Genomic DNA, 72089 nt, shown 5'->3' on the forward strand with positions numbered 1-72089 from the left:
TGCACGGTGCCCCTCATTGCCCCAGTGTAAGGCTTTGAGGTACCAATCGTTGCCTTTCGTCATGACCTTGTAGGAGGGAACCTATTGGGTGAGAACTTCTAATCTGCCCCTAGGTTCGCTTGAGGTTTTTGCATGGTGCCTTTCGTTGCCCCAGTGTAGGGCTTAGAGGTACCAAGTGTTGTCTTGTTTTCACGACCTCGTAGTGAGGAAGAATGAAAGAAGCAGTTGATTCTTGCAAAAAGAATTTTCCAAGGACGAGAAATAGTTGAAGGATCTTTCAGTTGATGGATTAAGTCAAATGACTCCTATGTAGAAGCAAGATGTTTTGATGTTTTGATGATGCCAAAGGATCAAGTGCTTCCAAGTTTTATTCAAGACAAGAATCCAAGAAAGTCAAGATATATGATCAAGTTTGATCTCTTAGAATCTTTAGGAAGAAGTTTCCAAATTGAAGAAGCAAAAGGTTTGACCAAGGAATTCTATCCTTTCAAATTGAGATTTGCTCTCTGGTAATCGATTACTAGCAGTTTGAAAATGTTTTAATTCAAATTTTTTAAAACCTGTAATCGATTACATAAGTCTTGTAATTGATTACCAGAGGGGATTTTCAGAAAATAATTTCCAAGAGACATATCTATTCAAATGTTTTATGAATGGCCATTCAAATGTTTTAAAGAGAGTTTTCATTGCCCAAACAGTTTTATCCTCTCGAAAAATCAAGAGTTTTTCTGAACTGAAATGTCTTATCCTCTCAAAAAGATTCCTTGGTCAACCACTTGCTTATTCAATAAGGAATTTTTGATTGATCTTCATTTTACAATCTACCTTTTTTACGAGAGACCTCTTCTTCTCTTCTTCTTATTTCTGAAAAGGGATTAAGAGACCGTGGGTCTCTTGTTGTAGAGGATTCCTGAACACAAGGGAAGGGTTATCCCTGTGTGCATTATTAATCCGAAAAGAGAGATTGATAGTTCAATTGGGGAATAGTCTTTGCATCTTAATTCAACCCCCCTTTTTCTTAAGGTAACTGAGGCCATTTGTCCAACATCCTATTCTTGATAACTCACTTCTCTCTAAAAAGACAAAATGAGGTCACATGAACGTCTATATTTTTACTTGAAAACACAGTCAACCAAATGCCTTTTTATTTTTTATTTTGAAACTTATTTTTTATTTTGAAACTTATTTGTTTTGAACTTTACTCGTTGTTTTACGGCAACCCCACCAACGTGCAAGACGAGTAATCTCTGATTGAACGGTCTTGGAAGTCCAAACTCAGGAGCACAGGTCGCTTGAGCAAACTGACCAATGGCTTGCACTTGAAAATCCTGATGAGTCATTAGAGACATCTAACAACAGTTTTCAAAATTGCCCCATGTGTGGCATCTCTTGTCAATGTCAGGATTTACACGCGATTCTCCTCAAATTTCAGCCAGCCCGCATCAATTAGACCTTGCACCTTACGCCTGAGGGTCATACAGTGCTCAATGGAATGCCCCAGGGCTCCCCCACGATATGCACATGTTGCGTTCGAGTCATATCCTCAGAAAAATGGGGGTTTGAGGGAACCTAGCAGGGGTTATGGCTACCATTGCGTTATCAAGTGGATATGGGATCAAGTTTAGCATATGACAACGGAATTTGGGGTGAACCCTACAGGCTTTTTGCTGCAAAATTCCTTTTTGTTGGTGTTTTTTTTGGTTTGTGCTAAAGGTGGTCTTCGTCATTGGAAGTGCGGTAGACAGGCTTTGTGGTTGATTTAGGGATGGCCTTTGTGGATAACTGGGTGGTGGGTAAGGAGGAGGTTTGTTATTGACTGAGTAATGACATTGTTGGGTTTGGTGGGAAACTTGGCCGTATAGGAATGGCAGTCACAGCATGGGTTTCTCCCTCTTTCTCACCCTCTTCATTTGCCCCAGTTTTCTCAGTCGTCCTAGTAGGATGATCAAATTTGCCTCTTTTCGGACCCACATCGATCCTTTCACTGGCGAAGACCAAATCCGCAAAGCTTTGAGGGTGCGTAGCCCACCATCTTTTCCTAGTAGAGTATCAATAATGTGTCTACCATCACGATCATCGTCTCCCTTTCCATCATTGGGGGTACCACCTGGGCCGCCAGATCCCTCCACCTTTTGGGCGTGTTCTTTGAAAGATCCGTCCCCCTTTTTGCAAATGTTCTGTAGTTGCATCCTATCCGGAACCATATCAAAATTGTACTGATACTGCCTAACAAAGGCAACCATTAGGTCCTTCCAAGAATGGACTCGGGAAGATTCCAAGTTAGTGTACCAGGTAACAGCTACCCCAGTAAGACTTTCTTGGAAGGAATGTATTAGCAATTCCTCATCTTTTGCGTATTCCCCCATCTTCTGACAATACATCTTTAGATGGTTCTTGGGACAAGTAGTCCCCTTGTACTTGTCAAGGTCCAGCACCTTGAACTTGGGAGGGGTGATGATATTGGGTTCTAGGAACAACTCTTTTAGGTTAGCAAAGGCATAATCTTCACCTCCTTCAATGGCCCTGAGCCTTTCCTCTAGATGATCCAACTTTCCCATTTCTGCCATAGCATGAGGGTTTTTACTTGTCGTGGAATGCAAGAGGTGTAGTTGTGGGTGATACTGAGGGCCTTCCAAAGGGTTTTGTAGGGGTATACCACCAACTGCTTGCCCTTCCGTGGCATATCTGAGGCAAGGCTCGAAGTCGGCTAGATTGTGGTGGGGAATTTCATGTGTCCCCCCCACGGTTTAAGAGACCTGTGCATGATCAGTTTGGGGTTGTTGGCTCTCAATGGGTATAGGAGTGGAGTTATTGACATTCTTATTGGGAGTGTACGCCACTTTGGGTGGCGTATAGTTGAGAGGCAAGCCATATGGCGGGAAGGCGTGCTCGTTTTGAATTTGTACATTATGGGGGCTGCCCGTACTTTCCAAATCTTTGCCTACCATATCTGAGGTTGGATGATTCATTTGGTTGATGCCGGATGGGGACATCAGGTTCACCTTAGCAACAACGCTGGTAGCGGCAATTGCAACCGCATTGGCTTCCATTATCTTCTTCACGCTCATCATGGCCTCCATCATTGTGGCCATTTTCTCTTTAATGGCCTCCATGTCGGCCTCCATCTTCTCTTGTATCTCCTCTACTTCACCCATTACTCTAGCTCTAGCACAAGTTCGGTGAGGACGCCGTAAAGCATGTTTTTTTTTATAACAATGATTAAGTTCATTTTATTTTATTTTTCAAGGAAAGAATGCAACGAGCAATGCAACCAATGAAAAGCATGGATGCATGCGAACGATGTACAGTTGAAGTATTGCAAATTTTTACGCAAGATATGGGGTTGAATCAATTTAGATTTTCAACATGGTCCATGACATCTTTGTCAAGGTGAAACTGGAAGTAACAAGGACATCAATAATCCTAAATATGTTTGGCAGTAGACGAAGCAGTGATGTGACTCGATTCATCTTTTGCCCCAATTTTGCAAGACGGTTACTTCCATATTTCAACTTGACTTGATGAACCTTTTTGTAAAAGCATGAGCTTGGTTCAACCCTATAATCCAAGGAATGGCAATTCTGATCGCCAATACTTCAACAACATCTCATAGGGATGAATGACTCGGGCATACTTTAAGCTTATGCACGGAAAATGTAATTATGAAATTGAGATGCCCGAAGAAACACCATTTCCTAGTTAACCATGCATTAGGTACCATGTTCAATTATTTTGTTTTTAAGTGAAACAGGTTTATGATCCCAACATGGTTGGCTCGTGGTGCCTAACACATGAAACTAAGAATGTAGTGTGAAGTTTCACGCTTCCCCCTTTTTTTGTTTTTGTTTTGTAGAGGAAAACGCAAGGATGAGCAAACATGAAAACAAATGGTATGCAATTTTGCAGATCAAAAAGTTTGTTGAACGCATATGCATGATGATGCCATGACTCATGCAAAATGTGAGGCTGGAATATGATAACGGACAAATGCAGGATATGTCCATTATGATGTTATGAAGAGATGCTTATGTGATGCATGATATGAATGCATTTTACGGACACGAGAGCCCAGAAAATTATCTCTTCTTACTTGCGCATTTGGGGGCACAGTGCCCCATGTGTACAATTAAGAAGGTGATATGGACCTTCCGGCTTCCCGTGACAAAGGACGAGACCAACATACAATGCATGCTAGAGATAAAATGCGGGAGTGACTTGATTCGCACTGATTTTTGGAGTAAAAACATGGGATAAACTCATTTTATTTAAAAAGTTATAACTAGTCAAGATCTGAGCGACAATACAAACTTCCTAGCGGTTTCTAATCATATGGTCCATTAAGTCGATCATATGCTGACAATAGCTGAAAAGTCCGTGGATCTCCTCGGGGGCGGAATAGGTGTTCGCCATTGCTTTGGCCTTGGCTAGCAATCGGGGAAGTTCTTGACTCCTGTTCAAAGTAAGAGCAAATCGGTCCGTCCATATTGTTGCCTCTTGGTGCAATGAATCAATTACCCTTTCCCTTGCTTCCCTTTCTGCTGATATCTTGGCGTACTCATCCTCTAGCCTTTGCTCGTGAGTCGCCGCTAGATTTAGCTTCTCTTTGCACTTATCGATGATGGCCCACATATTCCCTTCAGTCTCGCTTAACTGTTGGGACAAATTTCTTTTCGACCTAAGGCAAGCCTTTAGCTCGTCCTTCCAGATCATGCCTTTGACCCGTGATGATTCCTTTCACCTCTTCGGAGTTTGAGCTTACTATTGCTGCCCTATAAAGCCCCTCAAAACTTGTTTTGGTCGTGTTCTTCCTTTCGGGCCTTCTTGGTTTCTCATTCCAAGGCTTCATCGGTGGCCATATTGACGTCCCTTAGTTCATCATACTCTCTTCAGACTTTGATGGCTATGGATTTGAACTTCTCTTTGACTACCCGGGCTCTTTCAAGCTTTGCCTTTAGCGCTTGTACCTCATCACTTTCTTCCGAAGCTTTAACCTCATCATCTCTCATAGTCTTTAGATTTGGGAGCCAATCCAATCCTTGTGTCCGGACTCTCAGCCACTTATGATAGCTGCCGATGCTCCCATTACTGCTTCCCCTAAGCTCTCTGTCCTTTCTTCACGCTGCATCCCATGCCTTGCGAACTCCTTGGAGTACCCTCGTGTTGTGGTCACTGAAACCCCGTGCGATGAAAGGCGTGATGCTTTCGTCTGATGGCACTCCTCTCATGGGGTAGCCAAGCTGTCTTATGGCGAGGCCGGGATTATAATTAATACAACCCCTTGTTCCATCAAGGGAACATTTGGACATCCTTCGCATGAAGATAGAATCCTGATTCTTCCTTCCTTCTAGCGAGGGAACAAATTAACAGACGCCCCTCCATGCTAGCCAAGAGTTGGTCCCAATTCGCCTTTCCTTGTTCGACGCGCGAGCGGTGACGTTGTAGTGGATAGACGGGCCTACCTTGTTGGAGAAAAAGGTGTGAAACCAGCCACACATAGAGAGCCAGTGCACAACAAACAATTCTTGCACTGCTCTTTTCACATCCCCGGTCGAACGTGTCATACATGGAAAAAATGGCGACGACCGGGCTTTCCTTGCCATGATGAAAGGCGAGGAAAGCGTCAACCGCTGCTAGGTCCACTAACCCTTCCATATTTGGAAAGAGGACACCTCCAAAGATCAAAAGCGCCAAGATGTCAATAAAAGAAGCCCATTCGCCTTGATTTTGCCAAGGCCTTTGCCCTTTCCTCCCAACACTTCCTTGGTACTCCGACTACTCCATTTTTGTTTTGCTTTACACGGTCCAACTCTTGTGTTGAGATTTTCACTACCTTGGCAACTCTTGTCGTGGAGGGATAGAACCCAGAGAAAAGATATGGCTTCCTTCCTCCCAGTGGGCATCCCAGGATTTCTTCAAACTCTTTCACAGTCGGCACTAGCTGGAAGTCCTCGAATGTGAAGCACCTTAGGGGCTGGTCATAATACTGGGAAAGGGATGCAATTGGTTCCATGGAGACTTCTACCCTAGCTAGGTCCCAAATGCTTACCATAGGCTTTGCGGAAGGCTTGCTGTTGAAGTTGACCCATTAATTGCCCCAACTCTCGTAAACTAGTGACCTCTAAGCTCTTGATTTTGACTTGATAGAACCTCTTTTTAAGCGAAGGCTTTTGACTCGATCCCATGTTTTACTAAAGTGAAATAAAATCCAGTGCGAATCAAAACTCCGACATCTATCATGGGTGGAATGGATGAATGCATGAAGAAATGCATATGACACAGATGCAATTTACGAATACGGGAGCCCGAGAAATTGTTTCCTTCTTGGATACAATGTTTGGGCAGCATGGCACCCAACATATGTTTTTTAAGAAGGCGACACGGACCCTCCGTCGGTTTGCTAAAGTGAGGGGATCAAAGACGAAACCCACGCATGATGCATATGCGAAAGGCACAACACGGGGATGTACACAGTACGACAATATTCACAAACAAATATAAGCAAGAGGGTATATGATACTTATGCATGGCAGTGTGAAAAATGGCACGCAGCGTGTTTGCTCCGTGCCCCTATTTAAGTGACCTATAAGGGAAAGAGCTAACTAGGCTTTTAGTGATAACCCCCAAGGTAGTCATATCTCTCTTGATGGTTTCTAGAGGTATCATCCCCTTCGAAGAACATACTGCAGCAGTAGGGACTACTAGCAACAATATGTTTTCAAAGAGAAAAACTCTAGATGAGGGTTCACTGTAATCAAGCAAGTCGGAGACCTAGCATGATCATGGATTCACCTCCACTCCTTATGTTCCCATGAACCCGGGTATAGGGCCCTTTTTCAACTCACCGTGTGTGCAAATAGTGTTGGTGTTTGCGTGCATCAAATGAATAAGTATTTACATCATGCATACATTTTAAAACGCACTAAAAGCAACAAAGAGTTTATATACACAAGACCATAAAAAATAAAGGGAAACCAACAAAGGAGAAAGTCATGATAAAACATTTGCACAAGATTAAATGGCCTAACTCTCAAAAAACAGTCCCCAGTGGAGTCGCCAACTGTCGCAACCTACCCTTCGGCGGGAGGGCGACGCGAGACTCGCGGGATGCGTGTTCCAGGAAAGGAATACGCGCGGAGTCGCCACCAACGTTTATTTGAGGAAAACGTCGGAAAAACCGGAAAAGACGTGATCTACGAACTTTTAAGTGAAAGGTTCGGGAGTTGTATTTACGCGCGGGGAAGGTATTAGCACCCCACACGTCCGTCACAAGGGACGACAGCCTTTAATCGAATGTGCAAACATGACTTTGATTTTTACGTTCCCTTTTATGTCCTTATATCCTTTATACCCTTTTTATATTTTTTCTCTTTTTGTGGTCGACAAGGGTGTTTCCCTTTGATCCTACGTATTCCTCAATTTGGGATGAGAAAATCAGACCTACGTAGTTCTTTCTTATCAAGTGATTCTTTTTTACTTAAGAGGTGATCATTTTAAGGCGTTGGACCTTGAAAATGATCCATTTTACTTAATGAGAATTTGAAATGACAAACTTCAAAAACCTATTTTTGTGGACGAGCTTGACTAGGCGAGTTGATTTTAGCCTTAGTTTCACTTTAGTTATTAGTCAATTCGATTAGGAATGAGAAATCCCAAAGAGAAAACGTCCGATTGATTTTCCGCTTTATTTTACTAAAAGATGTTTTTTTGATTATTATATTATTTTTTACCTCTTTTTGATTTCCAACGTGGTTACGGCACGACCGAACGGTCGGAATTCATTTTAACCGAAGTTAACGGATAATACAATTCAAACGTTCAGTGGAAATTGATTTTATTTTTAAGTTAAGCGAGAAATGACTTAAGTAAAATGGCTTAAGCACGTCAACAGGGGGTATAAAAAGTAAACAAAACGAGAATAAAAATGCACGAAACACAATGTGGACCACCATGGGTGCATAGAATGAATCGAAAAGCTTGGTTCGAGGTACTTACCCGTTGAAGATTGAAGAACGATGAAGAACGAATGAAGAACGTTGAAGAACGGTCGAAACCTTTGCGAAATTCCTCACGAAAAACGTTTCGGAAGCGCCTCGGCTTAGATTTTCTTCACGGAAACAATTTTTCCAAGCAAATTCGAAAGAGAGAGAAGTGCCAAAGGGGCTGAACCCTTTTCTTCTTCACTTCCTCCCCTATTTATAGCAAAATAGGGGAGGTGGTTGCCGCCCAGCTCGCCCAGGCGAGCCAGGTTGCTTCCTCCAGAAGCAATAGCCTTCTGGAGGAATATTCTGGAGGGCCCAAGTGGGCCTGGGTGCTATTTGCACCCCCATTTTTACTAAGTACACCCCCTCTGCTTTTTTTGGTGATTCTTTTTTCGTAAAGTTACGGAAACTTACGAATTTCGTAACGATACTTGTTTTCTTTCCGTAATGTTACGGAACCCTTCGGATTACGTAATCATCCCCTTTTTGACTTATGGAATGTTATGGAACCTCACTTAATTATGCAACGATGCTTCCATTTGATTTCCGGTGTGTCACGGAAACTTACGGATTGTGCATCAATATTTTTTTGGTTTTTCGGCATGTCCTGGAATTTCACAAATTGCCTAATGATGGGTACCAAGCACCTCACAAGGACCAAAGAAAGGTCGCATGTCATCAAGCAAAGGTCCCCGGATGAAATTAGGGTATGACAATAGGAAATGAGGGGACTTGGTTGATCAGCAGCTCACCCAAGCCAGCTGTTGCTTCAACCTGAAGTAACCTTGCTCGCCCAGGCGAGCTGATTACTTCACCCCTAAGTTATTTTGGAGGCCCAAGCGAGCTAGAGGCTAGCCTGGGCGAGCCAGGGGTTTGAAAAAGCCTCAAAATGACCCTTTTGCCCTCCCTTTTTGATGCAATCCTTCCTAGGAAGGGACCAGTCACTAGAGCCATGAGCAAGAGGCTCCAAGAGGATTGGGCTAGAGTTGCTGAAGAAGTCCCTAGGGTTCTCATGAACCTCAGGGTAGATTTTTGAGCTCATGGGCCAAGGTTGGGTCCAATTATCTTTGTACATATTAGACTAGGATGTCATTATATTTGGTCCTTGTATTTAGGGCTCCATAATGTAGGTAGGGCACCCTATAAATATAGGGCACCTAAACTAGTTTTTGTATTAGGGGTAGTTTTGTAATTTCACATGCACTAAGTGAATATTTGATGTGTGTGGTTGGAAATAAATTTAATTGAATTGGTAGAAGCCTAATCCAGTTAAATTTTAGAAGGGTAGGTGACCATTTGCTTACTACACCCCATTGCCACATCATATAGTCACACTTTGTGCATGTCCTTCATGCTTTACATGCCTCATGACACCTAAGCACACTTAGTGGAGAATCTTGGAATTGTTGATCTTGGATTAGTGGGTTGAATCATAACTAAAATTCACTAATCATAATTAGTAAAATTTTGGCTCCAAAGTTTGGCTCCACAAATTCAGTTTCAAATTCAAGTGAAATTTGAATTGAAATTCAAATTTCCCTCCAATTTTGTGTGACACTTAGGCTATAAATAAAGGTCATGAGTGTGAATTTTTTCAACTTTGATCATTTGAACATTAAACTTAAGATTTCATAGCTCTTTTAGAGCACAAAATTTCGCGCTTTTCTCTTCCTCTCCCTTCATTCATCTCTTTCTTCCTCCAAGCTCTTATCCATGGCCTCCTATGGTGGTGAGCTTCTTCTAGACTCATCTTCTCCTTGAAGTGGCGTCTCCTCTCTCTCTCTCTCTTCCTTCTCCATTCTGCTGCCATTCATCTTCCAAGAAGAAAAGGAATCCATTGATGAAGAAGATCCAAGGCCTACAAGCTCCAATGGAGCTTACATCACTTTTGGGTATTTTCTGTATTCTTTTCCGAAACGTCAAAAAACCTTTCGGATTGCATGACAATTGGTGTCAAGCAGCTCAATTCAGTTGGCAAGAATCAAAATGTTAGCAAATGACCATCCCTGAACGAAATTAGGGTATGACAGTTGCCCCTTTTTACTTATCTTGCCATCCGACCAGCTACTAGCGGAAAGCCCAAACAGTGAAACCTGTCAAGAGAAAGAATGTAAGAGGCATCAGTTACATCAAACAAAAGACCTTGAAGTTTTGAAAAGTAAAGAAGACATTGAAGTCTCAACAAAAGACTCTGATAGTCTTTGAAATAAAAGACTCTGATAGTCTTTGAAAATGTAAAGAGTAGAAGACATTGATAGTCTCCACAAGATAAAAGACTTTGATAGTCTTGGAAAAGTAAAGAAGACTGTGATAGTCTTGACAAAAGACATTGAAGTCTTTGAAAAGTAAAGAAGCAGATGACCTTGATTGTCTCTGCAAGACAAAAGACTCTGATAGTCTTTGAAAAGTAAAGGCGGATGACATTGATAGTCTCCGCAAGACAAAAGACTCTGATAGTCTTTGAAAAGTAAAGAAGCAGATGACCTTGACTATCTTTGCAAGACACCAGACTATGATAGTCTTTGTAAAGTAAAGGAGCTGATGACCTTGATTGTCTCTGCAAGACAAAAGACTCTAATAGTATTTGAAAAGTAAAGAAGCATATGACCTTGATTGTCTCTGCAAGACAAAAGACTCTGATAGTCTTTGAAAAATAAAGGCGGATGACATTGATAGTCTCCGCAAGACAAAAGACTCTAATAGTCTTTGAAAAGTAAAGAAGCAGATGACCTTGATTGTCTCTGCAAGACACCAGACTATGATAGTCTTTGTAAAGTAAAGGAGCATATGACCTTGATTGTCTCTGCCAGACAAAAGACTCTGATAGTCTTTGAAAAGTAAAGAAGTAGATGACCTTGATTGTCTCTACAAGACACTAGACTATGATAGTCTTTGTAAAGTAAAGGAGCAGATGACCTTGATTGTCTCTGCAAGACAAAAGACTCTGATAGTCTTTGAAAAATTTCACAAAAATGTGAACATGCTTAGCAAAGAAACGAACCCCCAAACTGATCAGAACAACATATATTTTTGTAGAAAAACAATGTGACTATTGAGGAAGGAAAACATGCAGATAGAATTTCTCACAACCATAAATGAGATTTAAGACATTAGGATTTCATTTCTAAAAGAGAATTATAAGAAACACTGGGCCTAACCAAATAGAGGAAAACCGCTCAAAGTGTATAAAGTCTCACACAAACAAGTGTTTCGTCTTAACTCCAAACCACAGATATGTCATACATTGACTTTGCAAGTCATTTCCCATCAAATCAAAGATAATATGTGCAATCATCATGGATCAATAGGACTTTATAAGGTTGGATTTTGGTAGGAAATTTGGCTTTGGTTATTTGGGCCTTTCCCTTTTTTTTTTCCTTTTCTCTTTGGTTCGACGCATAACAAGAGCGGACACGAAGTTTTGGTTTGTAACTAAAGCAGGTGATTGCTTTACACATCCCCCCAGGTTTTAACAAAGGTACCATTTCTCTTTTCTTATATTTTTCTTTCGACAATTCTGCACATTGTTCAAACATTGTCTGGTCCAAAGAACCCCTCCCCCCATTTTTTTGTTTTTTCATTTTCTTTTGCTTTTCCTCAATCTTTGATTGATTGATTCTTTTTCTTTATCTTTTTTTTTCCTTTTTTTTCTCTTTTCTTTTGACGCACATCTCTAACCCAAGGTAAGAGAAGCTTCTCTTGGAAGATCTTCCTGTTCTCTCTTCCTAGGGTAAGGTTGGAAATTTCCATCCTAGGTCAGGGTTAGGGTCAAAAAGTTGACAATTGGCTTAAAAGGCCTACAAATGGAGGGACATGATTTATGTTGGATATCTGTTTAGCAAATGGCTCAGGAATAAGGGAATGCCCTAATCATTTCCATGAAACGCATATTATGACAATTAGAAATTCATGCAAAATTAATCATAGCACACATCCATGTGGACACTTGAATATGAAAAATTTGTGGCCACGCAAACACTAAGGCTTAGGGTTTGTTTACCCACTTAGATCGAACCAGTGTTTCAAAGATTGCTCTTTTTATCAAGTCATACAAACATCCGATCCCATTTTGGCATTCGGGAAAATCTTTCGTTGCGTTCACCCACTCGGTGCACATTTCTCTTTTTTTTTTTCAAAAAAAACCTTTTGTGTTTTGACCTGTGAATTTTCCAAAGAAAATTGGCGATCATTTCTTTTTTTCAAAAGCATGTTAGTTTTAGTTTAGTTTTTTTTTTTAAAAAAAAGTCGTAACCAAGGAAAAGTTGTTACTTGAGATTATACTTATCAAAAGGAACAAAAGGCGGGCGAACGAAAAGAAACCATGCATAAGACCCTATTTTTTTTAGCGTAGTTTTCTTACTTCAGACAAATCATCACAATGCAATAGTACGACAACACGTTTGAAGCGATAAAGTTTCATCACAATGAGATAACAAACAAAAACTGAAAGCAATAACATATAGTCAACTTTTATCACAATGAGATAACAAACAAATACTAAAAGCAATAAAAACAAAATAAAGACGAGTTCACAGTTTTAGGCGATCCCGGCCAAGTGAGTTTGCCTCCTCAAAGGAAGTATTCCATCACATCGGCCATGTCATCATCTTCTTGAGCTCCATCTTCATCTTCGGGGGCCCCTACAGGTCCTACCCCTGCCTGAAAATCGGGCTTATCTCCCAACCATGCAACTGTGGCCCCGAACTGCTCTAGGGTAGGCCACGAGAAAGGGCTGGGATCGTAGCTCTGCTGATGTAGGGTGTATTGGTAAAAGCTCTCATTCAGCTATACCTAACCCCTATGATTGGTCGCCTACTGGTTGATCACATGCTGCATATATGGATGAATCTAGAGCTCCATCCTCCGCAGGTGAGCAGAGATAGACTTTAGAGATGGTGGTTAAGTAGAGGTGGCGGCGGTGCATCTGCGGCTGGCTGCTGCTGGTCCTCCCCCTGCTGTTGTGCCTGACCCTGCTGTTGTGCTTGCCTTGGCATGCAATATTTTACTATAAAGTCCCTATTAATAGGAGGCCATATAAGCTTTGTGGGATTCGCTAGCACCCCATAGAACTGGCAGAGGCCTGTGATCAAGACTAGAAATCCTAGTGCCCTATTGGACTTCTCTGGGTCCATTGGGTTTCTGGGAGGCGTGATCCTTTTAAATTGATAGATGGCATCTGAGACCAACTGGGCCACATGAACACTCAAGATGGCATAGACCAGCTGGCACTTCGGCAGGGGAAGGTCGAAATTATGATCGTTGGGAAGGATGTTGCTGAGCAGCAATGTCATCCAAATCTGTGTCAGGCTGGTCATGCTAGTGCGCATGATCCGCACCTGTCTCCCTGCCACGCTTCAGGCGAACTCCTGCCCCAGAGCACACAGCTGCTGACTGATGGCCTCCTTATCGAACCCCGAGGCCTGGCTCCTCCTCAAACTGAATTCGCAGCATTGGCCCTCCTCCAGGACCAATGAATGCCCCAAGAACTGATTAATGGCATCTTCATCAAAGGGGATCCATCGGCCCCGCACCCAGGAGCGCTTATCCCTGACTCCCTCCTCCGTGGGCCATGCATTGGCGTTGAACTCCATGACTGTTTCTGGATCGTACTTGGCCATGGGTGCCGCAAGTTGAGTCCACTGCCTCCTGGCAATTTCATCTTGGAATTCAGCATATTCCCCTTCCCTGAACTGGACCTGCCTCTCCTTGAGGAAAGACCAACCCTTAATTGCCTCAAAATGGCACTGGTGTTCCTCGCTTCGAAACTGATGTCTGTCAAACTCCACATCCACTTGTGGGGACGCACTAGATCATTCTCCAGTGGCATCTTTCCTAGCCCTCTTAGCCGGAAGCTTCGTTGGAGCCATTTCTTGTGAGGACACGTTCACAAAGTTAGTTTGCATGAAACACCAACTATCATTTCATTTACCTTAAGCACAACAAAAGCCAAACAAATTTGATTAGTGCATATTTCTATTCACCAAATGCAAGTGTCACCGTGCAATTAGAAAATAATCTTACATAGGCACATGTATTATTTTATGATATACATTTTCTTGAAAAGAATTTTAACAACCTAGATTCAAGGTGCCTATCATAGTGTAGAAAGCTCAAATATTAGTCTAGTTTAACCAAACACTCTCACATATTCATGTAATTCATACATTTTACATCCAAGACAAAGTGTAGATTTCTATGCCTAACTCGTGCTCTTGGCATTTTAATCTAACAACCTAAGTTGTCCACACCATCCAAATGACATCCATACATGCACAAACTCATTCCCCAATTCAATTTTCACAATAACACATTGTTAGTCGGTTAATATGACTAACTTTTGTGTAAGAAACTATTGTAAATTGCATACAACTCCTTCCATTTATGGTTTTTTTTGTAATATTGTAATTACTTCTTGTTAATATAGGTGATCAGTACTCAGTATCCCAATTTTGTGCATTTAATGATCCTTCCATCTCAATTTCAGGTGAAATAGGCAAGATTGGTGAAGTGCAGAAATTGTCAACTTGCTAAGCCAATTCATACGCTGAGTGAGCAATCCGTTAAGCGACATCCGCTGGCTAAGCGCATACAAGATTCTGGAAGAAGGATGAGTTGTACAGAAGTGTTGAGCGAGTGTCAACTCGCTAAGCGCATTGCTTGCATCCTCCAAGCTGAGCGAGAAGACTAGCGCTAAGCCAAAAGCCACTTATGCATGCTAAGCGAGCCATCTCGCGCTAACCGCGTGACCGCCAATAGGATTGCCTATTTAAAGCTGAAATCTCAAATTTGGGGGGAAGTGAGCTTTTTAGAGAGTTAGCTTTTGGTTTTGGCTATGGAGAGACTGAGAGATAGCTGAGCTTGATGAGGAAGCCATCTTGTGGAGCTTTGGATGAGATCTTGAGTGATTGTGAGATTTCTAGAGGTGGAGGAGACATCCCCACTATTTGTACTTCTTTAGTCTTTCATTTTCTCTTTTCATTGTTGTAAAAGAAGCTTCCCTGCTATGGAGAGCTAAATCCTCAGTTGGTTCTTCCTATGGGGTACTTGATGTAAATACTTTCATATTTATCTAATGATGTTTTATGTGTTCACTATGCTATCAGTACTCAAATCTAGTGTGCCTTTGCCTTGATCACGTAACTGCATGCTTAGTTAGGGTCACTCAACATTGGGAAATGGTTTGATCCTTAGAACCTGATAGGACGAGGCTAGCTTATCATATTTTCACGAGACATCGGGGTATGATAACTTAGTTTTTGGTATGTTATGTCTTAATGCGGTTTTGGTTAAGTTTAGTCCAACAAGAGACATCTGAGGACGATGTTTGATTAGGATTAGGCTAAACATGCGCGAGACATCGGAGTTTAGTAGTCCATGAGACAACATAGAACACAGGAACATTGTTAGGTAGAGAACATCTTTAATAACATCAATCCACCCAGTAGGAAGACCAACAAGTTGTCTATCTGTCTTTACACACCGCTACTCACCTCTACTTGCTTTTGAATAGTTTAGTTTACATACTTGACCATACCACACACCAAACTTTTATCACAAGACACCTATTTACTGAACCACAGTTTTACCAAGTAAAACAAGTTCTCCGAGAGTTCGATACTCAGTATTCACTTACCATTTTATACTACTTGAGTAATCCGGTGCACTTGCCGGTCGTCGAACAAGTTTATGGTGCCGTTGCCGAGGAACTTGTTTCTATTTGGAAAGTTTAGTTCATTTCTTTAAGTGTCTGTCAGTGTTTTTGTTACTTGTGAATATTTGTTTTTGTTTATATTTGTTTATATTTTTTTTCTTCTTGAATTGGATAACTGTTGTTTCTGTTAGTGTTTTGTATGCATAGATCTCCTACAGGTAATCTAGTATTTGGCTAGAATTCTCAAAGAAGGAACCTTTACTTCAAACGGAAGCACAACCTCCATCCCGTACACCAAAGAGAAAGGGGTTACCCCAATCGATGTGCGCATCGAAGTTTGATAACCATGCAATGCAAAGGGAAGCATCTCATGCCAATCCTTGTATGACACGGTCATCTTCTGAACTATTTTCTTGATATTCATATTAGTATCCTCAACTTCCCCATTCATCTTGGGCTTGTAAGGCGTAGAATTATGGTGTTGGATCTTGAAATCCTCACACATTTCTTTCATCATTTTATTGTTCAGATTGGTGGCATTATCGGTGATAATCTTCCTGGGCAACCCATACCGGCAAATTATCTCTTTTTTGATGAACCTAACCACCACACTCCTAGTGACACTAGCGTATGAAGCCGCTTTAACCCATTTAGTGAAGTAGTCAATGGCGACCAAAATGAAGCAATGTCCATTCGAAGCTTTGGGCTCAATAGCTCCAATCACGTCTATACCCCAAATAGAGAATGACCAAGGCCCTGCCAAGACGTTCAAAGGTATGGGTAGAGCATTGACATTATCGGCAAAGGCCTAGCACTTGTGGCACTTCCTCACATGGATGCAACAATCGTTTTCCATAGTGAGCAAGTAATACCCTGCTCTCAGAATCTTCAGGGCCATGGCATGTTGTTGGCATGTGTTCCAAAGGATCCCTCATGCACTTCTACTAGCATTTGCTCCGCCTTTCTGGCATCCACACATCGAAGCAAAACCATATCATGGTTCCTCTTGTACAGGATATTCCTACTTAGGAAAAAGCTGGCTGCCAACCTTCGCAACATTCTCTTGTCGTTGTTAAAGGCCTCCCGTGGGTATTCCTTGTCTATGATGTACCATTTGATATCGAAGAACCAAGGTTTACCATCTTGGTCTTCTTCTATCAAGTAGCAATGTGCAAGCTTGCCGCAACATCTGAATTCGATGTACGGAAAATCCCCGTGCGGGGTGAGTTGGAACATGGACGCTAGAGTGGCAAGGGCATCAACCACCTGATTCTCCTCTCTAGGAATGTGATGAAAGGATATGTCATCGAAGAATTCTATCAACTTTCTGATGTAGGCCTGATAAGGTATCAACTTATGATCCCTAGTCTCCCATTCTCCTCTCAACTAGTGGATTACACGGGCTGAGTCCCCATATACCTTGAGCAACTTGATCTTGAAGTCAATTGCCGCTTGGTTCCCAAGGGCGCACACCTCGTAGTTAGCTATGTTTTTGGTGCAGTCAAAACCCAACCTAGCTATGAAAGATATATATTGCTCGTCGGGGGAAACCAAAATCGCCCCAAGTCCATGGCCTAGTGCATTAGACGCGTCGTCAAACCACATAATCCATTTGTCCCTATCTTCATCCTCTACTTCCTCCTCGAAAAAGGTCATGATGTCCTCGTCCAAGAATTCTGGATGCATAGGCTGGTAGTCATTGATGGGCTGTTAAGCCAGGTAATCTGCCAAGGCACTCCCCTTTATCGCCTTTTGAGTGACATAAATAATGTCAAATTCCGATAGTAGAACCTGCCACCGAGTAATCCATTCGGTAAGAGCGGGTTTTTCAAAGATGTACTTGACTGGGTCCATTTTAGACACCAACCAAGTGGTATAGTTCAGCATGTACTGCCTTAGACGGTGGGCTGCCTACACCAGGGCACAACATGTTCTTTCGAGCAAAGAGTAGTTCATTTCACACGCTGTGAACTTCTTGCTTAGGTAATAGACGGCCTGTTACCTTTTTTCGGATTCGTCATGCTACCCCAACACACAACCATTGACTCATCCAACACTGTCATATACAGGATTAGGGGTCTTCTAAGCACCGGTGGCACAAGCATAGGGGGATTCATGAATCACTGCTTAATTCTTTCGAATGCCACTTGGCATTCGTCGTCCCATTGGATAGACTGGTTCTCACACAATAGCTTAAAGAGAGGCTCACAAGTGGCGATCAGTTGTAATATGAACCTCGCTATGTAGTTCAATCGTCCTAGGAAACCTTGGACCTGCTTCTCGGTGCGCGGCTTGGGCATTTCGAGGATGGCCTTCACTTTATCTGGGTCTACCTCTATCCCTTTCTGGCTCACAATAAAACCAATCAACTTTCCCGACTTGACCCCAAAAGTGCACTTTGCGGGATTCAACCTTAATCGGTACTTACATAGCCTCTTGAACAACTTTCATAAGTTGACAAGGTGTTCCTCCTTGGTCTTTGACTTGGCAATCATATCATCCATGTAGACCTCATTTTCTTTGTGCATCATGTCGTGGAATAATGCCACCATAGCCTGTTGGTAAGTTGCCCTAACGTTCTTGAGCCCAAAGGACATCACCTTGTAGTAGAAAGTTCTCCACAGGGTGACGAAGGTCATCTTCTCCATGTCCTCTGGTGCCATCTTTATTTGATTATAGCTCAAGAACCCATCCATGACAGAAAACAAGGAAAAATTGGTCGAGTTATCTATGAGGATATCAATGTGCGGTAAAGGAAATTTATCCTTTGGACTAGCTCAGTTTAGATCTCGATAGTCCACGCACATTTGCACCTTCCCCTCTTTCTTAGGGATTGGTACGATGTTGCTGACCCATTCCGGGTATTGAGCAACGGCCAAGAAGCTAGCATTAAACTGCTGATGCAATCCTACCCCGCAAGGGCATTGGATAGAAAACTCCAAGTAGATTGGGCCAGAGATGCAAGAGAAGGCCCTAGGGTTCTTATGAGCCTTAGGGTAGATTTCGGGCCCATGGGCTAAGTACGAGCCCACTTATCTTTGTAAATATTAGATTAAGGTTTCATTATTTTTGGGCCTTGTATTTAGGGCTCCATAATGTAGGTAGGGTACCCTAGAAATATAGGATTTTTCAGCCCTTGTATTTTAGGGCACCTAGACTAGTTTTTGTATTAGGGGTAGTTTTGTAATTTCACATACACTAAGTGGATATTTGATGTGTGTGGTTGGAAATAAATTTAATTAAATTGGTAGAAGCCCAATCCAATTAAATTTTAGAGGGGGAGGTGAGCATTTGCTTACTACACCCCATTGCCACATCATATAGTCACACTTTGTGCATGTCCTTCATGCTTTTCATGCCTCATGACACCTAAGCACACTTAGTGGAGAATCTTGGAATTGATCTTGGATTAGTGGGCTGAACCATAACTAAAATTCACTAATCATAATTAGTGAAATTTTGGCTCCAAAGTTTGGCTCCACAAATTCAATTTCAAATTCAAGTGAAATTTGAATTTCCCTCCAATTTTGTGTGACACTTAGGCTATAAATAGAGGTCATGTGTGTGCATTTTTTTGAACTTTGATCATTTGAATATTAACTTCAGATTTCAGAGCTCTTTTGGAGCACAAAATTTCGTGCTCTTCTCTCCCTCTCCCTTCATTCATCTCCTTCTTCCTCCAAGCTCTTATCCATGGCCTCCTATGGTGGTGAGCTTCTTCTAGACTCATCTTCTCCTTGAAGTGGCGTCTCCTCTCTCTCTTCCTTCTCCATTCCGCTGCCATTTATCTTCCAAGAAGCAAAGGAATCCATTGATGAAGAAGATCCTAGGCCTACAAGCTCCAATGGAGCTTGCATCATGTGTTATCAGAGCATCTTCATCTAGGTGATGTTCTTTTGCTTCCTCTATCTTTTTGTTCGGTGAATTCTCTTTAATTCCTTGTTCTTCATCTTATTCTCCATGTATATCCTCCATTGTCTTGTGGTTTGGTGCTGTTTAGAGTAGATTAAAAAAAAATAAACCGATTAAATCTTAGATCTACACTTGTTCTTGCATTTCTATGGTTCAAATTTTGTAGATCTACTCTTGAATCTTGTTTTTGTGTTGATTTTAGGTTCTATCAATTTTAATTCATAATATTCTTGTTCTGAACCTTTAGATCTAAATTTTGTTCCAAAATATTGATTAGAAAAAAAAAACACAAAAATCTAAGTGTAAATCACTTAATCCATGTTGTCTTAGAGTCATGTTTAGTCATAGTAATTGTCACATTATGTTCTAAGTTTGTGTTGAATTTTATTTTGTTGATTGAATTCTAGATACATTTGTTCATGTATTCTTGTCATTCTTAGCCTATCTTTTGAATTTTGAGTCTAATTCATGCATGTTATTTAGTTCATAACATGTTCTAAATCAATTCCTAGAAGTAGTCTTGTTCTTGAACTTTTTTTTTTTGCTTTCTAAGTTTCCTACATGATGCCTATGATGAAGTTGAGTTGTGGTGCTGAGTTGTGGCTGGATTTGTGAATCAAAATAAGTCTTAAGCTCTCTTTAATTGTGTTATTCAAGATAATTGAGCATAAGCAAACACAAATTGTAACTATCCAAGCCTTAAGCAACATAAACACTACTCTTGATTTCTAGGCTGAAATCGCTGGTGCTGGCAGCTTGAACATACGAACTTGTATAAATTACTGGGAATTGGTAACTACGTTTTTTGAGCTGAAACTTTTACTGAATTTTCTAGACATCTGGACCAAAATTATAAAAAAAGAATCAAGCGATTTGGATTAAAGAAAAAAATAATAAAAATCTCACAAGTTGGCAGAAAAATCAGTGTCCAGGAAAAAAAAAGAAAAGTGAAAGGAAAGTGTGCTTGTTGTTTTGGCTCAAAATTTGTTCTATAATTGGTGCATATTTTATACCAATCCTAATTCTGAAATTTCAATTGAACATTATTGTGAAAACAAGTGCCAAAACTAGAGGTTTCTTGAGTCTTTTTTTTTAGAGTTTTTCTACTCTACTCTAGAGCCATTCTAGGTTTCTCTTTGAGTCCTAGCTTGCTTTTTGTGCTTTTCATTGCTTTAATTGTTGAATAATCCTTGGAAATTTGTCTTGTTAAAACTCTATTGGTTTAGCTTTCATTTCATTTTTTTTTTGTCTTTGGTTATTGCTTGTCTCTTTGTTTCCTTGCTTGTGAGTTGCCATATAGGGAATTGGAAAGGAGGATTGGTGCCATATCTTGAAGAATTTGAGTCAAGAAGCAAGGGGCCAACCACCTTAAGAGCTATTGGACTAAGAAGCACTCCAAATTGAGTGAAACACTAAAGAGAGAATAGCCACCACAATTGAGGACTTTTTTCTTTGTAATTTTGTAATTGGCAATTTGCTTTGCTTTCAAATTTTGTAACAAAAAGGCCTTTCATTGGAAGTAAGTTGGGAGCCTCCGCTAGGTCACCCTACTTCCATTTGTGTGTAATAATTTTAGGCAATTTCCCCTTAGGATAGTGAGTGTTTTGTTGGGAACCTTAAATGAGGTCATCCAAACACTCTTAGGATCCGCCTAGTTTGCATTTCTTGCACTTTAATTTCTTGCTTATTTTCATAGCTTATTTCCTTTACCCTCCATTGTCAAACTACCTAGATAGCTTGCCTTTTACTAATTAGTTTTTACCTTATCTTTCACACCTCTTTTAGTGTTTATTTTGGCTAGTTTCAACCATAGTTTATTTTACCTTTTGTTTTCAAACCCCCAACAAGAAAGAACCATAACTTAGGAACCAACATGAGTCTTCATTCTTCATCTAGTGTTAATGGTGAGGGTTCTACTCCTAAGGACCCCTTGTATAAGATATTAGATGAGTTGAGATCCCTTAAGTTGTGGAAAGAAAAACAAGAGAGAAAAGAAAAAGGTAAAAAAAGAGTGGAAGAAATAAGTCAAGATGAAAGAAAGAAAATAAGAGAGGAAGAAAGAAGAAAAATAATGAAAGAAATGAAAAGAGAAAAACATGTCTCCTATAGTAGTCATAACTCTTGCAAGAGCCTAAGTGAAGAACTTCGTGACTATTATGAAGGAAGGCATAGGTCACATCTTAGACCTCACTCCCATAGGATAGAAAATGAAAGAAAGCCTCAAGAGGTTAACATTAAACTCCCATACTTCCATGGGAAGGACAATGTAGAGGCTAATTTAGATTGGGAAATAAGGGTAGAGAAACAACTTAAAAGGAAGTCTACTTCAAAATCTTATGGCTCTCACTCTTATCCAAAGAAAGACCAAGGTCAAGGAATCTTAGGGGTGAGACCTTCTAAGCCCAAAGATAATAAGGGGAAGACAATAGAAAAGCAACCCCTTAAGGCTAGTATGCAAGAAAAGACTAGCTCCATGAAGTGCTTTAAATGTCTTGGAAGAGGACATATTACTTCTCAATGCCCCACCAAGAAAACCATGATTATGAGGGGCCAAGACATTTATAGTAGCCAAGATGAGGCTACTACTTCACCTTCCTCTAGTAAAAGTGAAGAAGCAAAAGGGGAAGAATCTAGTGAAGAGATCTACCCCCAAGAAGAAGGACAACCTTTAATGGTTAAGGAGGAGTGTAAGGAGGTAAGTGTCTCCTCCAAGAGGTTAGCTAAGAAAGAAAGACATTTTGAAATAAAGACAAATATTAAAGAAATTTCCCTTCTTAGACAACCTCCACATTTTCTCCTTTGTAAAAAGACACTTCTTAGCATTGCCACATCTCTTAGGCTTGAGTTTAATCCTCAAGTAAAGGAGTTGTTGGATGAGGGTTTGGTTCGCAAGAGATTAAATCCTTGTGCTTTGTTGGTGCCCAAAATAGGTATTATTAGGCACCAAATCCCTAAAATAGGTGGTGTGATGAATGTTTTGGGTGGTGCAACACTCTTTTGTAAAATCACTCGTGCACCCAAAATCTTCATGATTTGTGTACATAGGGACTCATTAGGTAGGTTTGTTCTTATTTTTAGTTTCAATACAAACTTAGGCACTCATATGGGACACCTTAGGTTTGTCATACTTTTTGGTAGGAATAATCAACATGAAAATACAGAAAAAGGTATGTTCTATTGCTTTACTTTTCTTAATTTTTTAAATTGTGATCAAGGGGTTCCCATGAACCCTAAGAGAATAAAGGTCATTCCTGAGTGGCCCGCTCCACCAAGTGTAAGAAAAAATTGGGGCTTCCAAGACTTAACAAGCTTTTACAAAAGGTTTGCCCCATATTTTTCTATACTTGTAGCACCACTCATTGAGTTGGTGAGGAACCATGTTCCTTCATGGGAAGATGCCCAGGAAATGAGTTTTCAGACCTTACCTTGCTTCAACATACTAAACACCACTAATACATATGTTTTTGTTCTTTTTACAGGTGTTGAGGAAAAAAGCCCAGCGTTTCAAGAACCTCGGGATTTGAGGTCAAATCCTTTTCAAGGGGGAGGGAATGATGCAATCCTACCCCGCAAGGGCATTGGATAGAAAACTCCAAGTAGATTGGGCCAGAGATGCAAGAGAAGGCCCTAGGGTTCTTATGAGCCTTAGGGTAGATTTCGGGCCCATGGGCTAAGTACGAGCCCACTTATCTTTGTAAATATTAGATTAAGGTTTCATTATTTTTGGGCCTTGTATTTAGGGCTCCATAATGTAGGTAGGGTACCCTAGAAATATAGGATTTTTCAGCCCTTGTATTTTAGGGCACCTAGACTAGTTTTTGTATTAGGGGTAGTTTTGTAATTTCACATACACTAAGTGGATATTTGATGTGTGTGGTTGGAAATAAATTTAATTAAATTGGTAGAAGCCCAATCCAATTAAATTTTAGAGGGGGAGGTGAGCATTTGCTTACTACACCCCATTGCCACATCATATAGTCACACTTTGTGCATGTCCTTCATGCTTTTCATGCCTCATGACACCTAAGCACACTTAGTGGAGAATCTTGGAATTGATCTTGGATTAGTGGGCTGAACCATAACTAAAATTCACTAATCATAATTAGTGAAATTTTGGCTCCAAAGTTTGGCTCCACAAATTCAATTTCAAATTCAAGTGAAATTTGAATTTCCCTCCAATTTTGTGTGACACTTAGGCTATAAATAGAGGTCATGTGTGTGCATTTTTTTGAACTTTGATCATTTGAATATTAACTTCAGATTTCAGAGCTCTTTTGGAGCACAAAATTTCGTGCTCTTCTCTCCCTCTCCCTTCATTCATCTCCTTCTTCCTCCAAGCTCTTATCCATGGCCTCCTATGGTGGTGAGCTTCTTCTAGACTCATCTTCTCCTTGAAGTGGCGTCTCCTCTCTCTCTTCCTTCTCCATTCCGCTGCCATTTATCTTCCAAGAAGCAAAGGAATCCATTGATGAAGAAGATCCTAGGCCTACAAGCTCCAATGGAGCTTGCATCAACTGCTTTTTCACCTTTTCTTTTATCTTCAAAGACATCTCGGGCTTCATCCTCTTCAGCTTTTGCTTCACCAGGGAACACTCGGGATTCAGAGGTAATCTATGTTGTACGATATCGGGACTCAACCCAGGCATATCTTGGTAGGACCAAGTGAAGATGTCTTGGTAGTCTGGCAGCAAAGCCACCAATTCATCTCGGACATTCGTGGACATGTCAGTGCCAACCTTGACCTCTTTTCTTTCTTCGCCAACACCTAAGTTTACAATCTCCATTTCTTCTTGGTGTGGCTTCACTTCCCTGTCTTCCTGTTTGACCATTCTTTTTAGCTCTGGGGGAAACCTCCAATCCTCATCTTCCTCTTTCTCAGCTTGATTTATCAATTGCTCAAAATCAACGTATAGGTCCTTGGTATCATTACCTTTACAGGACTCATTGTTGGATCTGTACCATTTAATCGCATCACAAATAAATATGCAGAAGAATGAAAATAGATGAAAGTGCAAGAGCAAATGTAGAAGGATTGTGTATTTATAATTTCGTGGTAACAAAAGACATGCCCAAACAGGGAGAAAACCCTAAAGCCCAGGCCCAGCAATAGGGTTAGAACTAACGAATTACATTGAGTTTGCCACGGAAACCCTGAGTTTTTTGACAATTTTCCAATTCCCCAATTCGAACTCCGGAGGACACGGCCATACCCAATTTGGTTGCTCTTGAGGGGTTTCTTCGTGTATCACAGCAACCCATCCTTCGCACATCCACCCCGCGCTGATAAAGCTTTGATCGATGTGACATATGGGGACTCCTTTCACTTGCAGCCTTTGCGGCTGGCCCGCGCTTCTCTCCCTCCTTTCTTGGGCAATCCTCCTTATGCCGGTGCGCGTACCTTCTCTCCCTCCTTCTCATATCCCAGCTCAAACCTTCCACGGTTTCCTGTGAACTCTACCAGGCTTGTTATGCCATTGTCATTCCGGCTCAAACCCATTCTGGGTTCATAACCATGCCTCAACATCACTCGAGCCACCATCAACATGGCACCAGATGAGCGAGGTTGTACCGGGGGAGACTCCACGTAAGCATTGCTCACAACTTCCAATGCTTGAAAGGATGTTTCCAAGGACTCCTCTATGACCTCCACATAAGGCGCAGAAGAAGGATAACTCATAAGAATGCCTTCTTCTCCCAAGACTATAATCAATTGCCCCTCCACCACAAATTTCAACTTTTGGTGTAGTATTGAAGGGACCACCCCAACCGAATGAATCCAAGGTTGGTCTAATAAGCAGTTGTAGAAGGGATTTATGTCCATCACTTGGAAGGTAATTTGGCACACATGGGGTCTGATTTGGATTGGGAGATTGATCTCCCCCCTTACATCCCAGCAACTGTCGTCGAAAGCCCACTCTACCATGGAGCTTGGCCTTAGGTGTGATGCATTAAAAGGAAGCTTGTCCAAAGTAGCCTTGGGCATGACATTGAGGGAAGAGCCGTTGTCAATAAGCACTTTGGCCACTATGTGGTCCAAACATTTGACAGATATGTGCAAGGTCCTGTTGTGTCCCTTGCCCTCGACGGGTATTTCCTCATCGGCGAAAGTGAAGTAGTTGTTGGCCGTAATGTTGTTGATTATGCCCCTGAAACCCTCCACAGATATGTCGCTACATGGGCTTTATTCAAAATCTTGACTAATAGTGCCCGATTAGGCTCAGAGTTCATAAGTAGTCCCAACAGAGATATCCTAGTTGGGGTTTTATTTAGTTGTTCAATTACCTTGAACTCGCTCCATTGGATGATTCTCAGGAACTCGGTTGCTTCTTCAGCGGATATTCCATTTTTGCTGAAGTCATCCTCTTCCTTGGCAAACCTTCCAGCCGGGACTTCGTCATTCGGAATCGAACCTACCTTATCGCTCTCTTCCATGCCCGCCTTTGCTTTCCCCTTTGGGTCTTTGGATCGCACTAGTGGCTCGGGTGCTGCGATGATCCGCTCGCTATGAGTCATGTCGCTCATGCAAAAGATGTTTGTGACCTTAGCAAAGTATAAATCATCTTTAACGTGCATGATGGACGCGTCTTTCCTTCCGTCGGGCCCTTGTGTGTCGTACCCTATGGCACCACCTTGTCACTTTTGTAGGGGAAAGGTGCAGGCTTCTTAACTGGGTGGGACATGCTGGAAACCTCGGGGCTTTTGTGTGGCAACATCCCTAGTGAAGTGGATCACCAATGGCTTGGGTTTGCTCGGGCTCTTATCAACTGACTGCATGCACACATCTCCTTCCCCCTTTCTTGTGCCACAAACTTCAATTAGGCCTTTGTCCATCATCCCCTATAGCAACTCCTCCGCCATTGGGCATGTCTCCACGTCGTGTGATGTCCCCAGATGTAACAAACAAGAATATCCATTGTCCCCATCAAGGAAAATCATGTCCGCTTTGTGCAGTGCTTCCAATATGAACCTCCTAGAGGTTAACACGTCTTCCATCCGCTTTGGCCCCTAAGGTCTACACTCCTCCACCACATTAACTGTTGAGCCTCCATGACTGGCGAGGGTATTCGCCCTTACATTCGGGCTGTCCTCTTGAAATGTCAACCACCCCGCGTTAATCAAACTTTGTACCTTGTGTTTGAAGGCCACGCATTGCTCTATTGAATGCCCCGAGACACCCCGTGATAGGGGCAGGTTGCATTGGGGTTGTACCAATGAGGGAAAGGAGACTGGTAGATCTTCCCAGGGTTCACCATCGCCATCTGGTTGGTGATCAAGGATGGTAGCAAGTCAGCATATGGCATCGGGATTGGGGTGAATTCTACAGGCTTCTTTGCTGGAAAATTCCTTCCCGAATTGGTGCTTGTCCTGGGATTGGTGTTGCCGGTGGGACAAGATTGTGCGGGAAATGAGTTTTGTGGAGGGGGGCTTTGTGGTCAAGTGGGCAACCTTTGTTGGATGGGCGTCGGATTGGGAGGGTTTCCGATGTTGGCCGAATAGTTTGGTTGGTGTAGGGAATATTGGTAAGTGGGGTTGTGAGGGGTTTGTTAGGATTTAGGCCATGTAGGAGCTGAAGTTATAGCATGGGTGTCTCCCTCCTTCTTCTTGGCTCCACTCGCTCTGAACCTCCTATTGCTTGTGCTTGCGGAAGCGGCATAATCGAACTTTCCCCTTCTCAAGACTACCTCAATCCTCTCGCCCGCAAATACCAAATCTATGAAACTAGAGGGCATGTAACCCACTATCTTCTTAAGGTAGAACACTGGCAGTGTGTCCACTATCATGGTTATCATTTCTCTTTCCATCATGGGGGGTGCCACTTGGGTTGCCAGGTCCCTCCACCTCTGGGCATACTCTTTAAAGGACTCATGCTCCTTCTTGCTCATATTCTGCAATTGGGTTCTATCAGGAGCCATGCCGGTGTTGTATTGATACTACTTGATGAAGGCAACCATCAAGTCCTTCCAAGAACAGATCCGAAAAGCTTCCAAGTTAGTATACCTGGTGACCGCCGCCCCGACCAAGCTTTCTTGGAAAAAGTGCATTAAGAGATTCTCATCTCTAGAGTATGCCCCCATCTTCCGATAGTACATTTTTAAGTGGTTCTTCGGGCAAGTAGTCCCCTTGTACTTATTGAAATCCGACACCTTGAACTTTGGAGAGATGATGATGTCAGGCACTAAGCACAACTTCGCCATGTCGGCAAACGGGTAATCACCGATCCCTTCGATGGCCCTCAGCCTTTCTTCTATGAGATCCAACTTCTCCCTTTCTTCCATGGCCGGAGGCAGTCTCCCCACTGAGAAGTGCAGAGGTTGCAGTGGGCGGTGTTGAGGAGCTCCCGTGGCATTGGGTTGAGGCATACCACTAAACGCTGGTCCCTCAATGGCATACATAGGGTATGGTTCGATGTCACCCAGAGCATGATCCCGAGGCTCTTCACAGGCTTCCCCCACAGGTTGAGCGAAGGGTGCATGTCCCAACTGGGGTTGCTGGCCTTCAAGGGGAATGGGAACGGAGTGGTTGGCGTTTTTGTTGGGCAGGTGCACTGCATTGGGTGGTGTATAGTTGGGGGGTAAGTCATATGGGAAAGAATTCCTATTTTGCCCCATATAGGGACCACCTATGCTGCCTAACACCTCCCCTCCTTGACCTACCATGACCAGGGCTGGTTGGCTTGTTTGGTTTATGGCGGATGGGTGAGTCGGATCCACCTCAGCGACGGTGCTGGTGGTGGCAACTGCGACCACATTGTTCTCCATCATCTGTTTCATACTTAACATGGCCTCCATCATAGAGGTCATTTGATCCTTCATGGCCTCCATGTCGGCCTTCATTTGCTCTTGTATTTCTTCTATCTCACTCATGATTTAGTTTTGGCACGGGTTTGATAGGGATGCCATAAATCGTGTTCGATCCTTTTGGTTACTGTGTTACTTTGACTACGACTACTAAAAGAACAAAATGCAATGAGTAATGCGACAACGAATTAAACATGAATGCATGATAATGATAAGTTGTCAAAGTATTGAACCCACACAAAAATTTCAGCAAAGACATAGGGTTGAATCGAATCTCATTTCATTAAGAGACAGTACTATTTATCTTGTCAAAGTCAAAGCATAAAATACAAACACCTCAGCGGTTCCTAATTATGTGGGACAACAACTCGATCATATGCTGACAATAATTGAAAAGCCTATGAACTTCCTCAGGAGCCAAGTATACGTCTGCCATGGCCTTGGCTCTGGCTAATAGCCTTGGAAGCTCTTGACTCCCATTCAGAGTGAAGGCGAACCTATCCATCCATTTCATGGCTTCTCCATGTAATGAATCTATCACTCTCTCCCTTGCTTCCCTTTCTGCTTGCAGAGCCGATACTTTTGCATGCTCGTCCTCTAGCTTTTGCTCATGGATAGCAGCTAGGTTTAGCTTCTCTTTATACTAGTCAATGACTATCCGCATATTCTCTTTCATCCTACTCAATTGTTCGGTCAAGCTCCTCTTTGACCTTTGACAAGCCTTCAACTTGTCCTCTAATATCATACTTTCCATCCTTGACTTGTCCCTTTCGACCCTTCAAAGCTTGAGTTCGCTGTTGCTGCCCCATAAAGCCCCTCATAACTTGTTTCGGCCCCATTCTTCTTTTTGGGACCTCTTCGTTTCTCGTTCTAATGCTTCGGCTATGGCCATGTTGACATCCCTCAGCTTGTCACACTCTTTCCTGATCCTTATGGTTGTTGTCTTGAACTTTTCCTTGACCACTCGCTTCCTTTCAAGTTCCGCTTTCAAGGCTTGCACTTCTTCGCTCTCCTCAGGGACTTCAGTCTCTTCCCCACTTGAAATCTTTAGCTTCGGAAGCCAAGTTATCCCTTGCATCCGAGCCTTCAACCATTTATGATATCCGCTAATAACACCGTTGCTACTTCCTCTAAGCTCCTTATCCTTTCTTTGCACTGCATTCGTTTTTCGGACTCTTTGAAGCATTTTTGCATTAGGGTCACTGAAACCTTGTGCGATACTCTCTTCCGATGGCGCCCCTCTCATATGGTAGCCTAGTTGTCTTATGGCATGTACGAGATTATAATTAATACAACCCTCGTTCCCATCAAGGGGACGTTTGGGAACCCTTCACATGAGCACAAAACTTCGGCCCCTCCTTCCTTCCATCGGGGAAACCAATTGACAGACGCCCCTACCATAATTGCCAAGAGTTCTTCCCAATTTTCTTTCCCTCTCTCGGCACACATGTGATCACCTTGTAGGGGACAAATGGGTCTACTTGCATGAAGAAAAATGTGAGAGACTAGCCATACATAAAGAGTGGGTGTGCAACAGACAATTCTTGTGCTACTCTTCTTGCATCTTGGGTCGAATGTGTCATAAGCATCGGCCAAAATAGCAACGACCGGACTTTCCTTGCTATAGTGATAAGCAAGAAAAGCATCGATCACTGTTAGATCCACTAGCCCATCCACATTTGGAAAGAGGACGATCCCAAACACCAACAGTGCTAAAACATCAACGAATGAAGTCCACTCTCCTTGATCTACCAAAGCTTTTGCTTTCTCTTCCAAGTGCTTCCTTCGTATCCCAAACTTTCCTTAAAAGAGGGTGTTTGGTTCGATCCCATGTTTAATAGAATGAAAAACTCTGCTGATCAATACTTCAACACCCTATCATAGAGGAAATATGATGAATGCATGAGGGAATGTTTATGCTATGCATGGCAAAAATGCATTTTATTTACAGACACAAGAGCCCGGAAGACCATCTCTTCTTACCCACAATGCATTGGGCATCATGGTTCATTCGTAGTCATTACCATGGTGCCCCATGCATGCATTTAAAAAGGTGATGCGGACCTTCCGACTTCCCATGACAAAATGATGAGACAAATGCAATGCACGAGTGGTGACACAATATGAGTATGCATGCGTGGGAGCATGTGGTTGATAGCACAAATAGAAACATACTGGATGAACGAGCATGGTAACACAATCAATTAATGCCGAAATGACATAACAACATGGCAAGCATAGGAAAGACGCACACAATCATGACATCATAAAGATATGCATGGCTATATAAAGGAAACGAAACATAGTGTGTTTGTTCCGTGCCCCTATTTCAGGAACCTAATAGGAGGGACTAAAGGTTTGCTACTTAGTGATAACTCCCAAGGTGGTTGCATATATCTTTCAAAGGTTTCTAGAGATATCATCCTCTTTGATATCAAACATTGTGGCGGTAGGGACTACCAATGACAATGTATCATCAAAGAGAAAAACTCTAGATGAGGTTTCACTGTCATCAAGCGAGTCGGAGACTCAGCATGACCATAGATCAACCTCCACTTCCTATGTTCCCATGGACCCGGGTATAGGGCCCTAATAACTCACCGTGTGTGCAAAGGTGTAGGTGCCATGTGTGCATCAAATAAACAAATATTTATAAATGCATGTATTAAGTAAACAACCACACCAAATACAAAAGCATCGAAAGAGTTATATGAACACAGGAGCATGAAAGAAAGAAAGGGAAACAAAACAAAGAGGAAGTCATGATAAATATTGCAGGGACGCATTGTAATTGATTACAATATTTGGTAATCGATTACTCCTTACTTAACTGCCTGTAATCGATTACACTATTGTGGTAATCGATTACCAGAGAGCATTTTAGCCAAAACTAAATGGTGAATGACTTTTAAGGGAAAATGGATTTGAATGAATATCAAAATACTTTCTTAAAGAAAATATATATGAAAAATACTTTATGAATGAATCTTAATAAACTAATTCACATATCATATTCAAAATCATGCATAATTATTTAAAGGAAACATATATATATTCAATTATATCAAAATAATCAACACAAGTATTGAAGAATAAAGATCATAGATATTATCAAAATATTTAAATGAGACTTCATGCTTTGAGAAAGAAAATTAACTCAATCAAGAACATATAAACACATACTCACAATTTCAATCAATCAAGACAAACAAATAAAATTTTGTTAGTCATCATAATCAAAATTAATTGAAAGGAAAATTTCAACCAAAATAATTTTTTTAAAAAGAATGGTTTTGATGTTACCTTTTTCATGATTAAAGTATCTAATTCTTCAAAGATGGAAGTCATATTTTTTACTTTTTGCTTAATCTTCTTGAGAGATGTTCTCATCACTTTCATAGTCCTTGGTTAGAAGGTTTATCTCCTTCCCGGAACCGTCGGATGAGTCATTGTCATCCCATGCAATGTAGGCCTTCTTGGTCCTTCTTTCTTCATACCTTTTCTTATCACTTTTCTCAGGCCATTCCTCATTTGAAGGACAATTTGCTTTGATGTGACCAAGTTGGTTGCATTTGTAGCATCTAAGAACTTGAGAGTCTTCTTGAGATCTTCTTCCATTGTTGAAGTTCTGACACCTCTCGATTCTTTTTTTCTTGACATTTTTTAAAATTCTTCACAAAGAGTGAGAAGTCTTCTTCATCATCTGATTCTTCTTCTTCATTTTCTTCTTGCATTGATGAGGAGGCTTTAAGTGTTATACTTCTTTTCTTTTTTTTGGTTTCTTCATTTTGATTAAGACGTTGGAGTTCCATTTCATGTTCCTGCAATTTTCCAAACAAAGTAGCAAGAGACATAGAGGAAAGATCTTTACTTTCAGAAATAGCAGTCACCTTGGGCTGCCATTCTCTACTTAAGCATCTTAAAACTTTATTAATTAGATCTTCATTAGGGAAGATTTTTCCTAAAGAGACAAGATGGTTGACTATATGTGTGAATCTTTTCTGCATACTATGTATGTTTTCATTAGGATTCATCCTAAACAATTCATATTCATGTGTAAGGGTATTGACTCTAGATCTTTTCACATTAGTGGTGCCTTCATGTGTAAGTTGGAGAGTATCCCACATCTCCTTGGCATTTGTGCAATTTGACACTCTAAAATACTCATCTATTCCTAGGGCTGAAGTAATAATGTTTTTGGCTTTAAGATCATACTGGATTTTTCTTCTATCTTCTTTAGTCCACTTATCTCTAGGTTTTTGTGTTGTGGTGCTAGTGCTTACATCTACTACAGTATGTATGTAAGGTCCTATTTCTATTGCTTCCCAAATGTTTAAATCTATGGCTTCAATGAAAATCTACATACGGGTTTTCCAATAGTGGTAACCCTCACCATTGAAGATAGGGGGCCTATGGATGGAATTTCCTTCAGGAAACAAAGAATTTGAAGAGGCCATGAATCTTGAAGTGGTTAAACTTTCTACAAGATACCTGCTCGGATACCACTTGTTGGATCAAGTGGCCTTGGAATAATTAAGAAGGAGGGATTGAATTAATTATTAGTAAACCTTTACTAATTAAAACTTATCCTTCTTAATGTTACTAGATTCAATTAGGCTTTTACTACAAAGTTAAGAAAGTAAAGAACAGAAATAGAAACTTAACCAAAAGTAAAAGCGATAATTAAAGTGCACAGCAGAAATTAAAGAATGTAGGGAAGAAGAAGACAAACACAAGAGTTTTATACTCGTTCGGCAACAACCCATGCCTACATCCAGTTCCCAAGCGACCTGCGGTCCTTGAGATTTCTTTTCAACCTTGTAAAACCCTTTACAAGCAAAGATCCAAAAGGGATGTACCCTCCCTTGTTCTCTTTGAACAACCAAGTGGATGTACCCTCCACTTGAACTGATCCACAATAGATGTACCCTCTCTTGTTGTCAGTTACAACAACCCAAGTAGATGTACTCTCCACTTGTACCACAAAGGATGTACCCTCCAATGTGTTAAGACAAAGTTCTCAGGCGGTTAGTCCTTTGAAACTTTGTGGTGGGGAAACAAAAGATATCTTAGGCGGTTAGGCGGTTAGTCCTTTGAAATCTTTTGTTTATGGGAAAGGGAAGAATCAAAAGAATTCTCAGACTGTGTCATTTTGAATTCTTTGACAAGGGAGAAGGGAGACACAAAAGAATTCAGTCGGTTAGTCCTTTGCTCTTTTGGAAAAGGGAGAAGAGAGACACAAAAAGAATTCAGGCGGTTAGTCCTTGGCAAATTCTTTTTGGCAAAGGGAGAAGGGAATGAAAAAGATGAATAACACACTTTTGTTTTCTGTGAAAGAACAAAATTTGGAAACTAGAAAACATAGAAAGCTTTTGGCAAAGGAAGAAGAAGAAGTAGAAGTTCAAAGAGATGTTCAAAAGTTAATTGGAAAAGTTCTAATAATTGTTCTTGAAATGCAAGTCAAGGTCTTGCTTTTATAGACTCTTCATGTCTGGTCAAGAAAACCATTAGAAGAGTTATAACCTTTAGAAAAACTTGAAAACCATTGGAAGAGTTACATCTTTTGATTTTTATTCAAAACTTGTCACTGGTAATCGATTACCAAAACCATGTAATCGATTACACAAAGCTTTTTATGAAAGGATATGACTCTTCACAATTGATTTTGAATTTCAACGTTCAGATACACTGGTAATCGATTACCAATATCTTGTAATCGATTACACCATTTTGAAATCAATTGGAACGCTGCAAATTCAGTTGAAAACTTTTGAAATCAAACTTTGCCGCTGGTAATCGATTACAGGAAACTGGTAATCGATTACCAGAGAGTAAAAACTCTAGCAACTTAGAAAATTTTGAGAAAAACTCTTTTGAAAAACAAAATTGTGTTGTGTTTGTTTTTTGAAAAATCTTTTCAATACTTCCCTTGTGAAGTCTTCTTGATTTCTTCTCTTGAATCTTGAATTTAACTTCTCTTGATTCTTGAATCTTCTTGATTTCTTCTCATGAAACTTGATCTTGAATTTGTGGACTCGATCTTGAAATCATTCTTTGGGCTTTTTGTCATCATTTTTGTCATTATCAAAAATACTTGAATCAATTTGATTCATCATCGTGAAGCTTGCTTCTACACGCCGAAACAACTCTTTCTCTTCTTTTCAAAAATCAAGAGATTGTTTCAAGGTCCAAAAACGACTTTTCTTTGGTTCAAATCAATCTTTCAAAAAAGATAAAAAAAAAACCAATTTAACCAACGTTTAGTTCTTAAAGAACTACATAGGTCTGATTTCCTCATTGCAATTGAGGAATACGTAGGAGCGAGGGAAACACCCTTGTCGACCCCAAAAAAGTAAAAAAATATAAAAAGGACCAAAAAGTAAAAAAAAATACAAAAAGGGAAAATAAAGGTAAAAGGGAAAATAAAGGTAAAAGGGAAAATAAATAATATTGAAGTCATGATTTGCACACTCGATTGGAGGCTGTCATCCCTTGTGATGGATGCGTGGGGTGCTAATACCTTCCCCGTACGTAAATGACTCCTAAACCCTCATTTTCAAAATACGCAGACCCTTGACCTTTTCCATTTTTGGTATTTCCGATGTTTTCCCCAAATAAACTTTGGTGCACTATTATAAAAAAGCGCTTCTACGTCGGTCAAACAGAGGATATAATGACGTTTTTCACCCGTCGTAGAATGTGACGTCGTTGAAGGTTAAAAATTTCCACGACGGGTCCAAAATCACCGTCTTAGTAAGTGAGCAACTTTCAAAGACGGTACTAAGGTAAGCACCATCTTTGAATGTCAGCTTACTAAGACGGTGCTTACCTCAACAACATCTTTGAAAGTTGCTCACATTCTAAGACGTTACTTACGTCATCTTAGAATGCCTACTTTCCAAGACGTTGCTAAGATAAGCACCGTCTTAGTAAGCTGATATTCAAAGACGGTGTTTACCTCAGCACCGTCTTTGAATTAAATATTATTTTTAAATATTGATATTTTTTGGTTTATATCCCATCAGAGAAAATATAAATAATTAAAAATAATATATATTATCATGATTGTAATTAATAATATATATTAGCATGTCAGTAAAATTCAAACATTCAAACTATCAAGGAGATTTTTAAACAAATTATCCAGAAAATTACCACAAACTCATCAATCATCATAAAGCATTGCAAAGTTTCTTTTTACCCAACACCCTTAATTGTTGCCCGGTAAAATAATAGTGCATAAGTGCGGCATTATTTGCATTCTATTTTATATGAGAGCTAGTCCTGCAATTTAATCCCCACTACTAAATTTCCAAACATTTTGATCAACCTTAAGTTACTTGGATATGAAGTGCATAAATGTAAACAATGATCAGCCATATTCCCATAAAGATATAATGGACAAATAAATTTTTATTTACACAGGCACCACTTTGATATACAAGTTCCACCAAAGGTCCATACTTACGTTCCACCAGGACATGCTTTTCCCAACTCCCCACTAGCAGCAAGTCGTGCATCCTTCTGTAAAAGCTCTACTGCAAGGACATCTCTTGCCTGAAAATCACGTATAAACCCATGATTACCAGTGTGAATACCACTTTCATTTCTTTCAAGTTTTAACACATTACTATTACTAGAGACATATTCCAAATAAACGGAAAGTGTTTCTTTTCCCTACAAACATGGCACATTCCAAATACCGGTATTGATAATTTTCATTATATATTTGGTCTTTCATATTTTAAAAAACTAGTATTTAATTTTGATATTCATTGCATTTATTTATTACATAAAATAATTTATATTTGACTATTTTACATAATTTATATTATTTAAATTATTAAAATAACACTCATTCATTTTTTAATCATATTTTTCTGTATCTAAGAATAAAAGACAAGTCCTAGGAAATTTACTAGAACTCATGCAGTCTGTTCATCCTTAGTAATCATATAAATTTACAACAACATCATAAAATTGCGTGAAAAAAGTCTAATAAATAACTGAGAAATAATCTAATAATAAAATTTTCAATTTTTTATTACATGTTAAATTTATTTTTCACATAACTTTTACTATATTCATGATTTCTAGTTAATTTTTGCTGAATATTTTCGTGGAAAAGAATAAAGAATTTTTAATTGTGCTTAAACTCTAATAAACTTATAGTATAATAATATAAATAATATTAACTAGAAAAAAAATGGACTCCGTGAATTTCAAAAAGAATACTGGGCATTTATAGTATAATATAAATAATCTTTTCGTGTCCATTAATATTTAACCATGTCAAGCGCCAACAAATATAGAAAGCTATAGAAAAATAACAAAAAATGAAATAAAAGGAAAGGAACAGCTAGTATACATACTTGGAGACACCCATTAATATTCCTAGCTTTTGGGTAAGTGTAAGCCGAATAGCCAAGCACTGCTAGAACAAGCCCAAGCACACAACACAAGCTAATAAAATAAAATTGCTTACAATGACTAAATAAGGAAACATAATGAAATTATGAAACAACTCTCAAGATTACTTCCTTAGTATGATGTCTATTTGATTACATAATATTTAGAGATATTCTAAAATATTTTAAGACACATTAAATATATTATGAGATATTTTGTATAAATTCAAACACTTCCCTTGAAGCTAATGCTTACAAAATTTTTAACATTGTCACAATTAAAAAACTAAAACCAAGTTACTTACAGTGTGGAAGAGTAAACAATTGGCAGTGGAGAAATGGAGGATCTATTTATTTTATTGATAAGATCCCCGAAAATGGAAGAGTAACCAAGGAATGGAACACAAAGCCTTATTAGTTACCTCCTCCGAAAAATAAGATCCCCAAGCTTTCTTTATATTCACAGCCCTGCTCCAGAAGAACGTAGTATTCCATGATTTAGACTTACAAAATAGAAGTTTGTAAGTTATCCACATTTCAAGTTTAGCCGGCTTTCACCCAAAGGACGGGTTAAGACTTTAAGAGTTGTGAAAATCATTCTCGGAATCTTACCTAATGTTTAAGACTTTAGGCAAATAGGTTACATGCAGATAGCTAACAAAACATTTTACTTCTTAGACATAATTATATGGCAATGGCATTCTCTCTAATCACAAATAATGAATAACTCACATACTTAATTTATGCTAGAAACAATGGTGTCACTAACAGATATTACCAAACTTACATGTCTCCTCCTTCACAATAGCCAGTTATAATGCATATGTAGTCATCCTACAGAACATGAAAATAACATAAATATTAAGGATTCGTGAACATTTAAATAAGCCTATACATTATATAGAACTTCAAACTTAAATTTTTATCTATATATAAAAGTATAAAGGAAAATTCAATAAGAAAAAGAAAGACTGAATTTTACGGTCTTTACCTTCTCCACCCAAGCATCTTTGTACTCCACAATATATGGGTAATGTAGTTTTGCTATTAGGTCCATCTGAAACGCACAGAGAGAAAGAGAGACAATATCACCATTCTTTGTACTCCACTATTAATATATTACAATTATAGAAAAAATAGCTTCATAATTCAGATGGAATTAAGCTCAAATAAAATGCCACATCACATGGTGCTCATAGCATTTTGTAAGAATACTAAATTCATAAAACCAAATGTCTTCTACTTTGGAGTAGAAGTCTGATCAGTACCTCAAAAGACATTGATGAGAAGCAGAGGACCTATAAGATTTCAATAAGCGAAATTAAATTCATTAAGAGTTCATGTTGCATGATTCCAGCAATTACATTTACACAGAACACACACACACAAAGGAAATAGTGTCCAACCTCTTGTTTTCAATCTTGTGTAGAACAAGAAAAGTTGCACCAAGTGCTCCTCAAGACAAAAAAAAAACAGTGAAGCACTAAAGCAGCAGATCCTGATTTGCCAAGAACCCAATCCAGGAAACGTTTCATTCTTTATTTTAAGGCAAAGTCTTGCTGTTGTGAGCGTGAATTTCAGCTACCAACACTTTTTTGCTTCCTCCAAATGTTGTAAATGAACACGAAACCTATAGCTTCAATAACATTAATTATTATTAAACTCACTTGGGTGATTATTGAATGAACTTCAGCAACCATGAAGGGGTTTCAATTATCGACTTTCCACTACTATGATAATGACACTAAACTTAGCTTCTCAGGAGAGTGAAGAGAAAGTGATAGTGGAATATACCAAAAAATTGAGTTTGATGACTTACCATAAGAAAGTTGAGACAGAGGAAGAATTTTTTTTTACAAAAAAATATGGGAAACGAAACCTTGTCGTGGATCTAAAAAGCTTGGAATCGCATCGGAATTGAATCCTGGATTCACCGAAAAAGAATAAAACGAGAAAGAATGATCAATTAATAAACGAAAACGATAGCGGATAAAAGAGGAAAGCAAGAATTGAGAAGGGGAAAAGGGTGACGACACCCTAACCCTAGTGGAATTGGGATCGAGTTGAGGAGGAAGAGGAGAGAGAAATCGAAGCCAAAAGAAAGAGAAGGATGCGTTGTTTGTATGTGTGGTACCAACAAACTCCGTTTACTGAGAATTGAGGCAACGTCGGAAATGAAGAGAAGAGAAAGAGGTAGAGAGAGGGAAGAGAAAGACTCAGAGAAGAGGCAAAGAGAGGGAAGACAAAGAGGTGGAGAAGAGGCAGAGAGAGAGGGAAGAAGCGTGACCAGTGCGCTGCCCGATGCGAGAGAGAGAAAGTCACAATAACAAGAAAAAACTAATTAACAGCTGTAATGAGAGAGAAAAAGCGAAAAAATGTAAATATATAAGGAATTACGACGGTTTTTTAAATAACTATTTTTGTTATTAATAAATTTATTATAATATTATTCCGGATATTTTTTTAAAATGGTTTTTGTGGACCGTTGTAGTTGACGCGTCATAATAAATGTTTTCTTTAGTAGTGGTGGCGACTCCACGTGTTTTCCTTCAATGGAAGATTCACCATTGGCCCATACGAGAGGTCTTTTCGTGCCCTCATCGGAGGGCAGGTTGCGACACCAAGCCTTTTTAATAGCCCTAAACATCTTTCTTTCGTAAATGTGCACACCATATTCTTGTCTAAGATGTTCATGTTCCTCCACATGAGTTAGGTTTGGATGAACCTTAAGCTTATCAACAACAATTTTTGCCACCCATTTCATTGTAGCTTGCTTATTTTTGAAGACCCTTCCATGTATGTGCTCCACCAAAAAAGTTTGGATTTGAAAGCTTCTTGTAACTTCAGCCCATGCACAAAAAATCTCCTATGGACATCCAATTTGTTTACAACATGCTCTAGCTCGAATGGTGTCATTTTTTGGTCATTTGAGATCCCTGTCATGAAAAATGATACACTCTTTTACAGCTTCAATAAACAATTTGAGTATCAAAACTCCATCCTAACCTGCAAATGCCATTGTCCAAAACAACTTCTAGGATTGTATTGAGGATACACAATTTTTGAATTGGTGTCCCCTTCATCATCACTGTTGGGAAGACTCAAATTCTTCAAAGTGGTAACCATCATTACTTGTGTCACTTGTTTGTCCATCATCTTCTGGAGACACATATACAACTTCAGTTTCAGCATCTTGTACATTAGCTAAAGTTTCAACTCTAACAACTTCAATTTTAGCGACTGGACCACCTTTACCCACACCATTAGCACCATCAACATCCATATCTTCAATACCATTCTGAGTAGAGTCCTCAGGAACAACCTTAACCACTTTTTTTGCATTGCAATTTAGAGACAACACATCTACTTCAATCTTTGGCCCAATTTCTTTAACAGGACCACCCTATGGCTTGACAAGTTTTAAGTCTACATGCATTTTTTTTTCTGGATCAGCAAGCCCAATTTCAGCCTCTATAAACCACTATCAAGCACCAAATAACAAACTAAAGCAAACTTCACATAGTTGCGGCAAGCTTTGCACAATTTGTGGGTTGTCCACACATTAACCAAATCTGTTTCAATATCTTCCCAAATACAAAATTCACCACTAACATACTCTAGTGCCCCATTTGCATTTTGTATCAATTTACCATTATGGTGCAAAATAAGAGTGAATTCACCACAAATCCTACAGGTAAACATAAAAATCATTTTTTTTATTTTCACAAACCCTGTTTATACACAACATCAGTAACGAAAAAAGTAAAAAAAACAATTTTGAGAACCCAAATATAAACTCCAAATGAAACATCATTTGAAAAAAAGGAACACAAAGCCAAATGGGAAAACCAAAAAGGAACAAACTGTTAGAGTAGGGGGAGCAACATGAAGACTTAGCCTTGAAGCTTGAATAAGCTAGAAGAAGTTTCGTCTTTTACATGCCCAACTCTCTTGAGTGACATTTGTAATGGTTGTTGTATTGCGTGTTGCATCTTAATCTCTATTGTTTCAAATGTGCATCATGTAAGAGTAAGAAGAAAGGCTCTAAAGTTAGAAAATTTCTTAGTGTTTAAAACTCTTTGTTTTAATCAATTACCAGCATAATCATAATCGATTACATAAGTGTTTGTAGCTTAAAAAGAAGTTTCTTGTATTAGTTTAATCGATTACAAGATAATCTTAATCGATTACACAATTCAGATGAGACAATGATTGGTTTCTCAAGAGTCTCTGCTTTAATCAATTTACAGTTGATCGTAATCGATTAATTCTCTCTTAAAAGTGTTTCAGAAGTGATCAAGAATATATTTAATTGATTAAATCAAGAATCTAATCGATTACATTGTTCTTGAAAGTTTTTCAGATTTTGGGAAGAACACTTTAATTGATTAAAATGATAATATAATCGATTACTTCTTTGAAATAATAGGTTACATTATATATTTAATTGATTACAGATGGTTATAACTGTTTTTTTCTATAAGTAGTCACCTTGTGTTCTCACTTCTGGGTGCTAGAAAGTGTGGAAAAATAAGTGCGAAATTAGTATGAGCTGAAGTAAGTGATACAAAAAGAGAAGATAAAGTGCTTAGATACAATGTGACTCACAATTTTCTAAACTTTGATTATGAAGATCATATTGTGGAAAGTGAGTTGTGAATTTCTCTTGAGTTCAAAGAAGGCACTCATTCATTCAAGCAAGGTTCTTCCATATGATTGATCAGGTTGTGTCTTTTTATGATTGTGTTTTTCATGTACATTGTTAGTATATGCATGAATTTCTGAAGACATGCTAAAATAGGTTTTTGTAGTTGGGATAAGGGTAGGTTTCTCTTAGGCTCTTATTCACATTGGACCCTAGGGTTGAGTTCCTTAGTCTCTTTTTCTTGGTAGGAACTGAGATTGCTTGTAAGAATTCTATATGCTTAGTAAAAATCTAATTCAGGTTGAATTAGATAATTGGATTAGCTTATCTAGAGATAGAGAGTGAACCCGTATAAAAATTGGTGTACATCTTCTCTTGATCTTATATTTCTTTCTCATTTTGGTCTTAATCAATTTACTGAAGATTAAAGAAAATATCTTTTTGAATAAATAACTTTAACAAAAGATTGTGTAAAGGGTGATTGATTAAATATTGATTTATCAAAAGTTTGTGATACAATTCTTGGAAAAGAAGTTGTTTTCTCTCTGGTTTTTGATTTAAAAGTTTGTTTTAATTTAGAAACCAATTCACCCCCCTCTTGGTTTGTGAGTTCCATCATCTGTTTCAAAAACACTGCACGAAAGGAAAAGACTTCATCTTCTACGGTCAAGCAAAAACGAGATGCAATGTAGAAGACGAGATAAATAAACACATAGAAAAACGAATGAAGAAACGTAGTAATGCAAACCTGGCAGTGCGATAGAGAAGACTAAAATGTGAACCTCTTACACTGCGGCTATGATGATTGTCATCAGAAAAAAGGGTCGTAGTAACAGAGAGAGCGCATTGATAGTTGTCGAAAAGGAAGCACCTTCGTCTTCAACTACCAAAATGCAAACCTCTCACACCGCGACTATGGTGGTCGTCGTTGGAAAATAGGCGTTGTCATTCCTTGGAGATAGCACATTCTAAGAGTCCTTCCTTAGAGAGAGCACGTTCTGAGAGTGCAGGAAGAAGAAAAGGTAAGGAAGAGAAAGCGCATTACGAGAGTGCAGGAAGAAGAAAAGGCAAGGAAAAAATGAGTCCAACTACATGTAAAAAATCAAAACTTTACATGACAAATTTGTCCGCATGACTCACTTTTGGGGAGTCAATCAAAGATGACCATGCTAGCTATGATTTTTGTGACATTTTCATCCCTATGTGCCACGTAGGCTCTTTCATTAACGGTAACAGATAAATGAATTTGTTGCACTTTTTTCACTTTCGGGGACTAAAATTTCAATTTTCATTTTTCAATGATGAATTTATCAGTGCTCTACACATTCAGTGATGAAAATAATTATTTACTCTATTTAAATACTATTCTTTATAGTTTTTATATAACGGATCTAATTTAATTTTTGGTGTGATTGAATCTGAACCATTGATGGGTATCCTGTTTTGATTGGCTGTTGAGGAAGGGATATGAAAGAGCAACTTTTGGTTATTCACTGCAAGTGTAAAATTGGAGAGGTATCGTGTTCATCCAAATTCCCGCTCGATTTCTCCCCCTTGACACATAATATTTTCAAAAGTTTATCTCCATCAACACGTTACCTTTTCAAATTTAAGTTTCTACCACTGAACATAACCTCCTTCCCCCATCTTATCGTCTGTCATATCTCTGGGTTCGAGTTGCACCTTGGTCTCGTGGAGAAGAAGAATGACATGGACAAGGGGAATGAAGAGAGGGTTGGTGTTATACAAGATATTCAGAGCACAACCTGTCACTGTTAATTTACATTCAAGTTCCTCGGCCTGGGGCAGCATCGACAATGGTTGGAGCGCCTCAGTCAAAACGACCATCGCCGTTTTGGTTATCTTCTTACTATGGTACTCACTGTTGGTAAATATTTGTGTTTTAATTTAAAATTTATAAATATATATTAATTCCATTTTATAAAATAAAATATTTATTTTAGATTTTCTTAAGATTTTGTTTTAATGAGTCAACTAGTTTGTTATGTTTGTTGTGACAACTGTAAGTTGGTTTTCCAACGGTCATATTTCCAACGGTCATATTTTGTTGTTGCAAAATGCCTATATATTCTCTTTCCTCCTTTCTAAAAAGATGACAGAGCTATAGTCTCATCCCTTCCTCCCAAAATTTTCTATTTCTTTTCTTATAAAATAATTTATTTCTTGAGAGTAAGAGCATTGTGTTCATAAGGTTCGGGGATCCTTTCGCTGCACACGATCGGAACCAACGAGTTGTCGTATCTTGGGAGAGGAGCGCAATCAAATTTTCCTACCAATGCAGTGGGGCGTTTTCTCTCTAAGGATAGCGTTTACGCGCTTCAACCCAGGCTATATCTTTCTTCCCTTAATTTTTTTTCTTGTGTTTATTGTATGTTATAATGCATTATTCATGTGTTGTCAATTAAATTTAATTTGCTACTGTTATTTTGTTATTTAATTCAAGACTGTGCATCTTCTTCGTATTTATTTTCTTTCATTTTTATTTTATTTTTCTAACAGTCTTAGAGAGAAAAATTGTTTTAGAGAGAAAAATAAGTTATCACTTTCTTCTTGCATAGTCTTTTCGGCAGTAGCATTTTATTTACCAAAATATTTGTCATGAATATGATTGACTCCCCTTTTAGTAAGTCTGAAAAATTAATGGATGAAGACACAATGTATTATGCTTCATTAAAAATGTTTTATTATATTATTTCATTTCCTTAAATTTTACATAAGTGAGAGATTGTTGAAAAATATTTTCTTATAATTTGAAATTTAAAATATATTTTCTTCATTAATGATGGTTTTGAAGAGAAAATGCTTTTAGAATTAGTTTATGTGAAAAACTAAAAGCATACTTCTAATTTCATTCCTATATGATTAGAAAACTATCTTTTACTTGGTCAAATGATCCTGTGAACACAAGTCTTTAAAATCAGGACATTTGTTGTTTGATTTTAAATTTGTATTGTTTTGTTGTTACATGTTGACTGATTGTCTCTTTATTTATAACTCATTGATAAAATATAAGCCTGTGAAAATATAACATAAAAATAATAAAATAAACACTTTGGTGAAACTTTATATTTTGCATGTCGTATTCTTAAAAGAGTACCTTATAAATAAAAGAAAATTTTTTATGAGCTATGGAGAAAAAGAGAACCAAATCTGAAATATCTTAAAGTGTGGGGGTGTCTAGTAAAGGTTAATATCCCTATTAATAAGAAAAGGAAAATTGAAAAAAAAATATTAATTATATTTTGTTGGATATTTTTTACATAATACTACTTATAGATTCTTAGTTATTAATTCATAAGTATATGAAATTTCTAATGGTACTATTATGGAGTCTAAGATGTGACTTTCTTTGAAAATATTTTTTCTTGAAAAATAAATTGTTAAATCTTTGTATGGTTTGAAAAGCTCCAAAGCATTGACACAAAAGTTTGATTAAGTTATTCTTTTGTATGATTTTCAAATTAATGATAGTGATAAATATGTGTATGTGAAACAATTTGATGATAATAGATGTGTCATTTTATGTTTGTATCTTGATGACATATTGATATTTGGTGGTAATATGCATTTCATAAATTATGTGAAGTCCTTATTGTTTAGAAACTTTGACATAAAAGACCTTGGTCAAGTAGATGTGATTTTGGGAATTAAGCTTATAAAGAAAAATGATGGCATGACTTTTACCCAATCTTATTATGTTGAAAAGCTATTGAAGAAGTTTAATTATTTTGATGCGAAACATGCTTTTACTCCTTATGACTCATCCATGAAGTTAAAGAAAAATTTGAGTAAAGGAATTTCTTCACATAAATATTCTCAAAGTATCGGTTCTTTGTTGCATTTGACAAACTTCTCTAGGCCTGACATTGCATATGCAGTTGGTAGATTAGGAAGGTATACTAATAATCCTGATCATTCTCATTGGATTGCATTAGAAAGAGTTTTTAGATACTTAAAAGGAACCATCAATTATGGCATTCATTATACATGTTTTCATGCATTGAGGGGTTTAATGATGCAAATTGGATTTCTGATTTTGATGAAATAAATTGACAAGTGATTATGTCTTTGCTTTTTAGCTGGTTGTGCAGTATCATGAAAATCTACTAGACAAATTATTATTTCACATGAAAGCAAAAATTATTGCTTTAAATACTGCTACTAGTGAGGCTGAATTTCTTAAAAATGTATTATGTGATTTGTCATTGTTAAATAAGCGTATACCTCCAATTCCAATGCATTGTGATAGTCAAATTGCCATATCTAAAGTAACAAGCAAAATTTTGATGAAAAAAGAAGACACTTAAGAGTGAGACATAAGTCTATTAGAAATTTGATTTCTCATGGTGTCATTTCTCTTGACTTTGTCAGGTCATAAAATAATATTGCGGATCCGCTTACAAAAAGGTTGACATGTCAACAAGTATTTGAGTCATCGAGGGGAATGAGATTAAAACCCATTATTTAGTTACAACAATGGACACCCGTCTCTGTGTGATTGGTGATCTCATGAATGGAGTTCAACGGGTAACAACGAAATTGTTTGTTAACTAAAGTACACCAAAATGAAATTTGGCGGAGTTGTTCCGTTTCTCATTCCTATGACGAGGTGTATTATAAATTGTGGCAATATTAAGGTTGAGGTATTTATATATGTGTATTTTTGGTGGAAAAAAAATACCTCTTAATGAATCCGATGACAATTATTGTAGGGGTGGGGGTCACAACTCACTCTTTGAGGATTCACCTAGTGAGTGTGGTGGTGGGGCCGCCACTGTGAGATATGGGCTAATCTCTAAGGGACACTCACGAAACAAGATACAAGCGCAAGGTCGTGTAACGCGCTACCACTGATTAGAACCTAATTGAACACCAATATTGTAGGAGTTGTGTACTAAAGTCCGGTTAAAGAATATGTAGTTCAAGACAATCAAGTCACTACATTTTTCTCGGATGGAAGTTCATAAACACTAGGTATAAGGTTCAAACCCGGAAGGTTCCTTATACCGAAATACAATATCACATGCTCTTTCTCTTATGTTTTTATACAAATTATCTTTTAGAAAATATATTTTAAAATTTTAAATTATGTGGGGGAATGTTGGTAAATATTTGTGTTTTAATTTAAAATTTATAAATATATATTAATTCCATTTTATAAAATAAAATATTTATTTTAGATTTTCTTAAGATTTTGTTTTAATGAGTCAACTAGTTTGTTATGTTTGTTGTGACAACTGTAAGTTGGTTTTCCAACGGTCATATTTTGTTGTTGCAAAATGCCTATATATTTTCTTTCCTCCTTTCTAAAAAGATGACAGAGCTACAGTCTCATCCCTTCCTCCCAAAATTTTCTATTTCTTTTCTTATAAAATAATTTATTTCTTGAGAGTAAGAGCATTGGTGCTCATAAGGTTCGGGGATCCTTTCGCTGCACACGATCGGAACCAACGGGTTGTCGTATCTTGGGAGAGGAGCGCAATCAAATTTTCCTACCAGTGCAGTGGGGCGTTTTCTCTCTAAGGATAGCGTTTACGCGCTTCAACCCAGGCTATATCTTTCTTCCCTTAATTTTTTTTCTTGTGTTTATTGTATGTTATAATGCATTATTCATGTGCTGTCAATTAAATTTAATTTGCTACTGTTATTTTGTTATTTAATTCAAGACTGTGCATCTTCTTCGTATTTATTTTCTTTCATTTTTATTTTATTTTTCCTACACTCACAGCTCACAAGTCACACGGACATTCCCCTCTCTCTCTCTCACTTCCATTTATATTTCAAGCACATTTTTTTTCTCAAAGAAAAGCAAAAACGTATTGCTGAAAAAATTTATTTTCAATCAATGATCATTATTTAATTTAGTTTGTTTATTGTTACAGGATTGGTGTTAGGAATGACTGAGTCATTAGTTTCTAATTTGTGATTATTTGTGCTTCATCTCTTCATTATGAAGATTGTATTTCTATTCTCCAATGTAGACACGATAGCCAACTATTCATAGTTAAGAATGTAAAATCATAGAATGTTGCATTTCATATTACTTCTCTTGAATGGATTCACTATGTGTATTTGGTTGTCATTTGTTGTGATATCCTTCCTTTTATTATGCTCTCAATTTTCGTTATGGTTATTTATTTATTTTTTAATATTATTAACATATTGTAGTAAGGAAATAAATGGAATATACTGTCTATGTAGGGTTGGTTCCAACTACTTTAACAATCAGAGTTTCACTCACTGAACGTGGAAAATGAAGATGCAGAAAGCCTGGGTATGTGCTTCTTTGTATATAAATGTTTGTCATATTGTGGTTATGATTAATTTTGGATCTCTTTTAGATAAAATTATCAGCTAGAAAGACTAAAGCTGTATTTAAACCTCTATTTAAATATATTCATAAATGTTTTTTTTTCTGTCGTGTGGTAGTTCTATCCCGTGTGATTTTGCAACTAATATTTATATACAAAGAATGAAAGAAATTACCTTTCAAATTCTTCTTATGACTAAAACAAAAACCAATACTAGCTTTGACACTACCAGTAAAACATCTAATATTAGCTTTGAAATGTATATGCCCGCTATTAACTCCAAAATGACTTTCCAAGGCAAGTCCATCTTATTTAGTTAAAATATGAAAGAACAACAAAATAGAGTGTGTGGTCCTCAATGTATTCCAATACTAAGTGTATGTTATTGTTATATTGGCAAACTTCTGACTTTGACAAGAAGCATAAAACATCTAAATGTTAGCTTTGAAATCTATATTCCCGTCATTCACTCCAAAACAGCCTTAAATGCAAGATCCTCTCATACTAGCGAAGTTATAGCTTTGACACTTGAACTAAAACATCTAATCTAATATTACTTTTGAAACTAAAGTTAAGATCGAAGTTCCAAACAACTCTAATCTGCAGAATGAAAGCTTTTAAATCTAATATTAACTATCTCAGCAGTAGTTGTTTGAAGTTTGCACCTTAGACATTTAAGATCTTCCTTTTGATTTTTATTCAGTGTCATTCTAGTTATTATAATTTCATATAGCTTATTCTTTTGTATTATGTCCTTTATTTATGGGCTAATCATGATAATTACGTGTGTGGCTCAGAATAGGCACGTCTGCAGGATGCACAAAAAGGAGAGAGTGTGGCAACTAAGAAATCAGGGGATATATATTGGTTGGAGCTAGGTGGCAGTTTGTATACAGAGATGTGATTCACCTTGTGACATCAGGTTTCGTGGAGGAACCCATTGCCTCCTTTTTTATTTATTGCTTTAGGAATGGTAGCAGTCCTATGGTGCTTCAAGTGTATTTAAGGGTGCCTATATGATGCAGAATCATAAAACTTGTCTATAGCTTGATGCGGAATAATTTTGTATTTAAGGGTGCCTATATGATGCAATGGACAATTCATCAATTTGGTCCATGTATTTAGTTATTTGAACATGATTGTAATAATATCATGGGATAAGGCAAGATGATTACCTTGGATGGCCTAATATGCTCATTATAGGACCCTCATATTGTGGACAGGATCAAATACGGATGCAACATTATTTGTATTGAGCTTTGGGATTGGAGTTTCATGTTAAGACAATGGTGGTCATACTCACTTATGGGGGTTCGGTTACTAGGGGATCAAAATGGAAGTGATGACATTTCAATGAGAGTTGAGTCTCTTATGATTGCTAGGAGCCATGATTAATTTGCAAAATTGCCTTGGAGACATATATAAACCTTTGCTGTGAGGAATTTTGGAGTTTTATTCTATTAGGTCGTCTATTTTCTTATTATTACATTATTAGCCGTTTTTTGGTTGTATCTTCTTTAGCACATCTTTGGGCAGCACAGTATCTTTTACATTTATTTGCTTGGGTTTGCCATTGAGCACATCTTGCGCTTTATGCAAAACTTTTTCACTTTTTTTTTAATAAATTCCAAACAAAGTCCAATTTGTTCAGTACTTTCCTTATTAAATATATATTTTATTTATAAAGTTTGATTATGTAAAGTTTGATGATGTAAAGTATGATCGAATATTAACTATTTTGCAATGCAATTATATTTTACATAAATATTGAAGGTTAAATTTTCACATTTTTTTAAAAATATAGAAAGATCATAAAGATATTTTTCAACTTTAATATCACAATATGTTTCTCATTTTTATTAGCTTTTTTATTTGGTTATTAAGTTAACCATTGCTATCTTGAGGGTGCGTCCCGTGGTTGATTTATTGAGAATTTCGTCACATGATCCCTTTTTTTTAATTATAGTAAAATATTTACATGTTTTATCAATTGCTATATGTATGTCACTATTGAACATAAAATGATAACGTTAATAATCTTACAATATCTGTGGACTAACTTTTAAATCAAAATTAATTTAATAAATATGTTATAATTAAACATTTAGAAGCTTGGCTACAACTTATAATTTTTTTAAAAATCTAAATTATACTTAAAGAATAAAATTATAAATGTTTTAAAACTTGTCAATTTTTTAACTATATTGTTTACTTATTTCAATAACAGTTTAATGGTATTTCATGTAGCGAAAATTTAAAACAATAATGAAATTTTAAATATTTTTTAAAATACAATTGAGACCTCACAATAAATAAAGATAATGTATAATAAAATATGATAATATTTTAATATGAAATATCGTGAAAATTTCATGAACACAACTTAATGAGAAAAATATATAATATTATCGTTAATTTTTAAATGACACTATCTATAGATAAGTTAAACTCAAAGTAAACTATAATTTCTAATTATATTTAATATATTTTTATTACAATTTTATAATAAATAATTTGTTAAAGTTATATTCATATAATTTAATAATTCATGATCGGGCGTAGCACGGGTAAAAACAATAGTAATGGGCAAAAAGACAAAATCGATTATGGGCTTCACTCCGGCATATAATCGAGTAGGAGAAAAAAGACAAAATCGATCATGAACAAAAAGGCTGATTAATTATATGAACTAAGTAAACCCAAAGGCTGATTAATTATATGACCATAAAATTGATTAACAAGATTAAATAATAATTATTGGAAAAAACATATTCAACAACAATTTTTAGTCACATTCAAAGATAATTTCAGTCTTAACTTTTCATGATAATTCTTAAAAAAGATGATCTTAGAATATATTTTTTTTTTAAGATAATTTTTTAAAGAACTGTCTTAGAATGTCTTTTAAAAAAATAAAAATTATAATAAAATAATAAAAAAGAAAAATTCTAATAAAATAATAAAAAATGTTAATAACAAAAATTCTATATCAGTTCTAATAAAATAATAAAAAAAGGGAAATTTTAATAAAATTTTAAGAAAAATACCATTATAAATTTGAACAGGGACTTAAACACTAAAAAACAATAGACCAGTAGCACACGCGTCATTTTCCATGTTATTAAGAACAAAAAAATGCAGAAGTAATTTGAATATTACATCTTACACGGTCATGAATCTTCTTCTCTAATCTTTTCAATGATTTGGCAACACAATCTATAGTTGCCTGCAATAAAAAGCAATTCCATAAGGGTCAATATAGGTCAAAGATGAATCTATTTTCCCCCGGTTCTTTAAATTACAAATGTTCAGATGTTTCTTTAATTTAGGCATCCAAGGGTAAGAGCAGAAACCCTGTAATAAAAGTTAAAGTGTGCATTAAAGAAAAAACTTACTAGAACAATAAATTCTCCATCCTGCAGTCTCTGAATTCCACCTACCCTTATGAAATCGGAGGCATTATCCTAAGGGTCAAAATAAAATAAATGGCCCATAAACAGAGAATAGTTAATTAAGTCTCAACGTAACAAATTTTTAAGCAATTAAGACAGAAGATCTTCATTTCATTTGAATTCTGAGTTATATCATACCTCATTATCTGCAAGGCCATAAAGAGCAAAAGCGGCATTATGTTGCAAAGGGCCATTTTTTGAGTCAAGAAGCTTGAGCAGCGGCACTAAGCCACCATTGTGTGCAATACCAGCCTAGTTATGTGGGTCACGAAAATGCAAAGATGGAAATGCATTGAATGTGTTACAGATCCAAAAACTGTTATGCAGAGAAGAAAATACAAAGTTATTTCCAAGGATATAATGGCAACTTTAAATTCCCAACTAATGCAAGTGAATTGTAAACAAGGAAAAAAAATTATCTAGGCCAATCTCCCTAATGCAAAAGCTGACATTTCCCTGAGCTGTACATCTCCTGAAGCATCTCTATCAAAGGTTGGACAACACCTGTCTGTACAATGTGAACCTAAAAAGACCAAGGGTAACAAACAGTAAAAAATAAGGGACACAAAAGATAATATATGATGCATCTGTTGGAACAAGTAAAGCTCTTCACACATACTCACACTATGCACTCACTCACTCTATGTTAGAGAATAAGAGAGGATGAAAGAATTGATTGAGAAAATAGAGGGAACTTAGAATTCTGAATAAAACTTCTACACTCTTTTTTTCATACATGATCACTATTATTTTTATACACTGCACATATAGCTATAACAACCTTCATAGCTGTCAAACTAACTAACTCTTAACTAACTAACTGAATTACAGCATACATCAACATCCCTCCTTAATTCAGATTTATCAAGGATGTCACTCCTAACTTGTCTCTCAATTCCTTGAACTTGATAGACTTCAATGGCTTAGTTAGTATGTCTGCAACTTGATCTTCAGACCTATAAAACTCCAATTCAAGTTTCTCCTTACTCACTTGATCATGCAGGAAATGAAACTTGGTTTCAATATATTTACTCCTGCCATGTGCCACAGGATGCTTAGCTAAATAATTGCTGATTTTTTATCCATCAACAACCTCATAGGACTGCAATTTCTCAAGTTTAGTTCTTCCATTAAAGCTTCCAGCCATAGAGCTTGACAGGCTGCCATAGCAGCAGCAATATATTCTGCTTCACATGTTGACAAAGCAACTACACTCTGCTTCTTTGAGCACCAAGAGATTGGTGATGTTTCAAATTTGAAAACATAACCAGTAGTGCTTTTCCTATCATCCTTATCATCACACCAATCTGAATCACTATAACCAAACACTTCTCCTTTTATATTCTTCTGACTGTAAGGATATAAAATGCCAAGATCCAATGTTCCTTTCACATACCTCAGAATCCTCTTTGCTGCCAGGAAGTGAGGTGTCTTTGGTTTCTCCATAAACCTGCTCATCAACCCAACACAATAGGCAATATCAGGTCTGGTGTTACATAGGTACCTCAATGAACCTACAATTTGCTTGTACAAGGTAGGATCAACTTCTTTCTCATCCCCATCTATTTGCAGCTTAATTCCAGTTTCAGTTGGTGTGATAACAGAATTGCAATCCATCATATTAAACCTCTTTAGGATGTCTTCTACATACTTCTTTTGATGCATGAAAATCTCTTTACTAGTAGAAACAAATTCAATACCCAGGAAGTATGATAGTTCACCAAGACCAGACATCTCAAATTCATCCATTATTCTTCCTTTGAACACTCTTATATCTTCTTTACTACTTCCAGTCACTAGCAAATCATCTACATAGAGACATATTATCAAAAACTCTCCAGAATCTGTGTTTCTGACATAAACTCCATGCTCAGTATTGCACTTGGTGAAATTCTGCTGGACTAGGAAGCTATCAATTTTCATATTCCAAGCTCTAGGAGCCTGCTTGAGGCCGTATAGTACCTTATTCAACTTGTAGACTTTATCCTCTTGTCCTGCAACTACATAACCAGGTGGTTGAGTTATGTAGACTTCTTCTTCTAGTGGCCCATTCAAAAATGCTAACTTCACATCCAGTTGATATAGAGACCAGTTTCTGTTGCAAGCAGTTGTCATAATGAGCCTAACAGTTTCAAGTCTTGCAACTGGAGTGAAAACCTCATTGTAATCCAAGCCATGTTTTGCAGAAATCCCCTTGCTACTAATCTTGCCTTATACTTGGACACATCTCCATTAGGCTTTACTTTAGTCTTATAGACCCACTTCACATCAATTGGTCTTTTTCCTTGAGGCAAATGGACTAACTCCCAAGTCTGATTCTTCTCAATTGATCTTATTTCTTCTTCTATAGCTGCTCTCCAATGTGAACTTTGTGAGGCTTCATCATGACTCATTGGTTCTGATTCAACAAGTAGAGCAAAGTGCACAAAATCCCCTTTCTGCAGTGATTGCTGTATCAGGATACAATTCATAATCTCTAAGTGTTTGTGGTACTTGTCTCTCTCTTTGTGACCTTCTGAGTTGCTCTCCACATGATGGTGCATCCTCTTCACTTTGTTTGTCTTCAAGGTTCACAATCATTTTTCTTTCACCATTGTCAACAACATTTATTTCACAATTCCAGCCCTTTGTTTCATCTATCAAAACATCTCTGCTAATCATAACCTTCCTCATTCTAGGATCATACAGCTTGTAGGCACCAGTTGGATGATATCCAATGAGTATCATTGGTTCAACCTTGTCATCAAGTTTTTTTTTTCTGTTATGCTCAGGCACATGCCTAAAACACAGTGAACCAAATATTCTTAAATGACTCACACTAGGCTTGTTTTCTGACCATGCTTCTTCAGGTGTGTATCTCTGCAATCTCTTAGTGGGACACCTGTTTAGAATATACACAGCAGTAGAAGTTGCCTCTCCCAAAAAATAATGAGGCATTCCCTTCCCTTTCATCATGCTCCTGGCCATGTTCAAAATAGTTTTGTTTCTTCTCTCAACAACACCATTATGCTGAGGTGTATATGGAGATGTCACTTCATGAATTATCCCCTCTTCATCACAAAATACTTGAAATTCATGCGAGTTAAACTCATCACCTTCATCTGTTCTAAGCACTTTGATTACCTTATCACTTTGCTTTTCACTCAACAGCTTAAACTTCTTAAAAATGTTAAACACTTCACTTTTCTGCTTAATGAAATAGATCCACATTTTTCTAGTAAATTCATCAATGAATGACACAAAGTAACTGTTACCTCCTAGGGATTTCACTTCAAAAGGACCACACACATCATAATAGATCACTTCAAGCTTTCTTTTGGATCTGATTGGAATTTCTGACTTGAAGAATTCCTTGGTTGCTTTGACACACAACACTCAACACACAATTGTTTTGGTATCTCAATTTGGGGAAGACCATGAACCATTTTCTTACTTTTCAATTCAGTTAAACTCCTGAAATTTAGATGACCAAACCTGTGATGCCTCATCCAGCTTTCATCACTTATAGAAGCAGCCAAGCATTGAAATTCTACAATCTGAATTCCAATCTTGAATGTTTTGTTTCTTAACAAAGAGGCCTTTAGGATCAGCCTCCTCTTGCTGTCACATATCTTCATTTGACTGTCCTCCATCTGCATTGAGTAGCCCTTTTCTAGCAACTGTCCCAAACTCAGCAAATTATTCTTCATATTGGGAACATATAACACATCATTGATAAATGAGTGTTGTCCATCCTTCCTCTGAATCATCACCTTTCCAATGCTTTCTGCAGTTACAGAGCTGTTATTTGCAAACTTGATCTTGCTCTTCACCTTATCATCAATGCTTACAAACCACTCTCTATGTCCAGTCATGTGATTGGAACAACCTGTGTCAAGATACCACAGATTAACATTGTCTTCTTCTGAGTTTGTTGTTTCCATTAGCAACACTTTATCAGAGTCAGAATCCTCATCTTGTGTCAATAGAGCCTCATCTGCATTTCTTGGAACCCTTTTATTTCTGCATTCATCTGCAAAATGTCCTCATTTCTGACAGTTATAACACTGAATCCCTTTCTTGTTTAATTTCTTCTTGCCCACTTTGTGATTCCCTCCACTTTTCTTGTCAGTTTCTTCATTCTGGTTATGATTTCTAGAACTGCTGGAGCCCTCACCTGACCCCTTCCACTTATTGTTCTTTCCCTTTCCCTTTCCTTTCTTATTCTTGCCACCATCATAGTTGTTCCCTTTGGTTGTTTGGGCTTGCATAGCTTGCTCAACTGATCTTTGTGAATTTCTTTCATTGAGCCTCATCTTTTGAGCTTCAAGTATTCCTTGTAGTTCTTCAATCTTCATTTCTTCAAGATTCTGGCCTTGCTCAATTGCCACCACTATATGATCGAATCTTGGTGTCAAGGTTCTTAATACCTTGTCAATGATCCCTAAGTCTGATTGCTTGTCACCATATGCATTCATTTGATTTGTAATTGCCAAGATTCGAGAAAAGAACTCACCAATGCTTTCTTGATCACTCATCTGTAGAAGTTCATACTGCCTTCTCAAGGTCTGTAACTTCACCTTCTTGAGTTTGCTATCCCCTGCATAGGATTTCTCTAGAGTATCCCATGCCTTCTTTGTAGTATCAGCAGATCTAATTTTCTGAAAATTATCTGCATCTTCACACTGATGAATAATGAACAACGCCTTTGCATCTCTTTTCATCAAATCACGGTGAGCCACCTTCTGTGCATCAGTTGGGTTCCTGTCAGGTTCTTGAACCCCTTCTTGCACCACTTCTGTCACATCTTGAAATCGAAAGATTACCTTCATCTGAGCACACCAATCATCATAGTTCTTGCCTTTGAGAACAGGCATAGATGCTGGAAAATTTCCATTCGAGGAAGCCATCTCAATTTCAGTATCCAAGGATCTTGAACTTCTGCTCTGGATACCAGTTGTTGGAACAAGTAAAGCTCTTCATACACACTCACACTATGCACTCACTCACTCTATGTTAGAGAATAAGAGAGGATGAAAGAATTGATTGAGAAAATAGAGGGAACTTAGAATTCTTATACACTGCACATATAGCTATAACAACCTTCATAGCTGTCAAACTAACTAACTCCTAACTAACTTACTGAATTACAGCATACATCAACTGCATCATCACAAGAGTAGCAACTATACTTTCAAGTACTCTAACCATTGGAATCTTAATTTAACAATAAATAAATAATATAGAACAATCAAACATGGACATGGAGATGTTATTGAACAATTGCCCCGAACGAAAGTTCAGTAATGGAGTGTTTCCTTTCTACCCCTCTTCACTTTTCAGGTAAACAGGCATAAAAATGGAGTAAGGGTCTCTTCCCTATCACCCCTACTCTCTTTCTTTCCCCCTTCAGTCCAAATCAAAAACAAAATATGATAAAATGAAGCAGTCCGAACCTAAAAATTGGAGTTACTAAACAATAGCTCCCAATTAAAGTTCTATTGTTGTCCTTTCCATCCTGAAGATTATGCTTACCTTGCATTCTAAATCAGTTGTTGCAAATTTCCAAGTAACAATGTTGCTTCTATCTAGCTTTCAGAGCAGCAAGAACTGTTGACAATGAATTGCTAATGTTATGGCTGTAGAAAGCATTTAAAATAAATAGTAGTTTAGCAATTTCATGTTTCTTTAACAGAAAGAAATTTCAGGGGAAAAAAGGAAGAAAAGTATAACTAAATCTGAAAGTTACATGGCAATAATATGAAACTATATGTCATGTCATACACACACAATACAAACAGTGGTCAAACATGGCTCGGTCATTGGTCCTAGTCATTGCACATGTTGGGACTCCCCACAGTTAAAAATGAGATGGGGAGTGCTACTATTCACAACCCACAACCAAGACTAACTCAATCTTGTAATTGACACAACAGGATACATAAATTGCCGTTCAGAAATCATAAATCAATAGTATCTCACACCCCCCACAGTTCCAAACAAAAATTAGGGACCAAATAGAGATGGCAAGCTTCCAATGGTGGATCTTCATTAAGACCAAAGGGTAGATGCCTCATCCAGCTTTGACTCAAACAAATTCCATTCAGACGAACTAATAATCTCTTATAATTCCTAGCAACTAGCAGGTGCTTGATTTAATGTGGCTTATGGAACTGATTCACGAGGACAAACCATATAAATTATTTCCAATAACAATATTGTTATATTTTCAATCAATTTTAAAACCATTTGTCTAATTGCCTCACATCCTCGGTTCTTCTCTCCTCTTTGTTTTAACAGAACTGAACTGAAACTGGATGATGGTACAAACTGCCAACCTTAATTATTTTTAATGAAAAAATTTCCTCATGTACATGTTTTTTTATGGAACTATATTTGAAAATAATTGTTTTTCTAACTTCTTTTTCTACATTTTTCTAAAGAAAAAACAATAATAAAGTATTTCTAGAAGAAGGAAACATCTACTCACAGTCATAAGCCAAGAACCCCAAAGGGATTAGATACATAGAGTTCCTTAAAGCCATCAATGTTGTTCTATGCCCAAATGCATCAGCAAGAGAGTACATCTTAAACCTAAATTTGCAACAGAAGCACACACGTGTCAATAAGTAAAGGAGATTGTGTAGTTTGGAGCATGAGTAATTGAATGAAAAATTTATTAATAGTGTAGTCATCCACCATGTGCAGCAATCAACACATCAAATCAACATGTTTAATGAGCACAATTTGTATGTTAAATGTTCTTATAAAAAAAATTCTAGGCCCTTGCAGTTTAGATCATAATTGAGTCCCCATAATTTCAGAAAAAAAAATGTTATATTGATATCCTGAATCAGACATGGCATCAGAGTTATTAAGTTCTTTGTTTATATGAACAAGGACTTTAGGCAAACATTGACTAGACAAACAATATGAATATCCACCACTTAAAACAAATATTATATTATAGAGCACCAAAATAGTTGTATGAAAAAAAATTGTCACTATAAACAAAGATATAAGAACATACCCTCTAGCAGCATAGTCATCATGACACAAATAGGCTAGGGCCATAAAGTGTGGTACTTGCCAAAAATACAAAGCAATTGGAAGAATAATTGCATTTAGTGAAATATCATTAGAAGCTGCAGCCCATCTGAAAATCAACAAAAAAAGGTGAAGAAGGGCAAAAAATACACATGCACATGCCTATACACATGGTGAATGAAGTGAGACAACATGAGTAAAGAAAAAAGGAAAAATAGAGCGATACTAATTCCACTTCAAAAGAATTGAAACTCATTTTTAGGTAGTTAGGGATTGAATTACATGATCTTTCAACATTTCACTCATGAATCTCATTGGACTAAAAAAGAGGGGTGGGGGGTGGGGGAGGGGTTAAGATTTAGAATAACTCTGCCAAATATTTAAAACTAATAATACTTTGACCAATACAAAGTCATTAAATCACTTGGATAAAATTGGTCTCTGGCAATGGAAATTTAACGCACACAAAATACCAACATGTAAAATATTGAGTCAAGTCGTATCAATCTTGTGTGGAACAACTTAATTTCATAGGGATTTTACATTGCACATGGTAAAAAATGAAAAATTAAACAACAGTTACATATATTCCTAAAGCATTCTGAAATTTGCAATACATAGGAAAGCCAAAACAATTGTACATAATTTTACCAAAAAAGCGGTGGAATAACACCGACAACAGCTCCCAACTATGTATTCACGGGATGAATCTGCTTCAAGGGTGTATGTACAAATGCATATAGAATTAGGTTGGAAGCAGCAAGCCCAACAACTAACATATTAGTCTAGAATAACCTTGTCATAAAGAAACAATGTTAGTCCCTCAACTCAAATAACATTAAACATTTGATAAGAAATCCATTCATAGGTTTACAAGTTACACTAGAAAAGCATTAATTCAAACAGAAAAGTACACAAATTTGTTTCAATACATGCACAACTAGTAGAGTCGTACCAGCTAATCCAACAGAGGATGCCCAGCCAACAACATGAAATATTGTGATGCGTCCGGAGGGTAGTGGCCTTCCACTACAAAAAAAAACGTATTTCCGACGTTCAAAAACATCAAAAATCTGTTGGCAATTCAAAATTTCCGGCGGACAAAAATCCGTTGGAAGAATGGTCGCAAGAAATTTTAATCGGCGAACAGCAATCTATAGGACAAAATTATCTGTCGGAAATTTCCCACAAATAATGTCTGACGAAAAATCTTATTTTATATAGAATTTATTATTTCAACTGTTTTTCATTTTTTTATCATTTATCATTGATAATTTAGAAATTATTTTATGTATTTATATTATTTACCGTAAAAATTTGAATTAATACATACTTATAATTAACGAAATAGTGAAATTGATAAATCCAAAATAGAGTAAAATAAATCATTATGTTAAATTGAAAACAAATGTAAAAGAAAAACACAATGTAATATATCAATGGTGATTGTCAATAATAATTTTGTGTAGCTAAGTCAGTAATCAAAACAGTCATTAGGAGAGTGCCTCTATAGGTCATCATGTTGATGCTACTGGTGAGGTTGTTGTTGTTGATGAATAATGTTCTGCACTTTAGGAGGTAGGAACTGAAGGACAACTGACTGAAAATACACATCTCCTCCTTTGATTGACACAACTCCTCCCTTAGTCAGTTAATCTTTGTAGCATCTTCAGCGCGACTGGAAGATCCTTACGTATGCTGCATGAAGCTGTCATTTCCGCATTTATAAGTATGAGTAAGGTCTTAAGTACCATAAAGACGTCCCTTACACTTTGGTCCCGCAACTACAACCCAACACCGACTCCTAAATCTTTGTTCTTCAGCTGGGTCTAAATGAGTGAGTTGTTACTCACTAACACTTGATGCAGCATCAGACCTAGCTTGAGATAGTCTAGCCTCAAATTCTTCTTGTCATTCATAAATAGTTATTATTTAATAAATATAATAAACATTTTAAAGAATTAAAAAAATATGTAAGATAATGGTCTAGCATGTGTCTGCCTAGATCTATCATTGACAAATAGACCAGTATCCCTTTTGTAAATGAGTTTGCTGGAAGACCTCATCTACATATACAAATCGACCAAGCTCCTCTGATTATTAACAAACATTATAAAATAAAAATTAAGTGGTAAATTAAACAAGTATAAACAAGTATCTATTATAATTTTAATGTACATACCAAGCAAATGTTGTGATCCTGCAAGCTAATAGAACCACCTGTGTGCTACATCCACCATTTTCAGATGCCCAATTTTTTTGGCCTGTACACACTTGGAACGATACTCAAGTGCATTCTAATGTGATAACAGATCGTTCCAAGCATGATCTCCAATCTAATATGACTTTTTATTTTCATTTCGGGCATCCCTAAACATCTAAAAAAGTCTATGAGAGACTTTCAAGTTAAAAGCTTTTTTTTTTAATTTCATTCTCTTCCACAAGTCTCCAGACCAATTTTCTCTAAAGTATAACAAAGTTATGAAATGGTACACAATTAGAAAAATATGAATTTTATAATTTCAAATAAAATAAAACAAAATCAACATTACTATTCATTTCAACCATTGAATTAATTCATTAACAGAAGGAAAAGTTACCTTAAAACGCGAGAAAAAGTTCCTGATGATCTTTTGGAATCGCTCCTCATGTAGGGCAAGGTTGACCAAATTGTTGTCTAATGGACAAAGTGACAGCCTTTGCCGCAACCTTAGATGGATGAAACCTAACTATAAAAAATAATTCATTAAAAGAGTAAAAGATCAAATGATGTATCATATATAATAATAATTATATAAATTTTGTAATACTTACACTCTATTGATTAGCGTAACCAAAGGACGATCATTATGGGGGGGGGGGGGGGGAGTTCTTCCATGGCCATATTTGGACCATCTTCATCTGTAGGCAAGTTGGCTATAGCCGGGAATGGGGAAGGCATGGGACAAGCATATTATAGCTTTTATCCATTCAAATTTCCATTGTGTCATATTTAGGATCAACTCTTGTTCCTCTACTCGTTGGATCAAACTGGTGACAATAAAAATAATACTAGTATCTTAGGATAGCTTGTAGTATTATACTCTAGCTCATATATATGTCGAATAACCCCATAAAAATCATCTTCAGCTCCTTTTGTAGGGACCTTTATGTGAACCTCACTATTTATCATTTTTTTTCCCTTCAGTCCATGCTTGAGTGTGGAATTTGTACCAATTGACAAAGTATGTGTGTCATTCTTTAACGTAACTCATCAGACCATATGTTGGTTTCTCACATTTATAGGCTCCTTTAACATACATACTTTTTCCTGGAACCAAGTAGGAAAATTTGCATGTACATTATGAGTAGAGACATTTGACTGGGATTGCAAGAACGAACTCTCCATATATAATGTATCATGAGTCAATATTTGGAGTATAATGCAATTGAAAACCATAATTATTGAAACATAAAGGGCATAGATTGTGAAACTTGCTCGAGGTATGGCTTAAGTTTGACACAGTTAATCAACACATGAAGATGGGTTGAGTCTTTCTCATCATCAGTTAACCAGTGAATGAACTCCTTACCTGAAGGACGACCTTGTTGGTTAAACACTGCTAACATTGGTGGACGCTTTTCAGTTTCAATTGCAATTTGATTCATAATATTGTGCGGCGACAACATAAAGTTGTTGAAATAATGAGAACAAAAATAAGTTGTCTCACTATGTATGTAAGACGCGCAAATGGATCCTTCAACCCTGGCCTTATTTTTCATTGCTCGTTTAGAATCACCCATGAATCTACAAATTTTAAACAAAACCAAGTCATCGTTGATTAGCGTTAAAAAAGGAATTTTAAATAAAATACAATGATCATTTTAGTATCTTTCAAATGGATACATCCATCTATATTGGACTAGTCTACCAAGTCTAGCTTCATATGCCAGATGAATAGGCAGATGTTCCATTGAATAAAATCAAACCAAAGGGGAATATTCTCTCCAAATTGCACAGAATGAATGGAATATTTTGTTTCATTCTACCCAAGTCATCCTCCATCAAAGTTTTAAAACACAAATCTTTGAAGAAATGACTTATTTCAATAAGTGGATTTAAAACATGTGGCGGTAATGAGCCAAAAGCAATAGGAAGTAAACACTCCATGAACACATGACAATCATGACTTTTCATCCCATTCATGGTTCCCTTATCAACATTGGCACATCTCGCCAAGTTAGAAGAATAACCATCTGACATTCTTAATTCTTTTATCCATTGACAGACTATCTTTGTTTGGTTAGCAGTTAGAGTGTAATTTGCGTTTGGCTTTAACAACTTCTCGTTAGCCCGTGACTTCAACTCCAAGTCTTTGCGCCTACAATACAAAGCTAATTCCATCCTAACCTTGTCATTGTCTTTTGTCTTACTACTGACATTCATCACAATGTTGAATATATTGTCAAAGAAATTTTTCTCTATGTGCATTACATCAAGATTGTGTCATAATAAATTATCTTTCCAATAAGGAGGATCCCAAAAGATACTTCCTTTTGTCCAATGATGTCACTCCCCATATCAATGCACATTTGGTGGTGGCAGACAAATTTCTATGACTTTTGGCAAATCTATAACCCTATGCCAAACTTGTGTAGGTGTCAACATACGCAGTGACTCATCCTTTTTTACTTCCCCCTTTTTTGAAGGCATTTTTGTTCCTCCTAAATGCATGGTCACTAGGTAAGATCCTACGATGATAGTCAAACCAAGAGGTTTTTCTCCCATTTGCTAACTGAAAGGCCTTTGTCTCCTCCATGCAATATGGACATGGCAGTCTACCATGTGTCCCCCAACCAGACAACATGGCATAAGCAGGAAAAACATTAATTGTCCACATCAAAGCTATCCTCATCATGAAATTTTTCTTTCTTGAAACATCGTAAGTTAGAACACCACTCCACAATTTCTTCAGATCATCAATCAAAGGTTGTAAATAAACATCAATACCAACAATTGGATTAAATGGGCCTGGTATGATACAACTCAAAAACATATAAGGTTTAGTCATACACATTTATGGAGGAATATTGTATGGGTAACAATGATTGGCCAATAGGAATAAGGTGAAAAGGATGCTTGAATATATGGGTTAAATCCATCTTTGCATAAATCGAGTCGCACATTCCATGGATCAATAGCAAAATCTGCATGTACCCGATCAAAGTGCTTCCAGGCTTCACCATCAGAGGGATGGCGTAACATGCTCAAAGATCTTCTATTCTCATAGTGCCATGTCATTTGGCTTGTAGTTTGCATTGATGCAAACATTCTCTACAACCTTGGTATTATAGGCAAATAAAACATCGCCTTTACTAGAACTGGTTTTTTGTTGCTTGTTCCAACATTCTTAGCATGATACCTGGGCTTGTTACAAAATTTGCATTCAATTAACGCTCCATCATTGTTATAATACAACATGCAGTCATCCACAAAATAGTCAATCCTTTTAGCCTCCAATCCCAACTTCGATACTAACCTCTTCGCATCATATTTTTTTTTTTTTTGGAAAAACCATCTTTTATAGGTGTTGCATCTATAAGTATTTTTGAAATAAGCTCAAAGCACTGGTTGGGAACATTCCAATTGGACTAGCAAACTAAAAGCCTCGCTGATATTGATAATTTTGAGTTTGTTGCCCCTTCGTACAATGGTTCATTCGCCTCCACCAAATTAGAGAGACGAACCCATTGGAGACTAATCACATTTAGAGTATGTGTTTCTAACTAGTCAAAGAAAATTTTGTATGAAAAAGAAACACAAATTCTACTATTAAATAAATCATTTTATCAGGTGTGAATGTAATATAATCTTATATTAGTATGTCATAGGGGTAGGATGGTAATGTTTTAAATGTATAAATACTACTTTAAATATTTTTGTCATTTAAGAAATATATTCAGTTCTCTACCAATTTTTTCCCCTAAATATGAGAATATTGTATTTTTGAAAATTAAAAAATTCTACAAACTAAATTTTTTCTCTAAATTTTAATACAAGGGAGTTTTGATTTTAAATTATAATATTGAAATACTAAATAAATTTTCAAAATAATATTAAAAATAATTATTTTAATTTTAAAATGTATAAATTCATTTTTTTATTTTAGATTATTATATTAGTTATTTACTAATAGTAAATATTTTTTTTTGCACATTTATTGAATAAGTAGTCTTATATTTAGATACATAGACAAATATATTTGTTGATATTGCTTAATTTTTGACAGAGTTTAATTAATTATCTTTAGTTGAATATTGTTTTCTAATCACACGCGCGCAAACACACACACATTAATTTATAAGGTTTAAATTTAAAATGTTATTTAAAGAATTCAAATTCAATTCTACTATATCAATGACATATTGACAAATAAAATCACTAATTTGATTTAAAAATTATAAACATTAAAATATAATTAAATCTCTTTTAAGGAAAATTATAATTAAACCTGTTCTGTAATATATATTCCTTTCATTGTATTAAATTTATCTTTTTCTTTTGTCGGCACTACATACTAAAAGGACGTGCCTATGTGTGCACGAGTGGCTTAAAAATAGTTGAATGAGTGAATGCTACTATAAAATATTATGAGTCGGATTGAGCAATCGAAATACGAAAAAATTGACCTACAAGGATTTGACATAGGTGATATATTAATTCTATTTTTAAAATTAAATAAACATAAAAATGAATGAAAAGAAGAACTATGAAATTTTGTACCATAAAAAGTGTTTCAATAATTCAAAATAAAGTCCAGTGATGATCAACTGATCATGCTGGACAAGGAAATAAATATTTTTACCTTACTCTTGCTCATGCACAAGTAGCATAAGCTAGTTTAGATTAAGTCCAATGCATAATACAAAATTCATTTAATGGTGTTTGTGTGAAATTAAATTAAATACTGATCTCACATGTGGTGCTATAATCTAGATGCATACGAGGCCTCGATTTTCCTCAACAAAATAACTAGGAAGAATCAACTAAGAGAAAGATCTACATGTCCTACTTAATTAAGAACAAAAGAAACATCAAATAAGGATCACTTGACTGAAGATACATGAATGATTTGGTGATAAAAAAAGAAAAAAAATTATGGATTCAAATTCTTTCACTAACAAAAACTATAAAAAAAAACTAATAATTAACATTCACAAATTAAAAAAGGACAATATGACTCACATGGTGAAAATACCAAGTATTTTTATTAGAGGAGTGAATTTTGAACACTTAACTTTTTAAATATGTAATTTACAAAGTGTGTTGTTAGTAGTTCAAGACCCAAATAATATGCAACACAAGATTGAATCAACCTAATCTATTTAGAAAATAAACTAATTTAATATGTATAGTTAATTTGTGAAATTAAACTAAGATAAACATAACAATATATATTGCTGATAACAGGGTATTTCCACAACTTTGCATGTGGTTCAATCTCTTTGCCACATTGCTCACAGTTGAAAGATAGTTATCTCTTCCCATATTCACTGGTCCACTTTAAAAATACAATTGACTAAATTAAACTTTTTAGAACATAAAACATCAAACTAGATATAATTGAAAACATAAATGATTAAAAGTATATTTTAACCTAAAGTTAGCTGAAACTTTCTCTCTAATTGAATTTTGGGAGAAGTTTTTTACCAATGCAGGGTTCCCCATGCCTACTACAAGAAATCCGTCAAATCATTTCCTTATGTGTATTAATTTGGACTTTGACTTGATTACCCAAACACTAGAGAGGACACAATTAAGTGTGGTCTGTATAGGATGTTGGAACCTTTTTTTCTTTACTTTTGTTTTACATTAACAATGCTTTTGAATGTGAATTTTACCGTCATCATTGACTGATATCAAAAAATTCAATAACTGGAATGAAAACATCAGAGATCAGAAGGATACTTATTCAGAGTTACCAAAAGTTCAAAGCTAATGATCAATGCAAGAAAAAGAATTGAACAACCGAAACCCAATGTAATAATTTCTTAGTCAGTGTTTATCATTCTTACCTTAGTTATCTCGTGTCTAACTGGCATCTGAAAACTAGTTTATTGTTTGAGCACAAGATCACTTAATATGAAGCATAGAAAAATTTTGTTCCTTCCTCAATCCTGAGTTGAGCATCCTTTTGGAGAAAAATTGAAGAACTAGCCCATTTAATAAAATTCATTTATCCATTTTCAGCAATAGACAATTTAAAGAGAAAAAACTATATTTCCCTTTTCTTATCTTGTTTTCATTAAAAAATTGTTCTATATCTTACTGATCTTAGAGATGCAAATATGTCGGAACAGAAAGAAATTAGGCCCTACATAGGTAGCAGTACCACATGGAGGAAGCAATTATGTACATTGACTAAATAGAAGCTTTGGGTTAGGATTTTCTTCAAACACAATGCGAGCATTTTCAATTTTCCAATTTTAAAATACAACTCTATAAACCCTACCTCACAAAACTTATTGTATTGCATTCCAATCTTGATATCAACAAAATGAACTTGTCCATGTTGCTTTTCATGGGGAGGATTACCATTTTTCATTGAAGAATTAAAGGTAAAAATATAATGGTTCCTTTTACTCAAAAACATATAATGAAATACCTATTTGAGGCGAATGATGATGCACAAATGAGCCAAAGAGAACCCGACAAAGGACATGCAAATGAGGTGAATAGGACACGACAGAGGACGCCTGAATGACAATGTCAGAGGCTGCAATGGCGACTTTAGCGTGACAGAGTGAGTTTCACTGCAACATAGGAAATACAAACAACAATTAGGGTGAGGGAAACACAACCATAGAGCAAATTGAAAGTATAAACCAAATATGAACAACAATAATGAAGAGCTTGTTGTGTGGTATCCGTGAAAGGCACAAATGGAAGACGAGGGGGAGAAGAATGTGAAAAAATGACAGTGACTCAGACAACTAGGGTTGTCGTGCTTTGTTTTGAGAAATTTTAGTTTCCGATGGATCCCTATTCCATCGGTATAATCCGTTGGAAATGTCAACTTTCTGACAAAAAAATTGACTGTCAGTAAGATCCGTCGGATTTTGTAAAAATCTAAAGGACAACATTAAGGGGGAATAAAAAGCACATACTTCAGAACAAATCTATTTAAAAGGTCTTTAAGAAGTAATAAAAATAATATATTTGACATTCATAATAGTTACATAGCTAGAAGGAAAAAAACAAGGTTGAGTTTATTACCATCTATCGTTGTATAGATACTCCCACTCCTCTTTCTTTAAATTGTCTAATTAAAAGACTGATTTGATCATGAATGGGTGAAAGAGGAAGAAGCACTACTAGAAAATGTAGATTTAACATCGCTAAGTTAACATCGGTTTTTGATAAAACCGATGTTAACAAAAACACGGTGGCATAATGGTAAATAGCATGACTTTCTTAACATCGGTTATCCAAATAACCGATGTTATCACAGTAGGTTAACATCGGTTTTTTAAAAACCAATGTTAACATCACTTCCTTAACATCAGTTTGCCCAAAAAACCGATGTTGGTGAATGATAAGTTAACATCGATTTTTAAAAAACCGATGTTAATGTTAACATCACTTCCTTAACATCTGTTTTCCCAAAAAACCGATGTTGGTGAATGATAAGTTAACATCGGTTTCTTTAAAAGAACTGATGTTAATGTTAACAACACATTGCTAACATCGGTTTTTGGAGAAAACCGATGTTAATGAACTTGATTTTTTTAAAACTTATTGGCTCCACACCTTAAGTCAGTCACGACTCTTCGTCTCTGTCGCAGCTTTGGTTTCGCCCGCGTAGGTGTTCCTCTCGACATGACAACTCTTCTTTCTCACTCCTACTCATAGCCAGGTCATTGTCATTGTCATTGTTGGTGTCGAGGTAAGCTTCAAGGGTTCTCACTTTTTTTTGTTGGGATTTTGAAGTTAGCGACATGTAGGGCACCCTACGTGCTACTATATTGTCCAGTGTCAGTGTTAAAGGGTGTTGTTTGTTTGATAGCATTCTAGGGCACGGTACCTCCATTGATAAATTATGGGTGTTGTTGATGAGAGATTGAACAATGAGTCTGATGTGGATGAAATAACAAGCGTGAAGCTTGAAGCACCATTGTCTGTGCTTCCACTTGATATGCATAATGCTTCTCATTCTTTGATAAGTTAACAAAGTAGAAACACATGTTGTTTTACTAATATTTAACTACTTGTGTAGGAAATGATATTATGTATAGTTGAAAATCCTTTTACTCTACCATAAGTTGCATACTTGTTAAGGACTTATTGCGTCTTTGAAGTTGTTCCTTTGAAGCCCTTTTCACCATTTTGAAAGCTGCAAACCAGGTTTCAATTAATGTCTAAAATTTGAACTATTAAATTCTTAATTGTGCTTCTATTGTGACACCGTAGTTGATAATTGATTATGGTTTTCTAGTATTTGTGTTCTATAATTGAACTATTAAATTCTTATTTGTTCTATATATAGAGATTGAGAGTTTAAAATCACTGATGTGATAAAACTCTCCAACTTAAGATTAGCCACATTGATTAAGATGAGATCAACAGTTTTAGGTCTGTTTTTCAATATTCAAATATTTAGGACCTATAAAATGCTCCAACTACATCAATCTATTGTTCTGTTGACATGATTTTTGTTTCCTTTGTTATTATTCAAAGAAAGAAAGCATATAAACTAATTTACTACTTTCCCGTATAAGTAAAGAACATGCCTACCTCATCCCCTATATATGAACAATATATTCCTTGTTTAATTCCACTTTAAGTTGGCACCAAGTAAACTGTGATTGTTTGCAACTACTGATATGAAAGACTCGAGTTTTATGAAAACTGCATTGATATTAGTTATTTTGATGCTTTAAACCATTAGTTTTATTTTTTAACTCTCCTATCCATGAATGTGATGATATATTCAAACTCTGTATTGATACTCATAATGCCTCCTCTATAACCAAATACCCTTTGTTGTTCATATTCATCAGAGTAGAAGAGTGCTTATTTTCATCTTTTGTTACTTGTGTGTGTGTCCTATAGAGATTGGAGACCTATAAAATGTGCTGGCACATATCATATGGCAATACAAACATGGAGAAAAATCAAACAATTAGTATTAACAAATCCCAATGCTAGAAGTTTCCATTAATTAGGAAAAAAAGAACTTATTTATCAAGTTGAAATTGCATAAGAGCTTGTAGGAACTAGCTAGGAACAACCATAACAGACTACAAATAGTAGATGCACACACATGCATGCACTTTAAAGATGGAAAATTTTATTTGCTTGAATAAGTTGAGGATCATTCTGGTGCTTTCACAAGGTTATATGGGAAATCCAGCACCACAATGTTCTCAATAACAGGTGAAAATACTCCAGTAAACTCAAAGTGATTCGGTTGAGTCTGAAATGCGTTGAACTCGTCCTTCCCATTGAATGTCATCAAGAAAACATGAGTGAAACCTTGTCTTAGCATATCATGACTTTCAATGTCCTTTCCCCTACCATACAAATATATAGTTAAGTACATGAGAATTGTGTGTACTATTTGCTAAAAAGCTAAATAAAATTACTGGAAATTCTATAGATACCCAAAATAGTCTAAAAGGTTAAAGATTACACAGCCTTTAGTTTGTTGTGCTAAATAGCTGCTGCACTTTGGGAATCCTAGAAGAGCCACCAAACAAGGACAACATCATCTACACTGCTCTTGTCCATCTTTGCATACACTATTCAAACTTTGCACGAGTGATTGAAGAGCAGAAGTCAATGCCCTTAAATAAAACATCCAACTCAATGTTGGTAATAACATCATAGAATAGTGTTATTTTTTCCCTCTCACATGTAGTTCTCAATCTCCTTAGGGTTCTCACTAATGTCCACTTTGTTCTTCTTTTTAAATTCCTCTACAAAATAGCTCACCATTCTATTTTCAAAGTCCTCTACACCTTAAGTGAGTGTTTCCAGCAGTAGCCTTATCTTGGAATACCTTATCCTTGATCGTGAAAAGTACCACCACCAAGGTCAAAGATGAAAATGTTTTGCTCTCCAACGCAATTAGTCCTCTTGTCAAGGCCATATGCAATAGCAGCAGTAGTAGCTTTTCATTGAGAATCATTGAAATAAGCAGGCACTAAACTCATGATCAAGTGTTCATTCAGTTATAAAGTAAATTGTTACATTTAATATTTCAAATACTGATTTATTATCAAATAAGATGCATAACCAAATATGGAAATTTTTATTGTTTGAAAACTTATTGGAACTCAAATTATAAGCCTCTTTAAGAACAAGGACTTTCTCTTTTGTGTGCCTCCTAAGTGCCCTGCCACTGTAGAGTATCTTATAAACCCTGAAAGAAAACTTTTCCTTTAGAAGAATTCATTAACAGAAGCTGATCTCATAAACCTTCCACCAAGCTTTCCAGCACCCAGTAAAGCTTATTCCATCTTTGTCCATATCATAAATAAGCACCATATCTACTGAAACTTGGTTGATTCCATGGGCCTGGTAAGAAGATACGTGTGACCATAAGCCAGACCTATCAAGCCAACAGCATAATATGAATTAACAGCTTCACTAGTACTCTGCTGATTTCTTCCATCTCCAAACTCAGTTAACCCTCCAGCCCTTTATTATTATTACATATTAATAAAAAAACTCTAGTTCTGAATTTAAAAATAATACTAAAACTGCATGTAAGTTTTGTGAACTATAATTCAATACAAAAAACTAGCAACAATATAGTTTTGACTGAATGAAATTATCAATTTAAGCACACTTTATAAACTACTGAAAAATATTAATTTGTCCCAACTAGGAATTATTTAGATAAGCTTTGTCATTGTTCAATTTAAGTTTCTATGGTATGACATGTTCAATTTTTATTTCCAAGTCATTGTTGTCTTCTTTGTTCTTTCTTGGTAAAATTGTAATGCATATGCTTTGCCTTACTCCTATTCAGGTGAAAATCATTTGCTTGTAGTAGCTGTTATCTACATTGCCAATACATGAGAGGTAACTGTTATCTACAGACTTAATTGTTTAATTGATTTGCGGTCCCAGTTTATCCTGTTTGGATTGATAACTGATTTGGTTGCAGTTTATGATGTTCGGATAACTGATTTGGTTAGCTTCTACTAAGTTATGATGTTTGGATTGATAATACTAGGCTACATTCTTTCCCTTGCTTATACAGTTTCTGTTAATAGTGATGTTCATGTGGCTGAAATAGATAAATGTTCTAATAATAATGGAGCAGGCTGTAAAGGTGCAAGAATGGTCTTTTTGTGTATCTAGTGGACTAGTGGTCAATTTATTTGAGTTTAATTTCTAATAACCCGAAACATGACAGCACCTAAGTCCATGATAGAAATCATCAGAACCATTCCCTGCAGTGGCAGCAACTTGTTGTTTTATCTTGTCCAGTCCATGATCCCAAATCAGGAACTGATTTAAATTATATTAGAGCACACTTTTTTCAAAATGTTGTGCTCAAGTGTTGACATCTTGTATATATATGTATGCTTTGGTGAAGAGGGAAACTTGCAGTTACAACAAATGAGTTCAATTGTTGGTGCCTATGGCTATAATGAGTTCAATTGTTGTCATCTACCTAAAATTCACATGGGGTCTCATAATTGTTATGTACTTGCTATTTGTATTCATTGAATAAAATTAGAGAGAGTGGCAGGCAAGCTTCCATTCAATGCATTGTTAGAAAATCTGGTGTAGTTGCCAACTAGTGGTGTAGCTGTCTAGGAACATGTCTTTGTTGGAAGAATTGGACATCAAGTTGGTGTCATTTTTGGTGTTGTTAATCTTGGAGCTGCAA

General features: G+C 36.9%; 2 protein-coding genes across 2 annotated transcripts; both read right to left on the bottom strand.

Annotated features, from left to right (window-relative positions):
* Positions 1-36843: 36843 nt before the first annotated feature.
* LOC102666197 (serine/threonine-protein kinase Nek3) lies at positions 36844-37811 on the bottom strand. The gene is made up of 3 exons (XM_041012476.1): positions 37740-37811; positions 37536-37582; positions 36844-37216 (listed from the first exon to the last, which is right to left on the bottom strand). Exons 1-3 carry the CDS (start codon positions 37803-37805, stop codon positions 37105-37107), a joined length of 225 nt encoding a protein of 74 aa, XP_040868410.1. The 5' UTR covers positions 37806-37811; the 3' UTR covers positions 36844-37104.
* A 16665-nt stretch (positions 37812-54476) lies between these two features.
* LOC102662365 (uncharacterized) lies at positions 54477-56066 on the bottom strand. Its single transcript, XM_006575916.1, has 2 exons — positions 55334-56066; positions 54477-55189 (listed from the first exon to the last, which is right to left on the bottom strand). The coding sequence occupies exons 1-2, from the start codon at positions 56064-56066 to the stop codon at positions 54477-54479; spliced, it is 1446 nt and encodes a 481-aa protein (XP_006575979.1).
* Positions 56067-72089: the final 16023 nt, after the last annotated feature.

This window comes from Glycine max, chromosome 2 (genome assembly GCF_000004515.6).
Source record: "Glycine max cultivar Williams 82 chromosome 2, Glycine_max_v4.0, whole genome shotgun sequence".
NCBI classification, from domain to species: Eukaryota; Viridiplantae; Streptophyta; class Magnoliopsida; order Fabales; family Fabaceae; genus Glycine; species Glycine max.

Bases quoted from the DNA above. Each gene is read 5' to 3' on its own strand.
- LOC102666197 (XM_041012476.1), bottom strand. From the start codon at position 37,805: ATGGACCTAATAGCAAAACTACATTACCCATATATTGTGGAGTACAAA. The intron at 37,583-37,739 runs GTAAAGACCGTA...CATGTTCTGTAG, and splicing joins AAGATGCTTGGGTGGAGAAG to GATGACTACATATGCATTAT. The intron at 37,217-37,535 runs GTAAGTTTGGTA...CTTCTGGAGCAG, and splicing joins TATTGTGAAGGAGGAGACAT to GGCTGTGAATATAAAGAAAG.
- LOC102662365 (XM_006575916.1), bottom strand. From the start codon at position 56,066: ATGGCTTCCTCGAATGGAAATTTTCCAGCATCTATGCCTGTTCTCAAA. The intron at 55,190-55,333 runs GTGAGGGCTCCA...GACATTTTGCAG, and splicing joins CAATAAGTGGAAGGGGTCAG to ATGAATGCAGAAATAAAAGG.